This window comes from Dryobates pubescens, chromosome 13 (genome assembly GCF_014839835.1).
Source record: "Dryobates pubescens isolate bDryPub1 chromosome 13, bDryPub1.pri, whole genome shotgun sequence".
NCBI classification, from domain to species: domain Eukaryota; kingdom Metazoa; phylum Chordata; class Aves; order Piciformes; family Picidae; genus Dryobates; species Dryobates pubescens.
The window spans coordinates 6,819,233-6,880,626 of NC_071624.1; the positions used below are offsets into that span (position 1 = coordinate 6,819,233).

Below are 61,394 nucleotides of genomic sequence, written 5' to 3' on the forward strand. Positions count from 1 at the left end.
AAGAAGTCTAACTTGGGACCACCATCTGTAAACCTCAGTTAATGCACAGTGCACCTATCCACTTATCAAGTGATGCTTTTATAGTTGGGTTTGCTAGTCCCTGCTTTCCCATTGTTGGTTGCCCAATGAAATTTAAGTCTTGCTTCATTAAGCCCTAAATGACTTAGGCCAAGTTTGACTTTCTTGCCTTGTGGTACTGTCATGTATGCAGCAGAGCCCCACATGTGAGACATCAGTGTCATACTCAGAAGTTCCCAATACCTTTGCAATCTGCCACAGGCAGTAATGAATTCTCTCCCTCTCTCAAAACAGATCCTCTGTGTCTTGGTCCTTCTGGCACAAAAAAACACTCTCCCTTCTTGCATATAGGTCACGGTTGGGGTGAGCTGTGTCAAGGTTGCATGGAGGTAAATCTTACCCTAGGTAGACAGCTGACCAAAGCTAATGAGGAGACTGCTTTGGTGAAGAGCTCTCAGGTGGGCAGGGAGAACCTGCCTTCAGCCAGGAGTCAGTTCTATGAGGGATGTATTTCCACTTTGGAAAGGCCAGGGATTGTCAGCTTGTTTGGCTGCTGTGTGCCCATTGGAATGGGCTGCCCAAGGAGGTGGTGGGGTCGCCGTCGCTGGGGGTGTCCAGGGCGAGGCTTGACAGGATGCTTGGTTGTATGGTTTAGTTGATTGGGTAGTGTTGGATGATAGGTTGGACATGATGATCTCGAAGGTCTCTTCCAACCTGGTTAATTCTATTCTATTCATTATTCTAAACCTGCAGTGGTGTAAGTTGCATGTGGCATATCTGAAGTGGAAGGAAATGCCAAAAGAAATTAAAAAAATAATATGAGAAAGGTAAATGGTGATAGTGGAATGTGCAGTAAATGTTCAGCTATGTTGAAAACACGGGTCACATATGGTATTGACATAACATTATCCCCATGAAGCTGATGATAATTTTATCCTACTGCTGCTACTAAGTTCTGTGCACAACTATAGAGGTCCAGTACAATTAACATCAGCTAAATTAGGTTAACAATAATCAATAGGAGGCTGTCGTTTCATATGTCATTTTAGATCACACAAGGGATTCTTATAAATCGCAGTGGGAAGAAAAATATTTGGTTCTTTTCCATTTTGGTTCACACAGGGAGGGCACAGATGTCTGGCATTTTTTCAGTTGCGCTTTTGCAAGTGGCATCATGTTGCACCAGGGTGCAGTGCCAAGCTGGCACACTCATACTCTCTCCCACCTCAGGGCTCTAGCAGTAGATGAAGTCCTCATTTGTTCGTCATCTCACCTGCCAGCATGGGCTGGCAGTGGGCAAACATGGGGCAGACCTACTTGAGAAAAGAACATTGCTCTTCTTGTGCCTTCTTCTAAGAAGCAATCTGCAATATGCACTGGGACCATACTCTGTTTTAAACACAGCAGGCAACCATTCTGGAGAGAGATGGAATGCAAGCTTCAGAAAGCTGGAAGGCTGAGAATAATTTGGTCTCCTGCACTCATGTAATCTGAACAGTATGTCTGACACCTCAGTGGAGGCTCTGGCAGCGTTCCCTGGGTGTGCTTGCTGCAGCAAACAGGACAGGATCCATCCTGGAGCTGGGAAGGTAATGAAAGGTCTCCAGCAAGCCTTGCATGAAGTGAACTGAAAGCATCAGTGTGGCATGCATGGTGCAGACATGGGACTGACATGCGCAGGATGTTCTGCATGCAAAAGATGGATCTGATCTCTGTTTCTACGGCTAACTAGTCTCTAGGGGTGCAAAAGGGGGTGGCGTGTACCTGGTCAGCTGAGACCACTCAGCCTTCTCCTGTACCCCCAGCAATCTGCTTTCAGTTTCCTTCCTGTACTCTGGAAGGGCCTGGCACCTCCTCCCTGCTTGGATTCCCAGCAGGGCTTTACATTTTGGAAACAGCAGAGAAATTCCAGAAGGAAGGAAGCCAAGGAGAGGAGAAGCCAGGTACCAAATGTGAGGGAGGCATTACCCAAGGCTGCAGCTCTTGTCCCAGTTTCAAGCTTTGCCCATTTTACTACAGGCTTTGTGCTTCTCCCACTTACTGCACTCCATCTGCACTGGACTGAGACAGTCATACCCCTTGGTGCCAATACCAGCAGCCTTTCCTGGTTTGTGTTAGGGTTGTTTTCACATTGTGTCACATTAACGAAGATCTCTTTGGACACATGCTGCCTGCTGCCACACAAACGTCTCTGGAGGAGCAGAAACTTTGCTGGTGACAGACTAGGGCAGGGGACCCCATCTCCAAGCCCCACGAGAGGCCTGTCCCCTGGGAACCAGCTGTGATAACCACCTCATCTCCAAGCAGATCCTGAGGATGTATCACAAAGCAGAACCATTGTAGATGATGAGAAGCAGCATCATAGTTGCTTTCCATGTGTGCCCTCCTTTCTGAAGCCCTCTGCCAGCGAATCAGCTCTGAATTCATAGTTGTGCAATTGACTGCAGAAGAGTGGAAAAATATATTAATGGCTTAGCTTTACATTCATTTACCTGTTAAGGGTTAAATGTGGCACAAAAAGCCTATTTAAATGTCCTTTAAGCATCCCTGAAGCTTTCCCTTCTGCTCTTTGATGCATAGCCAAGGCTTTGCCCTGCTGTGAGGCCAGCAGCCTGTGAGAGGCTGCCAGCTCCGTGCGCAGCACAGGGCAGAGCAGGTGCTGCCTGCTGACAGCCTGCAGCTGCCACAGCCTGACACTGGTACGCTGCCTGCAACGGCACAGTGGACAGGCTGGGGCACAGGCACACTGCTCTGACTTCCCAGTTCAGTAAGAGCAGCAAGGATCCTGCAGGAGCAGGGATGTTGTATTACATCCTGGGCTGTCTGGGTGGCCAGTACCACAGGGCTCCTGGAGAACAGACTTGGTGACCTCACTCCATTCACACATTGAAACAAAGCTGTAGAGCGACCAAGAAGTGTGTGAAATGCTATGGATCAGTGTGCTTCACTGTGTAGTTAAAGCTTATACAGTGTCCTGAGAAATGTCTATGCATCTGGAAGGGCCCCCTGGCACTGGAAGTCTAGCCATGATAATGATTTGCCTGGATTTGGTGCTAATCCAGCCCTTGGAAAGTAGGATCCACATGGAGGACAATAGAAGCTGTAGTTTATGCTAAGATAGAAAGATACCCAAGTTCAATGTCAGTCAGCAAATTAGTGGGAGCACCTGCTGGATTGTGGTCTTTGTTTTAACTAGGTGTTACACGAGCTGAGAATCTGGGATTCCATTTGAATCGGGAATGCTTCAGATGGAGGCCAGCTCTGGTGTTAATCAATCCATTATTTTGGTCATATGTTACTTGTACAGCAGCAGAGACAGAGCTTTCTGAAAGAAAAACAGCTATGAATTTCCCATACTGAGGTGTCCAGGCGGCCATACTGATTCTGTCTGCTTTCCCAAGTACTTGGAACAGTGGAAGGAAATAGTTATTTGTTTTACTGACATAGGAGAAAAATCAGTATCTCAATGCAGATCAGATCTTTTCTTCTTTTGATTAAATGATATTGCATCCACAAAAGTCATTAGAGTTCCAAATACTGTACAATTAATCATGAAGAAAGTAAATGAATCATTGATTTAACATTAAGAGAGGTGTTGTTTTTTTCAGCAGTGTATTCTCCTGCCAACTTATGTTATGAGTAACTATTCAATAAAGAATAAAATCATACATTTGGTCCCTTTTAGCATGTGTCTCAAATGTGATAAGTATCAATACAGTTAGAGCCAAGCAAATCTTCTTTCTGATTGTGAGCTCTACCTGACAATATATCTAGCAATACAGGTTGTCAACAGAAAGAAATGATGGATATAGCTTTCTGATTTGTCCATTGATAGTTTGGGCAGTTGCTTATACAGTTGCATGTTTTAGGGATAGCTTTTTGGGTGAGAAAGGGTATGCAGAGAGGTGAAAGAGACAGAGAGATGGTATCTGGCCTACACCAAAAGATGTACTGTTTTTTTGTCAGTAGTGTGCATGTATGTGTGCCCAAAAAAAGGGCTTACAAGCATACCCCCCAAAATCTAGAGAGGTATTGGTGATGTCAGCTGACTGTGTCCCTATGTAAACCACTTTCACTGGAGAGGAGATCCAGAGAACTTGACACATACTGCATATGCACATAAAAGGCAAAGGTTATGAATTTAAGCACTCAAAAATCAGGAAATGTGCTCGATGCTCTGTAACTGACCTACAGATTTTAATTCTTTTTGTCTTAGACAATGTATCTTCTGGGCAAAGTTCTCCCTGCTGGGACATTTGGTGTTCCTTATGTTGAACCAAACATAAGTGAAGAATGCTCCAACAGGCAAGGGTGGATAAGAGGTCTGAGCCTCTCACTCCATGCTCTGCATCTGCCATGTCCAGTAGTTGTCTGACCACAGGCAGTTGGACCAGCTTGCTGAACTGGGAGAAAATGTCATGTTTATGTTGGTGACTTCTCTATGAGCTCCAGTGAGTTGGATCCATGCACTGCACAGTTGCACAACCTCAGGCAAGGGAAGCTGCCAAAGCATGTGGCAGGAACAGGAGAGGAGAGAGAACAGGGCTTCTTTTTTTCCCAGTAAGAGCCTATGCCTATACTGGATGTAATGAAATCCAAAGGTATAGCCTGAAAAGGAAATATCACTCATGTCTATTGGAGCATGAAGTCGTGTGGCAGCCTCTTCTTTATTAACATGGTCTCTCTTTACCCCAGTGTCAAATCCCCATCCTCAATTTACAGAAATATCACTGTACCGAGATTTTGACTGATCTATGAAACACAGTCTTCAGCCACCAGTTCACCATGAGTTAGTCCCTGTACAGGTATACATGCAAACACAGAGGACTGTGCACTGGGCTATCACACTAGGGCTGGTTAATTTCCTTACCTTCCTTGCTAACAAGTTATTACATATCTTGTTATATGTGTCTCTCTATCAGAGAAAACGGTTAAAAGGTTAGAGATTTATCCAGCCTATGAGAAATGTATATTAGACTATAATGTGCCCAGTAAGACCTTGTAACTTTCTGCACATTAATATTCACCACTGAAGTTAATGATACTGCTTTTAAAGTTAGTTACTTGATTCTAGGTACCTTGCTCAGAGCCCACTGTATCAACTTCTCTTAATGACTGTTGCTTGGATTTAGTCATGGAAAGTTTTTATGGGGCTCTGAAGTGAATCCACCAGTATCTTTCCGTTCCACATCCTCAAAGTGCTGTAATAACTTCAAACTTCCTTTGCACCTTGTTTTGTGTTTTTATGAGCTTAAAAATGTTCTCCATACCTATAATACATGATGAGGGGAGGGAAGGCAATTGAGATTAGAGTATAATTAATCTCTTCTGTAGTGTTTGGTGCATTTCAAGTTCCAGTGTCCCTAACAGGTGAACTAAAATGTCAGGCTTATAAAAATATAAAAAATGGTAAAATATGTATACATCCATAAATCTGTTTAAGCAGAATCCGTGATGGATGAGTGCATTTAAATTTTAGAATCATATTTCTGCTAGCTTACTGAAAGAGGAATCCCATAATTCACTGGAGAGTCTAATTCTTGTGAATTATTGTCTTTGTCATTTAAGGAATATTTCATCTCCGGCTGCTGATCTCCAGGCACTGGAACTTGTATTTGGCTTTCAGTTCTATTTTTTTATCTTCCTTAATGTATACGATCTTGTGCAGTTCTGTCTGGAAAGTTTGAGTCCCTGCTTTCTAGTTTTCTGGAACTTGTTTATTCAAGAGTACTGTTTCAGTAAACACAGCACAGCAGCTTCTCTTTCTCCCTCCTTCCATGTGATTATCACTTGCTTACTCCACCAGCATTACCTGTGGCTCCTGAGCAGCAGTGCATATGTCTTACTTCTGAAGAAGGTGACCTGGCAGTGCCTCAAGCACACATAATGTGATGTAAGGGAAGCCCCTCAGTATGCTTAAATGTCTGGTCATTAAAGTACTGACAAATGGCTTGGTCTTTCAAGTGACAAGATGACAGGTGAAATCCTATCACACCTTGGGCATGCTACTGGTCTTTCCATGATGTTGCATTGCAAAGTGGAGGATAATGTCTTCTACCTTTTGCCTCAGCAACTACAGGGCACTTTAGGCTGTGCAATTACATCTGATGTGTCTGCCTTGGGGACCCTAATCTTAGCTGGGCTTCTAAATGCTGAGTAAAGTTCGTCCTGGAGGGACCAGTTCAGAGAGGATTTACAGGCCTTGTGACACAGGTATTTAATATTTTGTTCCTTATGAAAAAAAAATGCAGCAGTGCTGGTAAGTGCTGCATTTGGCCAGAAAGAGCTTTAAGGAGCAGTGCCATGGAGTTAAGGAGGAAACAGTGGGCCAGGCATGAGGCTGGACACCAACCACAGCATTCATTCCAGGGTATCAGGGAGAAGGGAGCTCCCAAGCCAGCCTGAAGCATGTGATTCCTAACATAAATCCCCCTGGAAGAAGCCCTGTGCTTTCAAGTTTTGTCTTCCCATCCTTGCTCTGAAAAATTAGGATAATGATACTTGAGCTATATTTTCTGAGAGTTGCTTAATATTCAAGTATTGCTTTGCTGAGGATTATTGCTCTGTATAATCCTTATAATTCTGTTATTCCATGAGTGAAGTGATTAAAATAAAATTGGAAGCATATTTTATGCAGACTCAGAGTAAAAGCAAAACTGAAATTTTGTGTCTGTAGTTAGTGGAAGAAATTAAGCTCAACCACAGAAAATGTTGGGGTTTATGAGTCATTCAAAGCCTGCCAAAGTCTGTGGGAGTCTTTTGTCATGCCACTGGGATTTGAGTGGGAGCAGTAGAGACAAAATGGAGAAAGAATCTCTATTCCAGTCCTAGTTTGTGTCTGATGACAAGGGGAAGCATTGGAGATGGGGCAGTGGGCAGAGCAAGCGTATTTAAAATGTATAATAGATGAACACCATTACAAAGCTATTACCATCTTGCAACATGTAGCTTAAATATCTCAAGTATATGCATGGATTTACTAGTAAAGAAATGACTTTGTGAGTGGGAGACATTAGTACAGGAATGATTACCCTAATGGCACTGTGCCAGACTTGTGAGTGGGGAGCAGGGCAAGCTCAGGTCCCCAGAAACCTCAGCATCCTGCATCTCAGCCTTGCCATTTGAGGTCTTCTTTCATTTGTGTCTTCTTTCAGACCTAATTTCAAACACTGTGGTTGAGACTTTACTATTACCTAAGAGAGTGTCAGAGTGTCACATAAAAATCCCATCCTCAAATTTATAACCCTGCGTGGTGGAGTATGTGTTTTAGATCTCATGGGTGCTTAAGTTAGGTGCCCTGGCAGTGACAGGTATAAAGGTTGGTATGAGACAACAAATGAGGTATTGTCCTTCTTTGCTCACATCTGACTAAAATCTGTGAGGTACTTTTTAGAAAGGGTGAGCACCTTGTTGGGGTAGAGTCATGAGAAGCTTCAGGGACCAGCAAACACTGTAGCTGCAGGGCTGCCTCTGAATAGCAAATAAACCATTTCCAGTTTGGCTGGCTTCTTGCTGGCCACCTAACAACATTGCCTGCCACCCCACAGCCCTTAGTGCCACTGAGTAATAACACAACATTTTGCTTCATAGTAAATACCTTTTAAACTGATGAATTCAAAAAGCACTTTAGATGACATTTAAAATTTAGAACCAAATGACTGAGTTGTGAATAATGAATCTTACCCAGCAGATGGATGGCATGTTACTGTGCAATTCTCTTCCTCTCAGTCACTGTCAGCTGAAGCATTTTTCTCTTCCACTTGGTTTCCTTCCTCTCTTCCCACCTTCACCCCCAGTATACACAAAGTCTATTCAGAAATGCTTTATTTTGAAGAGCATTGAAAGCAGAGGGATGCTTTCAAAACAATGAGATCTAATCACAGATCCATTTTTCTCCTTCTCTTTACCTGAGGGTCGGTTATTTACGATGCCCATCTTTAAACTGGGGCTTTCTCTGCCCATCAGCCTCACCCTCACCCATACATTTGCCATCAGTGTCTCCCCAGGTGCACAGTGAGGCAATTCAACTGCCTATGCCACCCACTGCCTTAGTCACACAGTGGAAGGCAATGAGCATGCAGCCCCTCCATTACCCCATGACCCATAAGGCCAAATTAAAGGTGCCCAATTGTCAATGTTTTGGGTCAGCACAAGACAGCAACGACCCATCAGTGCTCAGCTGTACAGGAGATGGCTACAGGATGCCTGTCCCAGCCTTTCTCTTCAGGGATGGTAGTCCTTGGCCATGGCAGCTCATGCCACACTGTTCCCTGGCCTCAGACATGTCTTCTGCCACCCATCATTCTGCCAAAGCCACAGCTCTGACTGATAACTGCAAAGCGGTGTTCCTCTCCTGGATGGGTGTCCCCTGCTCAGCTCCAACAGTCCTTTACCTGGTTTAACCATTGTCCTTGCTGCAGACATTTAGCACCCCCAGACAGGGCAGGCACTGCTCATTGTGTCCCCTCCAGCTTCCTGTTGTGCCCAGCTCTTTGCACCATGGCAGACAATATTTGGCTGTCTCCCCAAGTTAGGCTGTGAAACCATGGGCTCCTGCATCCTCTCCCCACCAGACAACAATCCATCATCAGCAAGGCAGGGAGCAGAGCAAGGAACAGGAAGATCATTAGGGTAGGGGTGCTTAGGACATACCAAGCAGACAGGTACAGCATCCCCCACCCAGGCTCTGAATCTAACTTATGCCAGCTTGAATTTAGCTGGATCACAGGTGCCTCAGCACTGAGGAAGAGGAACAGATCCATGACCTTTGTGTTGCCAGGCCCCACAAATTAGCTAAAGGGGTTATAAAGAGCTAAGCAGGAGTCTCTATCAGATGGAAGCAGATGATGAGGTTTGAGTTTTCTAGTTGCCTTCAGCCAGGAGTCAGTTCTATGAGGGATGTATTTCCACTTTGGAAAGGCCAGGGATTGTCAGCTTGTTTGGCTGCTGTGTGCCCATTGGAATGGGCTGCCCAAGGAGGTGGTGGGGTCACCGTCGCTGGGGGTGTTCAGGACGAGGCTTGACAGGATGTTTGGTTGCATGGTTTAGTTGATTAGGTGGTGTTGGATGATAGGTTGGACACGATGATCTTGAAGGTCTCTTCCAACCTGGTTCGGTTCTATTCTATTCTATTCTATTCCACTGCCTGGAGAGAGGGGTGGAAATCCTCACAGCATATAAGAAGTCATGCTAAAGAAGACAATAATCTCTCTGTATTTATTATAGTATCAGTTCCTTTTTGCATTCTCCATTTTCATTCATTGAATGTTCGAGGATTTTTCAACATCGTATTTCATATTATCTCCCAGTATTACTATCTTGTTCCACACGAAAGATGTAAAAAGTGCTCATTTTGGTAATTACTCTCAATTTTTTGAGGTGGAAGTTATTTCTGGTGGCAGATGGCTGGGTGGGCTACTGTAAACATTGGCTACTGGGCTGACCAGTCAGAGTGGAACAAACCAGCAAGGCTGGATGCAAGCCCTTGGGCCTTGCTGCTGTACTGCTTTTAGGTGCCTGACTGCTCCCTTGCCTCCCTCTGGCAGTTTGAATGCTGCCATGGTAGTGTTTGAATACTAACACCAGTGAATTCCATCCAAGGACAGAACAAGGTTAAGCTGGCTCACACACAATTCAAAGCAGGAAAGGTTGTGTTTGTTCCTGTTCTGCTCATTGCTCTGCTAAAAGTAACTTCTCCAAGTTAAAAACCCTTCATCTGTGCCTACTGAAGTCTACTGTTTTGCTTGTGATTGATCTATTTCTTGAGACTTTTTCTATGATTCATTTAGAAACATAAGTGAGGTAATAATATGTTTTAAGACTGACTTTCAAATTGACTCCCTTGGTTGATGTATGGGTTCTTACAAAACTGTTTTTCTCTTCTAGGGTTTCCCATTGTTTCGACACCCAGATTAGAGTGTCTTCCCTGCAGGAGATGCTTTTCTTCTATGAAGACTTACAGGAAATTTGGCCAGAGTGGACATGAAGTAAGTGCCCTTTGTGTGTTAAGTACCCTCTCTGAGACTAGTCCTGGATAGCAGGATGAACTAATAGCTCTGTGTGGCATCAAGTAGCAATCAATGGCCGTATCACTCTCTATTTATCGGCAAGGTAGATGAATGTTGCAAACTCTTGTTTACAAACTCTGATTTCACATCAAGGAACAAGGTAAAAAAGGCATAATATTTTATTTTTTTTTAGTATACATTACCTAAGTGTAAAAGCTGCCTCTCCCTAATTCCTATGTGTGATGGAAAATTGTCTTCTGTGATAGTTAGCTGAAGCAGTAACAAAGGAGCACTGACCAGACCTGAACCTCAACCCCCACAAACCTTAACAAATAATTTGGTGACCTAGACTCTGTTTTAATGTCTAGGTATTCCAGTATGGTTACACCTTCCAGATGGACTTTGAGATGATCAAAAGAGAGAGAGATTTCCTCTTGAGTATGATATAGCTGAACTGATGTAGGAAAGAGTGACTGCAATAGGGGCTGCAGCTGTATGTCTCAATACAGATGAGGGAGAGGTAGTGTTGCAAATCCTGGGATTGTTCCAAATGAAATAAGATCATTTTTTAAAATGAAAACTGGGAAAACTTAGCTGACAATTTGAAGTCAGAAAGTGCCTTAGTGGTAGGTATTGGATTGCCAATGAGATGTGAACTTGACTGAGCCTAATGTATTGATTAAGGCAATGTGTTCCTAATCATGTTCTTAAAACTTATTTATCCTTCATTAAACTTAAGAAAAAGTACTGCTGAGGATATGTGTTTGGGACTCAAGGTAGCTACAACTTTCTAGCAATCAACTCACTTTGCACTCAGGCTGAGTAAAAATACACAATGTGGTGCAGTTAGGTATAAAAGGCAAGCTGGTATTGTGTAGTAGTGAGAGCCTTAAGCTTTGAACTCTGTGCTGGGGTTGCAGCCACATAAATCAGAGTTCTGTGCACACATCACAGAGCATTGCATCATGCTACTGAAATGAAGTTTATTGCCACAGCATGTGGAATAGGTAGTGCTTTTATATCCCTGGCATTGCAGGCTGCAGTAGCAGGTGTAAATGGGGTGTCTGTAGTTAGCAGTGCTTCTAGTGGTGTTGGAGCATGATGTGGGAATTGCATTGTATTCAACAGCTATTTGCTATGGCCTCAGAAGTATAAACAAATAAATGGTTTCCAAAGGCTAAATAGGCTGTTCTGCTGAATTAGTGTTAACCAGCAGTGTCGACAGCACACAGACCCATGTGCTAGTCCTTGGATTGGTATTCAAGGTGCTCTGTCAAATTGGACATGTTTCTGTAGGTCTTTTTTATTTCATTTCCACTAGAAATGCTTGGAGCAACATTCTTGTAACATAATCTTTTTATTTTTAATCCTGCCTAAAATACACAAAAAAGCAAAGGAGGAACGATAGACATTAAGCAAGGATTGCTTCCAAGGTTCTGATTTAGCTCTTAGGACTACAGTCCTTTTAGATAAATTGACTCCTACTTGTAGCTCTCAGACTGGTGGGGGTTTTTTCCTTACTTTTTTTTCCCCTTCACTCCCCTCAAAGATGCTTCTTCCCTGGCTTTACAGGCCTTGCCTGAGCCCTTACCTCAGAGCTCAAAGGAGAAAACAAGGGGTAGGGAGAATAATCAGCATCTGCATATGCTCATAATGCATGATGTCCTGTAAAAGATCTTGTATGTCATTGGAATAGATGCTGAGAATGTGACCTTCCTGTTTGAGAGAGTAAATAGCATGAATGTTGGTGGAGCACAGCAATTAAAAGTTTACTTAATTTAAACAGTTGTCTAACAACTTTGGCGTCTTACCTGCAGTCCGTGCTGTGTCAGGGCCTAACACTCACAAGTGAATAAGGTGCTTTGAAATATTGGTTATTTTACAGAAATTTCTTTCTTTTCACTTGGACAGTGCTCACAAGAAAATGTTTTATTGCAACATCAAATGTTCTGGAAACAGGATTAATAAACAGCTTGCAAGACTTTAATTAGAAGGCAAGAAAGTGCTTGTATGACTTGTACTGATTTACTCTATGTATATGCAAAAACTTGCATTGTGACATGAGCTGCTTATCTGCCTGAAGTTCCTGGCAGTGAGTGGAACCCACAGTTCTACCAGATGGTAGGGGGGCAGTTCAAACTGTATGCTATGTATATGATGGCATAGGTGCAGGGCTGTAAGAAGCCAGAAGTGTTCTCTGATAACAGCAAGTGTATTGCAAACTATGGCTAGGAACCACAACTGACTCTTCCTTGGGCTGTCACTGACACTGGGACTACTAAAACCAGTTTTGGAGCACATTCTGTTGCCGGCAGATATGTCACAGCAGTACAGCTTCTAACCCACATGAATAATGGACACTGAGATATTTCCTGAAATTCTATTCTATTCTATTCTATTCTATTCTATTCTATTCTATTCTATTCTATTCTATTCTATTCTATTCTATTCTATTCTATTCTATAGAAGTAAAACTGTGACCACAAGAAAAAGGTTTCTGTTATTATCTTCCCTTCCCATGTTTCTAGTTATGCTGCCAGTAGCATAGTGTGAACTATTGCAAAACTGCTGAGCAGCACAGGTCTGTAGCTTCCCAAACCCATTTTGGACCAGCTCAAACTTCCCTTTCTTTCAGGGACTGCAGCTGTCATGGCTGATCTCAGCCTGGCAGAAAGAAATGCTGCACACTGTGCACTTTTGCATAACTGATCCTGTGAATGACTTTCTACTTCATTTATTTCATCAGAGAGCTTTCAGTGTCTGAGCTTGGACTAAATACACAGGACTACCTGGGATATGCCTGAATATCTGCTTAGTATTTGTCTGCGTGCAGTCCTAGGTGCTGATTTAAACTTTATGTGGCAAATGTAATCAAGGGTGTAAATCTCCATCTTGCATCTCATCCAAACCATAAAAATTAGATAATCTCGTTCATCCTATAGTTCATGCTAAAATGAGTCCTATATGTATTTATATACTTACATAGGGGTCATTAATAAAATTCCTTATTGTTAATAGGTTCCTAGAAAATCCCTTCCAAGGGAAGTAAACCAAATGGCTTTGCTCTCTCATCATTCCTACAGCAGCAGACACTGGGTCCCAGCAGGGATGTCAGCATCAACCAATCTGTGTTTTGAGTGAGACACCAGGATGCATAGTTTTCTGGGCCAGTATTTCAAGAAAACATATGGCAGTGTGTGCTGTTCATGAAAGGCAATGGCATAGTCAAATACTGAATCGGGACTTCCCCACTGCACAGACAGAGGAATCCAGTTTTCCTCACAACACTGGATTCTAGTGAAAAGCTATTTTGCTTTTCCTACCGTAGCCCTAATAGAAACTTTTTTGTAGCTGACCCACGCATGATTTAAACTCCCTGTCATCATCATTGAATTCTTGAGGCTAGCAAAGCCCAAGTCCATCAGGTAGCCTCAGGATTAGACAAGTGATCTTCTTACACAAGGAAAAGTATAAGACTAACAAGAGACTAAAGACTGTCTTCTATTGTAAGCTGTATTTTAATGTCAATGTTTTAACACACATCATGTTAGATGGAGTCGCTGTAGGACCAGTATTGTTTCTAGTATCCTGTTTGGGTAATGAATGGGTTAGCATTTCAGAACAAATCTGGGGGAAATAAGGACTTATCACTGCTGGGTCTTTACTGTTCAGACTTGCTTTGACAATCATTTTGGTCTGTCACCCCAAACTTTGGACATTTCTGTATCATTGCTATTGCTGTCCACATTGACCTTGTTTATATTTGAGTGTTGAAACTGAGTAATTGCAAGTGGGCTTCTAGACTCATGCAGTAAGTTTGAAAGTATACCAGTTGCCTTGTTCTATAATACAGTCGTGTTCTGACAGCTCTTAACAGGATAATTGACTTTGACTTACAAGAATCTCTTGATTGTATTCTTTTGATAAAGAGCACTTTTACAACTAGCACGAACAATTTGGTTTCTAGCAAGAGTATTCTGATTTCTTTGAGCTCTGTAGCAGTTTGGGCATCAGGTGACTGCAGGACAGTAGGAAATTTACTTTTAAGCACCTATCATAGCGTTATCTGTCCTAGCAATCTTTTGCTGTGCAGGGCCCAGGAGTAGAGTGGATTTACCTTCAATACAGAATTACTTGAAAGTGTGGTAGTTTTAGGCTGCACCTTTAAAATTTGGCTGCAGGTTTTGAACAGAAATGTAGAAAAATATAAATAAATTGCTATTGGGTGTAAAAAGGAAAACAAAAGATTATTCTAAACAAATTCATTGGATAAATGTCTGGGCTAAGAGAAGCTGTATCATAACAATTCTTCACATTTCACTTCCATTCCCATTCATTTTCTCTCCTGCTCTGATCTTGGCTGTTCTGCTTCATCTGGGAGAAGATAATGCTTCTGGCTGACCCTGAGATAAGACTAACACTGCTTTCTCCCAGCTATCTCTCTCTTGGTACAAGGCAGGGAGGGGGGAGGTGTGCAGTGGAGCAGTTTCCCTGGTCTCTTTTTGACCAGGGGGGTTTCTGTGTTATTGGCTAATTGTATATATCTGTACAATAGTGTAAATACTGTATGTTTTGTACATATTCATTGCATTCCATTGTAAAGTGTAGGTTTTGCTTGTAAATACAGCTTCATTTGCTTCTAACTGAGTTAGTCTGGCTAAAGTTAATGCTGGGGGAAACTTCAACCCACCACAGAAAGCTAATTATTTTCTCCCTTTAATGTCAAATGTTATTTGGATTTTTCCAGTCTGTATACCAAAGCATCAGCACAGTGTCAGCTGTAGGTGAGATTAGAAGCAAAACTGCCAAATCATATAAATAATAAGTGTGGATATTCACACAGTTAGGTGTTGCATGAGGGTTGTCTTTACTGAAGTACTGTATTAGTAGCTTCCATTATGGTGCTCTCCTGCAGTGCAAGCATTCTGCATCAGACAAGACCTGCCATTTCACGTACGCTCCAGCTGTTGCCTTCACCCACCACCATCAAGCCTAGTATTTTCTTATCTTGAATGAGTTACATGTGTGGAAAGCCAAAAAAAGATAAAAAAATCAGAGGGAGACTGTTTCTACCATGAGGAAGCTGTGTGAGATCACAGAAGGGCCCAAGAAAATTTTTCACAGCCAGGTGAAATGTAGAGCTCTGTCACTTTTTGTGACAGAGTAACAACAGGGCAATTGCCTTTGTCTCTGATGAGACCACTGACAATTTCTGCCCCATCTGCTAGTCTCCTTTTGTTTTAGCTCTTCTGGTATTGGGGCCCTTTATTATTCTGTTTTGATTTTGGTTTTACCAACCTTCAGAGATACTTTCCATTTCTTTATGCCTTATCTTAAAACTACCCATGGTTCAGGGTTCTGACAGATGGCCTCAGGATGCCTGGTCATAGCATTGATGCATATCATAGTCAAGCAAACTGAAGTCCCTACACAAATGAGTGCAGAATCTGACACAATTCTTAGGTTTATCATGTAGTGAGGAGAAGCTGTGCCAAGTAGAGCCAAAGCAGCAATGAAAACAGCATTCCTTCATAAGAACTCATCCAAGCTCCTTACCAGGGCAGTACAGATACTGTGTGCACGTGTCCTGCCTGCCTCTGGCAGCTCTGGAGGCCCCTTTGTCTGTGCTCAGTGGCACACTTGCACTGGAGCACTGTGCTCTTCTACTTTGTCTTCCGACAGCATCGTGACTCCTTCATCTAGCAGAACCTTCCCGGAATAGGTATAGATCAATTCTATAGAATGTCCTGACAGTGAGGGTGATCTGTGATCACACTGATGTTCTTACCTCTCTGCCCATGCCATACTTGAAGTAGGGGCTTGCAGAGCAGGACTCCTGCTGTGTTTTGAAATCCTGCTCCATCTTAGAAAGAACTGGCATAATCATGACTGCAAACCTGGATGCCAAGCTGTTCCTTGTGCTTTTCAACCGTTCCTTGCAACTTTGCCTAGTTGCACAGCACTTTGCAGAACGCTTACTGACACTAACACAAACACTTGCTGGCCTGTGCATAGGAATATCCCAACTCTGGGCATACAACCAACAGAAAATGTAAACTTCTATTTCACGCCTTCTTTCAACCATCTCTCAGCTTCAAATAATCTTCAGAGAAAAGGGTTCAAAACTTCTGTCTCAAAGTCATATACCCATTGGTTATGAAGATCTGAAGATCTGTCTTGTAGCAGAGCTGAAGGGAAGGAGTGGGTGCTGTAGCTCTCACATTATTTGTCACACCCTGAGGATGGAGTAAGGCCTGGGAAAGTGGCATTATGCTGATATATATCAAGTGGAGTGGCATTTTAAGGTCCCTACCCTCTAGATTATGCCTGATCAACTTTTGCAACATTAGTACTGCCTCAAACCCTGTTGTAAGGGAGTAAGTAACCCATCCAGTACAGTGTCATTTAGGAAGAGTGATGGGTTAAAGCTCTGGAGGTTTGATAGAAGACCAATAATACTTAAAGTTGGAGAACTCTGAATAGTCTGGAGGCCTTTATATCTGTGCTGAATTACCACTGGCCAAAAATATTGCCAGGATACATTACTTGTCTCTGTTTTCATTTACTGCACAAGCAAAACAGGCCCAGGGTTGCAAACAGCTCAGTCTGTACTGGGACTATGATTCTGTTGTGCTGGTAAGTGCCATGGTTGTTGACATAACAAGTAGCTCAGCTATCTTCTCCAGCTTGGGTCTTATGGAAATGGATATTTAGACCTGGCTTGGAAGAGAATTTAAGAATGGAATGCACAGGGAAGGTTCTTGTGACAGGTCCTGGGGGGAGGTAAGACATAGCAGAGAGAGGTTTCCTGTGCCTTGAAGCCTGCTTCTGGTGTCATTGCCTGTCTCTTGTGTTTGTGTATTCTGATCAAAGACCAAGCCTGTAATCACAGAATCACAGGAAACATTCAGTTGGAAGAAACTTCAAAGTTCATCCAGTCCAACCTTCAACACAGCAGTGATGGGTCAACACTAAACCATGTCCCTAAGTGCCAGTTCCACACACTGCTTGAATACCTCCAGGGATGGCAACTCCACCAGTGCCCTGGCAAGGCCATTCCAGCATCTGAAAACCTTCTCGGTGAAGAATTATCTCCTATCATCCAGCCTGAACCTACCCTGGCACAGCTTGAAACCATTTTCTCCAGTCCTGTTGCTTTCCACCAAAAAGACTGTCCCCCTCCTTGCTCCAACCTCCCTTCAGCTAGCTGTAGAGAGCAATGAGGTCTCTCCTCAGCCTCCTCTTCTCCAGCTCCCTCAGATGCTCCACAGAGGCCATGTGCTCCAGGCCCTTCAGGAGCCTCATTGCCCTCGTCTAAACATGCAAAAGGAAAAGACCTTGTGTGTGTGGTGAGCAAATGAGCCCCCAAGTGTCTATCCACAGCAGTCTGCTGATCTTTAGCAGCCCACCCGGCTCAAATAAGGTGCTGGTGTTGCAACTAGCAGTTTGCTGTGATGCTCAGCTTCACTAGTACCACTAGCTGAGAAGCTCAGAGTGTTTTATTTAAATTGTTTGATAAAACTGAAAGAAAGGGATAATACCTCTGTTTTACAGAAGGGGAGATCTAGACTATGAAGAGCCTGTATAACTTCTTTTAAAAGCAGAATGTAGGCAGGTGAAGGATTAACCACACTATGTGCACTGTACCTAAATTCTGTCTCTTATGGAGAATTTAATTCACAGTATCACAGTATCACAGTAACTAAGGTTGGAAGAGACCCCAAGGATCATCAAGTCCAACCTGTTCCAACAGACCTCACAACTAGATCATAGCACCAAGCGCCACGTCCAATCTCCCCTTGAACACCTCCAGGGACGGCGACTCCACCACCTCCCTGGGCAGCCCATTCCAATGACGAATGACTCGCTCAGTGAAGAACTTTTTCCTCACCTCGAGTCTAAACCTAACAACAGAGTAGTCCCCAATATGCTTACTTGCTTCTGGAGTAAGGAAGATATATCCTCAGTAGAGGAGAATGAAGCTAGAGTACATTTAAATGGACTGGACAGTTGCAAGTCCCTGGAACCTGATGGGAGGCACCCCTGAGTGTTGAGGAACCTGGCCCATGTCATAGTGAGGCCACTCTCAATCTCTGAAAAGTCATTGCAGTTGGGGAGGTTCCTGAGGGCTGGATGAAATGTCACTCCTATCTTCAAGAAAATGGATCTAGGACAATGCAAGTCAGTCAGCCTTACTTGAATCCCTGGGAAGCTGAAAGAGTAAATAATAATGGAATTAGTTCTCAAACACACTAATTAATGGGATCATTCCTGGGAGAAGTCAGCATGGATTTACAAAGGGGAAATCATGCCTGACCAACGTGGTAGCCTGCTATGAGGAGATGACTAGCTTAATGGGCAAGGGCACAACAGTGAATGTTTATCTTTGCTGTAGTAAAGCTCCTGACACTGTCTTCCCTAACATCTTCATAGACAAAGACTTACTTCATAAGCATGGGCTTAAAAAAGGGACAGTGAAGTGGTTTTGATGGTATTAAGCAAAGGGAAATGCTAGGTCCTGCCACTGAGGAGGAATAACCCCACCTACCAGTACATTCTGAGGGCTAACTGGCTAGAAAGCAGCTCTGCAGTAAACGACCTGGGGATCTTGGTGGAAACCAAATTGAGCAGGAGCCATCAGTGTACTCTAGTGGCAAAGCGGGGCAAAAGCAGCATCACTGACTGCATTAGGAGGAGTGCTACCAGCACACTAAGGGAAATGATCCTTCCCCTCTACTCAGCATTGGTGCAGCCGCATCTGGAGTACTGGGTCCAGTGCTGGTTTCTCAATACAAGACAGACATGGACTTAGAGATGCAAGTTCAGCAAAAGGACAGAAACATGATTAAGGGCTTGGAGCATCACCCATAAGAAGATGGGATGTAAAGAAGACTGAGCCAGATGCTTCTCACCTGTGCCAAACAAAAGGGCAAGAGACAATGGACACAAACCAAAATTCAGAAAATTCTACTTATATGTAAGAAAACTGCTTTACTGAAAGGGCAGTCAGATCCTGGAACAGGTTGCCCAGAGGGGTTGTGGAATCTCCATCCTCAGAGAGGTTCAAAACCAGACTGGCCACAGTCCAACCTCAGCCCTTCTGTGGTTCCCTGCACAGCCAGTGGTTCAGTGCAGGCACAATAATTAGAGCATTACCTTTAACACTGCAATGTAACTCAGTGCTCCGCTCTCATTCCAAGAGGCCTATCAGCAATCCAGCTTCAAATCTGCATTTCCTGGCTTATGAGATCACCCATGGAGGAGGTAGACTCTCATTTCCTGAAATGATAAGATTCTAAGAGATAAGCAAAGGGCAAGAGCTCGCTCAATCTGTTAGTTATATAACCACATAAATATAGCAGTCACTTTTCTTAGCACCAGGTACTTACTCTGCAATTGGCATCACTTAATGTAAAGCATTGTTCTCCATTTCCCTTCTCAGTTTTAATGGCTGATGTAATTGCAGCTTTGCAGACCATGGTAGCATACCAATGCAGTCACTTCTGTGCCAAGTGAAGTACTTGGTAATATTCACAATATGTTACTTTAAAACTCAGATAATCACAGAAATAGGACCAAATTGTGCATGTAGACAACTTGTGGTAGAAAAGGAATAAATGCTAAGACAGTCTGTGAGAAAGAAACCCACAGCACTTAAAAAAAAATGTAAAATATCATCATCCTCCTCCTCTTTGTCTACATAAATTATGGGTTTTATTTCAGGTAAGAAGTTGCTGCAGTATTAGCTCAGCTATCTGAGTTTGCACATGGAATAGGTAGAAAATTCCACTGTAAAGATAAACTCAGCAGATAGTGAGATGCAGAAAAGTTACAAAATTTATTAAATAGTCTACAAATTCACAAGTGCTGTGAAGTGCATGTGTCAGGTGTTTAAGCCAGCAATTCAGCTACACTTGCAAAGCTTATGGGGAATATCCAGTTTCACTGAATATGCTCACCTGTGTAATAACTGACTTGAATATGAGCTCCACCAAGCTTTGGGGCTGCTGCTGTCTCTGCTTTATTCAGGATGGAAAATGAGCTACTTTATATACGTAGTGATCTGATCAATACTGACTGTTAGAGAATTAAAATTGCTCCCTCCTCTGTAGTTCTGTCTAGTTGCAGATCCATTTGCTGTATTTTACATATGTGCCCACCACCCTGAATCCAGTTAGCCTTGGCAGGTGACTTTTGGATCTAACCAAGACCACCATAAACTCAGTCTGAGGCCATACTCAAACGGCTTACACCTGAAACAGTGAGGATAAATGTTTAATTAGAGGAATATCATATCAAAAGAGATACGGATGTTGGTCTCTTCTCCCAGGCAAGCAGTACCAGAACAAGAGGACACAGTCTCAGGCTGCGCCAGGGGAGGTTCAGGCTGGATGTTAGAAAAAAGTTCTATACAGAAAGAGTGATTGCCCATTGGAATGGGCTGCCTGGGGAGGTGGTGGAGTCGCCATCACTGGAGGTTTTCAGGAGAAGACTTGATGGGGTGCTTGGTGCCGTGGGTTAGTTGTTTGGGCGGTGTTGGATTGGTTGATGGGTTGGACGCGATGATCTTGAAGGTCTCTTCCAACCTGGTTTATTCTATGTATTCTATGTATTCTATGTAAGGTGTAGAAAAATGATAATATATCAAAAATGAAATTAAAATATCAAAAGAGACGAGATAGGTAAAGCTCTAGTCTGAATATTAACTCAGTTTTAGTAAACAAAGTATGCAGGTACCAACTGAAATGAGCTGGCAACTGTTTATACCAGTGGTATTTAGGACCTCACAGTCAGGTCAGCACGGGGATAGGATACTTCCCTTCCTTGGAATTGCCTCACTGCATTTCATTACCTCTGGTTTACTGGGATTTGATCAAAACCATAATCTCACCTCCCTGCCCACAGTGCCTCACTGTCTTTAACAGAAACAATCAGCCACAGCTCTGAGGTTCTCATTTTCCCTATGTGCCACTAAAATATAGTGCAGCATTCTGCAGCATCTGTAAGTGATTCCATGCATGAAGGAGTATATTGATGCCTCTGCAAAATACTAGATTGGGGTCACTTCTGAAGCATTTGGTAATATTTCTGTTGAAGGGAGGAGGAGACTGTTTTGTTTACAGCACAGGCATTTGCTTTACTTAAAATGGATCTGAGAGAGTCTTAATTAGCTATAAAAGCAGACTGCAAGCTGTCACACGGATTCATTAGTGTTCCACTCATTTACACTCATGTAGATTTTGACCTATTTTCTCATGCCACATATAGACAAATCCAGCAACTTTGGAGGGTTCCTCCACTTTCTCCCCTGACCCCCAAATGACTAATATGTTCATGGGGACTTTGTACTTTTACAAAACTGTTGATCCAGCACCACAAGCATTTGAAGATAAACAGTGTGCATGCCATTCAAGTCAGCACAGTTACTTCCATGCCTAAAGTTAAGCACACTGACTGCCCAGGACAGGACACTGACAGAGCTGGAGTAATGGAAGTACTTCTCAAGTGTTTTGGATTGTGGGGTTTTTATTTGTTTATTTTGTTGGGGTGGGGGGGTAGGGGATGGGGTGTTTGTTTGGTGTGGTTTTGGGTTTGTTTGTTTGTTTGAATGAGGACAAAGTACCAAAAAATGTTTGTTCTGCTAAATGGCATCTGCCCATTCCGGAAAGTAGTTGTGCTTTGCATGGGTTGAATTTATGTGAGGGGTTTTTTATTGCCATTATATAAAGAAAACACACTCCAGCCTGACTGATCATAGGTGCATAGCTTTAACAGCAATTAGTTCCATGATAGGTTATCTGAACAGCTGCCAGAGATATTGATCAGGGAAAAAAAGCTGTTTGGAATAGTGACATCTGAAAGAACTGGTTTTAAAACAGTCAGAAGTATAGCTATTGATTGACTGTGTGGGATTCTTCTGGCCTGTAAGAGTAAAGTTTTGCTTTCTTAACTCAGCAGGATGCTGTGGTGTGAACTTTGAGAATAATCTTTAAAGAAAGTATTAAGGAAACAAAAACTTGCAGGGGTGATTGAACAACTTCCAGGGAAAATTATGGAGGAGTATAGAAAGGCAGGGTTATTTTCCTGATTATTTCTCAGCCATCCAAACCCAAGATTGAAAACATTGCCTAGATTTAATCAAGAAGATGTAAAAAGGGTCACTGTTAATATGGTTAATATGCTGCATATGGTTAATATGCTGCATATGGAAGACCATATGCAGCACATTGCTTTCCTGGGAAAAAGCACTTTACTAGGATTGGGAGGTGGCTAAGTCATAATATTTGCAAACCGAGGAACATAGCAATCAAAAGTAGTTTGTAGCATTGAGCAGCTGATTTAGAAATCAGTACTAATACTTTTTTAAATCTAGACAAACAGTCCTATGCTCGTGGGAGGGATTTTACCTCTGTGTGTGTCTTCAGGCTTCTGACTATGTGCTTTGTTTCATGCCATTACAGAGGGATGGCACGTGGCATTATATTGAACCTCCACATAAGGAGAAATTTCAGGTAGTGAAATGATTGACTTCAGTGCTTTTTGGGGTACTTAAAGAACAAATATCTCTCTCTCTTTTCCACTTCTTTGTCAGACAGTCATTGAAAAGGCAAAAACAAAATTTAAAGTAGAGTCTGTAAAGATTCCCAGTCCAGACATTCAGTTCATGTATTCATAGTCTGTCTGTTATCATGTGTGGTCTGATCTGTATGACATAGTTGTCTACATCAGCTGAACTAAGCAGTTGTTTGAAAGATGGTGACACAAGTTACATGCTGACGATGCTTATGTTGCTATGAATTTAAGATACATAGAGGTTTTTTCTTCCTTTCTATAACAACTAAGATGAGCTCGAAACAAGATTGGAATTTAACATTTCCTTTTAAAAATCTCTAGCCAAAGAGAATTGTGTTTCTTTCCCTTTCCAACCCCCAGTTTGGAATAATGCTCAGCCTTTGTTTGCCTGCATCAAGTAGAGACTGTGGATGCCACAGGCCTTTGGGGCTGGGATTTCTGGAAACAGCTGGGCTTGTTACAAGCTGAGTGGAGTTCAGTTTCCTTTGGGTAGAAAGGGTAACAATGTCTTCCAGCATGTGTGTCCTATATTCAATGCATAAAGAAACATGTTCTTGAATTGCCAGTCCCTGTCCTCTTGTATTTTAGGCTGCTTCTTACTAAAACACTGTTAATTGCTGTTTATGATCATCTCGGAGATCTCTGAAAGCATCAGCTCAGACTGATACCACCATATCCTCAGTGCATGGCAGACTGGAACAGCTTACAGCTTTTCATAAATTTGTCTGTTTCTTTTGTGTTACCACCTGTCTTTTGGAATGAGAGAAGTGAGATGTGACAATGTAAAGTGGCTTTTTCCAACATCATGCAAAATGCATGTGACAGAGCTGGGAAAAAAACCAACCCAGAACACGCTAGTCCCAGGCCAGGGCTCTCAGCCAGTCCTATTGTGTTCAAGTACAGGCTGGGACAACCCAGAGCCCCGCTAAGTGTATTGCTAGCTTTACTTCACCCTCTGTAAGGGACACCTCACTGCATGGTAGGTACGCTTCTGTGGTTTTGGGGTCTCTTCCCAGCATGGTAGGTATGCTTCTGTGGTTTTGGGGTGAATGTTTCTCAGGTGTGGTAGTTGCCCAAGGATTAGACTTTGATTAGTGCAAAGGCAGCTCATCTGCTAGCTTGGCAGAACACGAACCAAAATACCTCTTCATTTCCAGTAACAGAAAAATCCGGACAGGGCAGGGCAGGAGTTCTGCGGAGCCCCTGTGAGGGCCTAGACAACGCTGGTGTACCCGTGTGTACGCGAGGATGTGCCGTGCTGCCGCGGGGCGCGGGGTACAGCGCCAGGGAGGGACAGCCGAGATTCCCAAGGGAGGCCTTGTTTGCTGTTGGAATTGGAAACTGGCGGCCCGTTGGCCCGTTGTGCTGGTGCCGGCTGGGGAGGGCTGCATCCCTGCGCAGGCAGCTGCGGGCCAGGCTGCTCGGCTCAGCCATCAGCGCAAACAGCCCGGGACTGCGCCAATGCTCTGAGCTTGTCGGTGGTCTGGGCACTCCCGCGGCAGGAGGAGTGCGGCCGAGAGGCGGGGAAAGCGCAGGGCCGCGCCGGAGCTGCAGCAGCAGCAGCAATGGGGGCCCGGGGCCAGTCCTCGCCGCTCTGTCACCGTCGGTGTCGCGCCGCCATCTAGCGGCAGCAGTGAGGCTCTGCCGGTCCGGGAGACGCAGGGCCCTGGAGGCTCCGGGCAGGGTAAGCTCATCTTACCTTCGCATGTACCCGTCCCCTGAGATCTTTGGCTGCATTTCAGGGGTACGTTGGTCCACAGCAGCTGAACGTGAGCCAGTGACCAAGACGGCCAGCAGCATCCTGGCCTGGATCAGGATTGCTGTGGCTAGCAGTAGGGAAGCAATAGTGAGGCCAAGCCTCCAGTACTGGATTCAGTTTTGGGCCCCTCACTACAAGAAAGACAGACAGGTGCTGGAGTAGGTCCAGGGAGGGGCAACAAAGCTGGTGAAAGGTCTGAAGAATAGCTCTCATGAGGGGCAGCTGAGGGAACTGAAGTCGTTTAGCCTGGAGAAAAGGAGTATGAGAGGAAACCTTCTGGCTCTCTACAAAGCTCTGAAAAGAGGTTGTAGCAAGGTGGGGCTCAGTCTGTTCTCCCAAGTAACAAGCAACAGGGCAAGAAGAAATGGCCTCAAGTTTTACCAGGGAAGGCTTAGGCCAGATATAAGGGGGGGGAAATTACAGAAAGGGCTGCCAAGCCCCTGGAGCAGGTTGCCCAGGGAAGTGTAATGAATTAAGTGTACAGGGACATGGTGCAGTGGAGGCCTAGCAGTCATGACCTGGCAGTGCTGAGTTAATGGTTAGACTTATCTTTTCCAACAAAAAAGATTCTATGATTTTATTACTTCACCTGTTGTACCTAGATGTACTACTTTGCAAAATGCAGTTAACTTTTGTTCCTGAAGTATGTGGAGAATTAGGCAGTATCACTATTGGGTCTAGCATACTAAGTCAGATTAAGCCTGGTATTGTCAGTCTGAAGCTTTAAAAATCATCATCAAATGGATATTAAACTTTAAAATATTATTTTGTAGGGTTTATATCTTCAGTGAGTCTTGGAGCCTTTTAAAGATTGCTCAAAACCTCTGAAACCTAGTAAGATAACCTGTGGTAATTAAAAGACTCCGAAACCAGTGCATTAGCATCAGCCTGTTGTTACAAACTCTCATCTGTAAGTGCTCACAATGCGTGGGGTCGTGTTGGTCGGAACTTTCAGCCTCACTGAAATGCAGTGAACAAATAGCAAATGTTCCCCACTGCAAAGTGTGAGTCAACCTGCAACAGGAGAGAGGGATGAGCAAAGGTACCTTTAGGAATACAACCCTAGTTAATTACTGTATTTAGTGACAACAAACCAGACAAGGAATGCAGTTCAAGAGCATGGCAGTCCAGGAAGTTATGAAGCTGTCAAGCTTTACAGAGCAGATTTAGTGCCCTGACTTGCTCTGGTGCAGGCTCTCTGGTGGACAGAGTAAAGCAGAATGACCTGCCTAAGCAAACTTACTGATTGTACCCAACTCCACTGAAGCAGTTCATAAACAGGAAATACCTTTACGGCAACCAGAGGCATTTTTGCCCAAAGCAACATCTGTGCTCCAAGCTGCTTACTGTAATGCTAAACAGTACAAATCTGTTGATTTGGTAACACAGTGTCAAATGGTAAATCTGGATCAGCATTGCATATATCCAAGATTAAGCATTTTTGACTCAAAGCCTTCAACTCCATTAAGAAGAAACAGGCCTTAGATCTAATCTTGGTGTAGTGATATTAGCGCAGAGGTACTTTGCTGATTTCACAGACTTGACATCATTTTTATTAAATGGTAACTGAGATGACTGAGGTATGTCAGCTCTAACTCCAACAGCTATAGTTGTCTTTAATTCACTTTTCTGCTTAGGACAGACTGCAAATGTACAGAACTCATCATGGCATTGATGCCTTGCAAAAGAAACCTCCTGTAAGCTGACTACATGCTTGAAAATTATAAAGCAGTCTACAGACTGAATGAGAAATGTTGAACAAAGGCTAGTAAACATGTCAAGTCAAAACAATTACACTTAAATATGAATTTTATTGCTAAGGGTTTGCTGTAAATTAACAAGGGAATGAGGACATGTAGTAAAATCAGTAGTTAGAGAGTGCACAAGAACATGAAGGATCTGGGGGGAGAAAACATTTGCTGCATGCTACCCTCCGTGACTTACACACATCTTAGTCACAGCATGAGGAAGAAAAGCCATAAACATATCTGAGGAACCCAAGTGTGAATTTTCTCCTTTACTCAGCTTGTTTAGCTGGTTTCAGCACCTATTAAATCTCTATTGAAGAATAAACAAAATTAAGCCAGTGTTGTGTGACAACTAGGATAGCTCCATCTAGACACAGCTCAGATCGTGCTTCAGCACTCATAACAATGTCTGCCAAAAGTCTGTGCAGTTCTCTGTACATTAACATTTCCCACCCCCTCTTCTCTAGTTCATGAGCCTATGCCCACTTACTAGAAGAGGCTGGCTCCCTAGCCCCCCACATTCAAGGAAAACAAGCCAATGGCTAAGTTTTCACATGTAACTAAGAATTTGGGAGGGTCCCTGGTCCATCTCTGATGTGGTCAGACTTGCTCTCTGGAAGCCTGCCTCTGTCTAGCTGTCCAGAACTGAGTATCATAAAATAACTAGTCACAGATGAGCATATACACTGGTGACCACTGTAAGCACTGACATTAGTTTCTGGATGGACTGTAACTGCTATACAACAGACTTGGTTGTGCTTAACTGATGGCATACGCTGTAAAAAACAGTGACGGCATAGTGGCTGTGGTCCTTCCATGTAACTGGACTCCAGGCAAGAAAGCATGTGCTTGGGTGCTGTGCAGGTAAAATTGGTATCACAGCATCATGAATAGCACCACTTGGAAACAAACACCTGATTAGGACTATCATTTCAGTCTGTTTTGAAAATGATCTTACCACACCTGCTGCCTCTTCCCATCACAATGGTATTACCTATCTGCAGAAGCTGGACAGGCAGTCACTCCAAGCCCCAAAATCCACCTGAGCCCTACTCCTTCAGCTCAAACCAGGATCTACACAAACTGCAGATATATGAAGTACTGGATCAGGCAGAGAAAGGCTACCAAGTCATGACTACATATCCAGCCACACATTAGTATTGATACAGTCAAACCTCCACTCCTCTCCTGAGCAACAAGAGGTACAGCCATGTCTTCAGGAAGCAAGGTCAATCAGTGCAAAAAAGTGCTCCTTTGTGCACCAATACTTCTATTTCTTGCAGTGAGATCAGAAATGCTTGAAGTACTTGCAGTAAGATAACTGCTCTCACGTTCTACTTTCTCACTGCCTATGCTAGTGGGACTGAAAAGTAGCTCATTAGTTTTGTTTTTATATAAACGCAGCCTCATGTTACTAAAATGGAACTAGAATCTTCAGCTTTTAAAGGTTTTTGTCCCCTTGGGATGGGGTAAGGTCTTTATTTATTTATTTAATGGACACTTACAATCTGAACTTTTAAGATATCATTTCTTCCTTTAAATTCAAGCCAGGAATGTTTTGCATCAACACTCTTTATCTTACGTACTTTACTTGAAGTCACTGGGGATCTAGATGCAGTTATCTCCTGAAAGTGCAACAGACATACTCCCTTGCTTGATCGAAACCACTTGCAAAAAAAACTCCCCAAAAAACCCAAAACAAACAAAAAACCCACAAAAAAACCACAAACAAAAAGCTTACACAATAAATCACTGAACTTAAAATAAATTACTAGCTGATTCACTTTGTGCTATTCTTTCACAATCATCATGAAATTCAACAGAAATCACAGTGCCATTCAATTGTTTTGTTCCCCCCCCACTTAATCTAAATGTCACACAGAGGAGATGGAGACATTCTGCAGACTTAACTATACTGCAAAGCACAAACTGAACAGCAGTGTAGGCCTGTAATTAGCTTCCAGGTTATCTAAAGGCTCAAAAAGGGTAAAAATATTTGTTCACTTAAGTTCCAGTCTCCTTCTGACCTCTAAGAGAACTTTAGTAGTTTACTCCAATTTGCTTTGGTTTGGACTAGCAATAGGAAACTTTCGCTTTAGTCCTCTTTTGAACATCCAGCAAGTCCTTTCAGTATGTACCACTGGCAGAACACAGCCTTTATTAATCAGTGAAAGGACATGCATGCACGTTGGTGTACTGCTGCAAAACAAAGTTTCTTGAAAGAAGTTTACATTCCACAGATTAGGTCCAGTCTTAGTAATGCAACCAAGATTATATCCATCTGTTTACTTCTGTTGATTTCAGTTTGTTGGTCCTAAGACTCAGAAAATCTTAGTACTTCCCCTGGATGCTACCCAAACTCTTGTTCAAGACCTCTATTGCTGAAATATGTTGGATAGAGCCAAGAGAACTTTAAGATGAAATGAAAAGGATTGAGGCTTGATCTAAATTCATATGGGTGCAAGTTCTCATGTATTTTCATCTCTCCTGACATACAGGAACCTTAAGGAAATTAACCTACTTCTGAATGAAAGCGTAACAAAGCCTTAACATATTAGAACAGTATCAATGCAGGAAGCTGAAAGTGGAGTATAAAAATAAGTCCTCTTACTATAAAGAACTCAGGCACCCTGCCTCTTTTACCTGAATAAAAAAGCACATGCATTTCTTCAGAGCTTTCTTTCCCCTGCCAAGCTCAGCTCAGCACGGATTATAACAGGGTAAGGTAACAGTCCACACAACACATGCAATGGTTGCACTCCAGGTTACAATCCACAGCACAGCAGCCTGCAGGAGCACACTGTACAAGGAGCTAGACACACCGGCTAAACCAGCGAGGTACTTTGGAGTGTTTTTTTAAAAGTCATAGGCAGAAGAAGCAAATGTGAGGGAGCAAATGTGCACAGAACAAACCCAGGCTCAGCTGTGCTCAAAACTAGTTGCAAATAATTAAACTGGTTCAGTAAACTTCGGGGGCTAAGAGGCAGACAGTCTATCCTAGCTATGGCAAGGCAGCTAAGATCAAAGTGCCTGTGTGCAGGGACTACTTGTGCTGTTTGTCTCTTCCCTTCTGACTACTACTGTGTGCAGTGGGGCTCTGGTAGGCCAAACAGGACAAGGGCTGTTCAAGATAGTTCTCCTCCTGCAGACTCTGCAGAGCAATAGCAGTAATGAGCAGAGACACTAGACAATGGCCTCTTCCTCAACAATGCAGTTGGTACAGTGTCCAAGGTGAGCGTTATACAGACAAGAAAGACCACTTGCAAAGCTAAAAATCCATTACTTCCATCTGAGCAGAGAAAAATTATTCAGGTTAAAGAGAGAGGTGGAACAAACATTGGTCTTCCTTGGCCATTCACATTTCTGTGAGAACAAAAGAACTGAGGAATGCTGTTGCTTCTTAGTGGTTTGCTTATACTTCATCTCGGTGGTGTGAAACATGTATAGGACTCCATTTAAGAAAACACACTGCAGGCAAGTTTGAAAACAAAACAATTCCCAAGCATGGTAGGCTATATAATGCCAAGGAGTTTCTGCTGAGCTGTAGGTTTATCCAGGGAATGTTTAGAAGCCAGTAGTACATACATAATAGCACAGGACTCCCATAAACCTCCTGTTTGGACTAGATTTTAGACCCCCCAGAAAATGCAGGGGTTTTTCTGCAATGTTTACAATAACAATCTGTTCATAAAGCTAGTAACTGCTACTTTACATTGCTGCCTACATTGATCCCTGTCAGTATAAATCCTTTCAACTCCAAATATCAGAATGAATGCAAGAGCAGAACATACCATCTCCAACCATTTAACTAAAGGGTGCCTTTAAACTCTCCTTAAGACAGTTAAGAATCAGTTATTAAGATGTCACTACTGAAAAATAACTATTGCATTTCTTAAAGTTTAACAGTAAACAACATTGCCAATATATTATTGCACACAATCAAGATTTTTGGAACTACAAAGATAAGGAAAGGGTAATCTAGAAAACCCAGAATAATGAACCCAGAGCCATTCCAGTTGCTGCTCCAGCAAGCATGCCCAGTGCAAGATCTCCATCACTGTCACGGTAACGCTCACGAATGATGACGTGGTTTGCAGGGGGCTGGCCATAAGGTCCTAGATAATGAGAAATTGTTATAAGGAAGGATTAGGATTGGTCCAGTAGTAAGGAATTAACCTACGGCTCAAGAAAGCACCAATTGACCCTTGCTCTGCAACAGGCTTGTACAAGCCCTGCCTGCATGACTTAGCTCCTACCTGCAAAGCAAGCATCGTAGTACTGATTTCCCTTCCAAATTTCTGAATAGAAATTCTTGTTTGCAGAGCCAGATCATAAACAATTACTAAGTTAAATCTTCTAATTTGTATTATTCATAGTACTCTAAAGCCCCAATTGTGTAGAATTTGGGCTCTCTGTGCAAAATTAATAAAAAATAAGTGACTTAAGATTAAAAGCACAACCTAAAATTTTATTATTTCATCTGTTACTGGGGTTGAAAGCTATACAAACCTGAACAAAGCAACAGAGACTTCACAAGGGTAGATATACTGCCTTATGGCACATGGGGAAACAACCAATTACAACCATGCTTTGGGAGTGGATTTACCTCTGAAACTTGCATTTAATTCTGAGGCCATAGCTGAACATCAGAGTTGACACAATTTAGCTAGGTGTGAAAGTAACATGAATTGAAAAGCTCCATAAAAGCCCAGTGTGGAGTACTGAATCTTGTTCTGGCTCTTCTATCTTCCCTGAGAAAACATGCTGCCCGCTGGAGTTAGAGAGTTCTGGGTGTTTCAACAGGAGTTATGAAGTAATTTAAATATGCTGGAACCTCACTGGGAAGGTCAAATCTCTTAATACAAGTTTGCCTGGTCATTTGTTGTGCAAGGGTAAAGAGGACTTGGTTCCAGGTACAAGCCAGGTTTCTTTCTATTGCTTTGTGTGAAGTATTGGGTGGTAAAGGATTAATAGAATTAAAGTCAGAAAGACTGACTCAAATAGCTTCTGTAGGAAAATGAAGGATATGGGTGATACTGATTACCTTGGTATGGATACTGATAGGGAACAGCATAAGCTTGTCCATTGGAGGCATAGTAGACTTGAGGACCAGCAGGGGGATATGCACCATTGTACTGATCGTAGCCGTAGCCATAAACCTGGTCAAATAAAATATGTCCATTATAGCAGGATTCCTTGCTATGCATCTGATTAAGTACTTTGTTCAGTTCTCCCTCATTTCTAATGCAGTTAAAGTTTCACTAAAATACCCAGTCTATATTGTTATACTTTCTGCTTCCTGGAAAGGATTGAGAAAAGCTGCTTGGAAAAAATAAGTGCTCTTAAGAAGCATTCACTCTCCATCCTTCCTGGATGGTGAATAGCAGAGGCAGAGCATGAATCACTGGGCAGAGACACAGCAGCCTCACCAGCTTCTCCTCTCTGCCCTCATGCCAATAACAGCTCTCTGAAGAGCTCAGAAGTACCAGGCATGCAGCAGCTGATTGCAAGAAACTCCAACCAACTTTCCTCTAGCACACTGAACATAAGTATCAGATTCAGGACAAATACTCTGTAGCCTCATGTTTTGGAAGCATTTGGTTCTTCAAAACAGGAGGCCCACTGCTAGCTCTGACAGAGCTCCCAGTGCCATCTCTAATTTTAGGAGTGAAGGGCTGAAGTAGAGCACATATAGTGCAGTGAGTGATACTACCCCAAACCATCCCTCTGTGTTATCACTGCATGTCAGTCAGAACATCCAAGGATACCTAGTGTATACTGGTTCAGCTTTAGCACTGCTTCTCTCCTGCAAAAGAAGTGTGCATCCAGGAGCTAGAGCAATTGTGTTGCTAAGACATCTTGGATACAACAAAACCCTTATGTGTTAAAAGTGACAGCTCCAGTCATTAAATTTTATTTTTAACACTCCTGATTTTATATCCTTCCAGTGCTTACACAATGTGAAAGTGTAGTCACACCTCCTTATGTTACAAGCCAGTACTTTTCAAGATTGGCCAAGTAACTTGTGCCCTGTCTCTAAGGAGCTTTATTTTCCAAGTTCACTGAGCAGCCATCCCTTCCAGCCCAGTCTGCCTCATCCCTTTCAGAGGAAATCCATCTGAAATAGGAATGACAATAGATTGCTAGTACCTTGCTCTCACTCTCTTTTTGTACACACCTCAAAGCTGAGTCAACTGTGAAACACAGCATTTTAGGAGTACAGTTTGAGTGCCTGAAGGACAGCTGCTACCTCACTTCCAATGCTTTGCAACTACAACTCTTACCTCAGGTGATGGTGTGGCATAAGCTGTGTAGGGAGGAGGGGCTGAGGAAATGGCTGTCTCATCATACATCACATCAGATCCCATGTAGCCCTAAACACCAGGGGAAGATAGCAGTTATCACATTTTCCCTATAGACAACCAGTGAGAGTACTGCAAGGATTAAAAAGAATGATCCCAAAAGAAAAGAGGAAACTTTACACATGCTTCATGTTAAGGAAGCAGTGAGTACTTTATAAAGGGCTTCAAAAAAACCCCAATTACTTGGGGAGCAGACCTGGGAGAATGCAAAAGCCTGAACACCCACAGGAAGAAGCCATACAATTCCTTACCTATGTGCGTGTACACGCACATGCACGCAGGTACAGGCAAGCATATAGCCTCAGTTTTAGAAATTACTCTCTTGTTCACCCTTTGTTTCCACATCAAAAAGTCTTCACAACTAAGCTAGCTGCCTCTTGGCACCCTAGAGTGGTATCACCAAGTTCTGCAAGAGCAGACAAAGGAAACAAATGCAGTAGTCAAAAGCAGCACCCAATCACTGTCAAAGTTCTTAACCACCTCTTGCTTTCTGGCCGTGAGGAGATTTTAAAAATAAAATAATAGTACAAGAAATTTAACTGTAGGGATTTGGAGGGCTTGCTTGTTTTGGGGCAGAGGTGACAAGACTCACAGAAAGGCTTTTGTGATTCCTTACCTCTTCTCTCTTCACAGCTAGCATGCTGATTCAGAGGTAATATACTCATTTGTCAGCAAGCCTGCAATCCCCTCCAAGTACCTCTTGCTCCTCGCCTAGTCTGCCAAGAGGCATCTTGCACTCTAATGGATCTACATTAACCAAAAGCTTCTTTGCAGTAAGCTTTCTTTAGCACTACACCTGGTAGGACACAAACACTAGAAAGTGCATTTTTACTGGATGCAGATTTCATTTCTACACACAGCCTCACTGACTGCTTCCCTTACAGACCAGCTTCTCAAACATCAATATCCACAGAGAAATCATTCCCTGAAATCAATCACTTCCACCCATACTCTATTTGCCTAGACCCAAACGCAAGAACAACATGTGCTTGTGCTCTAGAGGATCGTTCTCTTCTCTCCCCACCCACAAGACTTAGCATCATGCTTATGACCCTGTTTTTCTCTAGGTCAAAAGGACACAATGTGATTTTGGAAGTAAACTGATAAACCACATGTAGTGCTGATATGTTGCTTCCCTATCAATATGAGGTCTAGGCAGCACACTTACTGTGTTTGTTCTGGCATCCTGGAGAGCAATTTTCCATGCCCTGCAAAAAAACCCCAAGCCATTGTTTAGTGGAACACTGACAAAAATTAATGCCACTTTTTCTTTTTAGGTCTGTGAAAAAAATTAAGTTAGCAACCACTGGTTAATACTGCAGGAGCAGAGTTTAGGATACTCTAAGTGTCACAGCCTAGCAATACACTAAAATGGATGCACAAAGGTGCTACACCAAGAATGAGAAATAATTACTTTCTTAGCAGAGCTGAGGAGGAACATGAGAAGGAATAGAGTCTGTTTTGCAGGTCCTAACAGCTAGGTAACATGCTGCCATATGGCTGGGAGCATGCTCAATGCATTGGCAGACACCTGGCAAGCCCTGATGATAGATGTTATCCAACTATATGTAGCCAAGCTCAGCTGAGAGTTCACAATAATGGAGTATTCTTCCTTTCACTGCTGACTGGGACATCCCTGGCCTAAGCAAGGTCATGTACTATTTGAAGAATAGAGAAAATGAAAACCAAAATCTGTTCAGCAAGTGTGGCATTAACTATATTAATAAGATTCTTTTATTCCTCCTGGAGTAGCATCTTCAGTGTTCTCAGTGACTTACTTGCAGTTAACTTATAGGAGAGCTGGTTTTTGTCACTGACAGCTCACTTTTGCTTGAAAACTTTCTTAAAATGGCCTTCTGGAAGTCTGAAGGAAGGAAAAGAATTAGGGAGAGGAAGGAAAAGAAAGGTAAAAGAGGAAGAGGCAGCAAACCCAGTATTTTCTGGCAGACTTACAGGCAGTCATCTGCACTCTCTGCACAGAGGTTGACTGTCTTCCCATCACGACAAACAATCTGCAGTAAACAGTCTCTCTGTTTCCCTTCTGGAGGCTGGAAATCTGAGTCAGAAAAAAGAGACCAGTTATGAAATATCTATAACCACAATTTCATGACTGCATTTGCAAGAAGGGAGAGTTTATGCAAACATCTGGACAAAATAAATAGTAGTAGCTGCTTTCCATGGCCTCAGAACAAATGACTACAGAATGAAATAACCCATTCTTGCCCTTTAAAGAGTATGAAAATAAGTAGCTTTGAACATCATTCCTACGCAAAGCAAGTGTCTTACAGCAGAACCAATCCATACTTAGCAATAAGTACTTTCCAACACTTATGTCTGTATCAAGTACAGTACTAAAAAATGCTGGAAGTGAACTTAGTAGTACTTGATTCACAGATTGCATTACATTGGAAGGAACCCTCAAAGGTCATCTTGTCCAACCTCCCTGGAGTCAGCAGGGACACCTCCAACTAGATCAGGCTACCCAGAGCCACATCGAGTCTGATCTTGCATTGTCTTCAGGGACAGAGCCTCAAACACATCCCCAGGTGACCCTTTGCAGTATTTTACCACTCTCATTGTAAAGACCTCCTCTTTATGTCCAACCTAAATCTACCCTGCTTCAGTTTCAGACCATTCCCCCTTGTTCTATGCTACAAGCCTTTCTACACAGTCCTTCTCCAGCATTCCTGTAGCCCCTCTTCAGATGCTGAAATGTAGCTTAAGGTCTCCCTGGAGCCTTCTCCAGGCTGAACAGCCCCAATTCTTTCAGCCTGATTTCACAGGAGAGGTGTTCCCTCTGATCATTTTTGTGGTCTCCTCTGGACCTGTTCCAGCAGGACCTGCTTTGTTGTGCTGGGGGCCTCAGAGCTGGGCACAGTACTCCAGGTGAGGTCTCACCAGAGCAGAGATGCAGAACCACTTCTCTTGACCTGCGGTTTCCCATTTCCAGTCCTGCCTCTCACTCCAGCCAGCACTATAATTACAGCAGTAACACAACAGTCAGGCAAGACTATTGTGAGCATCCCATCCTCACATGCATGCCTGCCTCCTGCCTATATGGTACACTGTCCTCACTGACTTTCAAAAGGAAGTATTGAACCCCGTTGTAATCTATCACATGGTGATACCATGCCCTGGGTATCTATGAGGGAACATAGGAGTTGGTTGGGTTGGAGTTGTTTTTTTATGTGGAGGAAGGGGGAGTGGGGAAAGGGGGTAGCAGGACTGAAGAGTGTGGGTTGTTTTCTTTTCACAATGAAGCTGCACACTTCTTGCTCATATTTACTTTTCAGTAATGTTGTAAATGATATGCTGAAGTTGTAAAGAATCTCTGAATACACTAATCTTGAAGGTTTTGTTATTACCTCGACATTCATTCCCCACTCTGAGGTTGATGCAATGGATTCGCATGTGGATTTTATCTTCAATGTCGTGGCGATTTTGGTCATCATAGAATACTAAGCGGCCATCAGACCAAAGATCAAACCAGTTCTTCTTCCAGCGCCGTAAAATAGTACCTTACAAATCAGAAAATTGCTTTTTAAGGCACATGTTGGGAAGTATTTGTGTCCTAGAGTTAATAAAAAATAAACCAAGAAACCCTTCACAGTTGCCCCAGATATTCTGAGGTGCCAAGCAAAACCCTGTACTACAGCATAGCTACTTCAGGACGTGACAGAACTGAGATTGATGTTTTATCTAGTATTCAAAAGTCGCAAGTGAATTTAAATGCATAACTTGGTGGTTTAGTTCTTACTTGCTGCAAGAACAAGCAGAGGTCATGACTAATTGAGGACATTAAGTTAAGGTATCAGGTAAAGTCTCCAAGTCTCCACTTATGCAGCATCTGAAGCTGAATACCAGTCAGACACCTCAGATATGGTATATCCTGTTTCCCCCTTGTATACCCAAAAAGTCACATGGAAGCGTTGTCATGACAGGGCATTTTGTGAAGTGTCTGAAAAGTAAACAAACAAAACCCCACCATAAACCAACCCACAGAGCTAGAGACTTGTTTTAAGAAAGGCCTGTGAATTACTAAGTTGCTCTGGTGTTTTCTGAAGAAGTTAGGCAAGGTGGGGAGAAAAGGAAGTAAAAGACCCGTGACTTACTTTGCCGGAGCAGCCATCCGCTCTTCACAAATGCCATTGTTGAGTAACCTAGCAGGTGGAAGAGGAAGGTGAGGGCGAGAAAAGTAGTCTTTAGTATTTCATAATGATATATTAGAAAGAAGCATCTCAAGATATAGTATCATATATTATCATTGTATCTGTATGTACCCAGCTAGTATTGTAGAGAAACGCAGCAGATCTCAGGTGAAAATACTCTGTAAGGCACAATTAGTATTCTGTGACACAACAAATGGAACAAACGTGCAATTGTAGCAATCAACGTTATCATCAAAGACCACTTTTAAGTTTAACTGGAAAATGAACAAGCTTACAATTACTACTTTGCAACACAGGGAATAGCCAGACTGGAATGACTCACTTCCTGACTCACCAGAAGTTCCTTTCAAAGTTGTTCTTGTGTACATTACGTGTGCTTCCCCTGTTCTGCAGTCTCAAGTTACTAAGCACCTTCACTTCTCTATCTCCCTTTTCTGTACTTCCTCTTCTGTTCTTCTCGTTCACTAGCTCAAAGTCCAGCCAAAACAAAAGCTGAAGCAGTTTAATCTCAAACAGGAAGGAGAAAACTGGTTTTATGACTTGTATTTCTTCCAAACAGCTCCCTCTGTCACTAGCTCCCACCAAGATGAATTGAAATCAGTAAAAGTGAAGTCTATAAAGTGAGATTCTCGTTTCTCCACAACTTTTCAGTGAGGCTTGAAATGGCATGGGAAGGACCCTGCATTAAATTCATCACATTAATCACTTGGCCACTGCACTCCAGTTTATGAACGTGCTAAAGTAAACAGATCAAGCACAGGATATATTGGAGGATGAGGTTTTATTTTGTAGCATAGTAATGTTCTGACTATTGTTCTAAACATGGATTAAAATACAACTATCTGAATACAACTGAACTAGGAAAGCAAAATCAGAAGCGTTTTAAGCCTCCCTTGAGAATGCTGCCTTTTTCAGAAATTATTTGTGGGGCTGGCAAGCCAATGAGGGACTTAATCCTACCAGACAACATTCTACTTGTAGCAGCATAAGAGGGGGAAAAGGTGGCATAGTAGATTTAATAGACAGAGGAACTCCTCCCAGACAAGGAAATGTATTGAAAGCTGGGAGGAAGGAAGAGAATAGAGATAGTAAGCATCCACTTGTTTTCTGATATATCCAGTACATGGCATATATACATATTACTTGTAGCTTTGTCCTCTTCACACAACTGGGCAAGCCCACAAGACTATAGCCAGCAGGATTTCATATTGAAGGAATGCTACATCCAGCACAGGCTTATGTGTGATGGGGAGAACCACCTGGAGGTACATTATAAACTCCAAGATAAATGTCATACTCTTGTCTTTTGTAATAGCTGAGAAAACAAATATTTAGCTGATAACCCACTGAAAGGGAGTGTTAGACTCCTATCCTGCTTTAACGCTGGCTACCCAGTCCCGCTCTGAAGTCTAAACATGCTGTTGTCACTTGTCTACAGAAAAAAAGCTCCAGAAACAGAGACAAATTTATTCTTCCAAAGTAACAAAACAGCCTTATTCTCTCACTACCCCTGTATATGCTCTCCCCCTGGATTCTCCTTTACAAGGAAACAATCTTCTTGCTCTTTGTTTTGACAGGAATGGTCTCTCTATTGGTGCTTCGATGTCTTTCTGCTAGTTTGCTTACTGAAATCACTGTATGTTTCCAGAGGCCTTTAGTAGATGAAAAGCCAACAAAGAACTTGAGTGAACTTCAGATCTGTTGCAAGTGCTAGATTAGGCCACTGAATAGTTGTTTCTGCCTTTAAACTTACTCTGTTACAAAACAGCATAATTAGATTTAGCTTGGAAATATAAAGGGGAAGAACCGAAGAAAAAACAACTAAATTTAGCCTGTGAGTATAGAATGGCTCACAATCAAAGTCTCACATTATAGGATGTCTCATGGTTATCTAGGGATACAACAGCAACACAGGCTTCAGCAGCTGTAAAGCACTTTGCCTGTAATCCCAGTAATCTCAAATGTAACAACCACATTTTCCCAACTCAAAATTTAAGTGCCCCAAACCCCTCATCTCTGAATAGAGAGCAAGGAATCACACAGAACAATCTGTCAGCACTTAAGTAGGAGGTGCAAAACCACTTAGATATTCTTCTCTGTTCCTTTTTAAGTACAAGTACTCACTTCAAGCCCTACAGAGTATTCACAATCAACCCACATTATGTTTAAAAGCTTATTTGCAGAGCTAGAAGATAGCCTGGCAAGATCAACTACAACTATTATTTGCTTGTCAAACTAGCTCAGTGCAAACCAACATGGAAGATGGGATTTGAACAAATATACATCAATTTATCAGCCACCTCAACACTTCCTTGGTGACTGAAATCTACATATAGCAGTACCCAAAACTGAACACAAGTTGAGAGTAAATGCAGAAAAGGGCTGGGGCTATCCCTTTCAGCGCCCTGGAATGGCAGTTTAAGGGTTTTTTTCTTAGATATCCAAACAGCCCATTCAAATATCCAACAGCCCATTCCAGGTCATATCTTGTTCTCACACACCACTGGCTGGTAGGAAAAGCAAACTTCAAAGCAAATCAAGTGTTTCTAACTGCAGCTTGGAATTCCTTGAGCAGTTCTGATTAATGCAGTCAAACTAGCAATGAACCCGATTCTGTAGACCATGGAGATGGATGGGGCTTGGCCACACAGACCTAACTACAGAGCTGGTCCCAGGTAACACCTCACTGTCACTTTATGCTCAAGACTTCAGGTGAACAAAAAAGGCTCAGAGGAGCGATCCAATATCACCCCGTCAGCCCCCCTCCCCTTAAAAGCACGCTTCCTGGTTTTGGAACTTTCTGACCTACGTACAGGCCTTTTTCATATGTTGTTTACTTTTCACTAGCGACTGCCCAGTCCTGCCGAGACATGCGGCTTTTGATTCAAAGACTGCTCGTTCACTACGGGTGGTGTGGACAATCACCGTCCTTCTTCCCTCTCCCACCGAGGCCGACAGCTCTACCCGGACTGCTCCCAGGGCAGGCTTGCCCCGGGCCCCGTCTCGCTGTCCCTCCCGCCCCTCCTCGCCGTGTCGCGGGCAGCCGCCCGCAGGTCCGCTCCCGCGCCCCACCCCCGGCCGCTCGCTCCCTCCCGGTCTCACGACGACGACTGCCACGCAGATACTGCCACGCAGATACGGCCACGCAGAGGCCGCCAAACCCTGCCTTCAAAATTCCGTCTCGCCGTCCGCGAACCCGGCAGCCGGGCCGGCAGCAGGGATGCCGCCGACACTCCCCTGGAAAGCCCCTCTGGCTCCAGCAGCTGCGGGCCCGCCGACCGGGGCGGCCCCGGCCTGCTCCGCAGCCCCGCTGACCTTCGCGCGGCCGGCGCCGGCCGGGCCGGACCTGCGGTCATACGGAGCTGTGCCCTGTGCTCCGCGACACCGCTATCCCCTCTTCCCCCTTTCCGGTGCCTCTGGTTCCCAGGCGGTGGCGAGGCCTCGTTGCACCTACCTGCCGCTGCCAGCCCCGCTCCCGCTGCCGGCCCCGTTCCACCAGCGGCCAGCGCCAGCCCCGTCCTGACGTCAGCTCGCCGCGCTGCGCCGCCCTGGCCACGGTGGCCGCAGGGCCCGGCTTACGCCACTGCCCAGCTGCGGCATTGCGGGACGCCGCCTATTTTCCGTGGGACTCGCGGTGTTCGGTGGGAAGGTGTCTGCCGCGGGTCGGATTCCACTGAAGGGAAAGTGTGGTGCGGGATGGTGACCTAGTTATGGGTAGCGGCTTCCCAAGGCGCACAGCCTCGCAGTCCTTCACGTGTCCCTTTCGACTCAGGTTAGTCTATGGCTTAGTGTCAGTCTCAGCACGCTATGACACTTTTTTCCCCCCTTTCTTCCTATCTCATTTATGAAAGTGAAAGGCATGGAACTGCAACAGAGAACAACAGCCACTTTGTTCAAGCAGTCACATAGGAATTCAAGGCCAGGAGAGGCCAGCAAGTGCGTGACCTCTTACATAAACCCTCCAGAAACTACATCTGGGTGATTCTTGCAGGACAGACCTGAACTCCAATAGTGCTGCCGACACGCTGCAAAATCTGACCGGACGGAGAATGCACTGTGTCGCCAGGTAGTTACCATCACAATCCAAATTGTGTTTTCCATTTCTAACCCAGAATGAGAGAGTTACAGCTTGAAATGAGGAAAACATCTTGGGCAGATGTAATATTTCCCCTGGACAGTGGAACTTCTAGTAGAACTTTTCCCAGACCCATCTGGGTAATGCAGGAGGGCATGTGACTGGTATCATCACGCTTAGTAAAAAAGAAAACAAACTCATTAATTGGTTCGGCCAACCTCTTTTAAGACTGACCAATACAGAAATAGTATTCATCATAGTTAAAATTTCACTTAATCTGTCAACCAGCACCTTGACTTCCTCCTACGCATCTGTTCTCTCTTCTTGGGCACAACAGCAATTCTAACTAGAAATCACCTGGAAAGCCTCTGATAGTGTAGTTCATGGCTGTAGTGTAATCCATGTTTTAGCAGGTCTCTGAAATAGCATAAAACTGGTCAACGCAGAACAGGAAGGATAAAGAGAAATCATCTATCTGTGAATGGAATCATAGGCTTCAAAACCAAAGTGTAGCTCAAATTCTGATTATGTAGGAGTCTTTTCTCTGAGGCTAAAACTGTTCAGCTTTGATCGCTGAAAAAGTATTGTCGGAAACCTGGATGTATTCAGTTAGACATGGAAGCTAAGTCAATACTTAGACTGGGGAGGGGAGCAGTTTACATCTGAAAAGAAAAATACTCCTCCTGAGGATTTGGGAGCCTCAGCGGATCCTAACCTTGGTGAGCAGTCACTGAGGGACAGCTGCCTTACTGGTGTGTGTTCAGTGTTGGCTGCCTGGGTTTGTATAAAACTTTAGTTTTCAGATTAAGCTTAAAACCATTTAAAAATTCATTGGAAGCTGACATGCTATTTTCTGAATAATTACCTCCATGAACTCAGAACATCAAGATTTTGTTTAATAGCTTTTTGGGAACCATGTCTTGTACTGTGCTGACATAGAAACTCAGGGCTGTAAACCAAGTGAGGGCTGTTGTCATAGAAGTTCTGTGGGACATAGGTCCTACGTGAGGGTGCACAATAGAGCCACAGGTCCAGGAAACACGAGGTCTTCAATTGCCAGAAACTGAAGTGCATGCTGGCAACATGTATTAGGCTTATCATCTCATTAAATTCTCAAACGTTTTGACTTCAAAATATTGAGCTCTGCATTTGCTTAGGAAACTGTCTAACTAGCTGTGCTGCAGAGCTGAAGGCCTGAGTCTTAGTACCCTGAGAAAAGAACTAGAATATTTAGATGAAACCTATTGGAAGTGCAGATTGTTGTCAAACTCTTTGCCAGTGAAGTGTGAAAGTGAAGGGGTTTGTTGAAATTTTCAGCCTATTCATAACTGCACCTCCAGTTTAGTCACATTCAAAGTATGATGAAATATTCATCCCTCACTAAAAAAAAATAAAAATGTTTGGAATGTTTTGGCGTTAACAAGCCCCCTTCCTTTTACCCCCATTCTTGTCCTGGATCAAAGAAACCAAGGCTAAAGTTCAACTTGCCAGTTGTAGTTACAACAAAGCAGTTAAAATTCAATTGGAAATTTAAGTCTCTGAATGCCTAAAAAAACTGCTATTTGGAAAAATCGAGCCATATGGTAATGTCTGATTCTTTCTCATAATGCAGCTGACACAATGCATCTCTTCAGTACATGCTAAATTTTAACTGCCACCAACATAAGGGTTTGAATTTTTACAGTCATTGGAGGGTCCTCATAGATTCTTTATATGCTGCTGGAATTTAAATTTCCTTGGCACATTTTAGCGGCAAAAATGAATCTGTGTTATCAGCTTTTGTCATGTCAGATGAGTGTCTGCTGAGGGAGGTTCTTGTGGTGTTGTATGGAGGTCCTGAACAGGACTGCAGTATACAAGCAGTGCAAAACAGCCTTTCCTCTGATGAACTGCAATCTGGACAGTCTCTAACAGGAGACAGATCTTAGATGTGAAGAGCTGAAATGAAGGACCCAGATTTTTAAGTCACTCTGGGTTTTGTTCCACTCAAATTTGCAAAACACACTGTATCCGTATAGCAAAACATAACATGTAATTGCAAGCTGTAGCACATCTGAATCTGGAGGACAAAGTTTGAGTGCAGGCTGTACAAGCATTGTGCCTCCAGACACCTCAGTGTGCTTCTGTAATGAAATGAGCTCTTTAGATAGTTACTTGCGAAAACTGCATGGAGAGTTACATGCAAATAAGATGCTATCTGCAGCCTCCTGTTGTGGGGCTAGTGTAGCTTTCCAGGCAGCAGATTGCATAGTACACTGAGAACAACGGAGAAACAAAAAGTCCAGCCAAAAGCTGAGGAACTTTCAGGGTGAGACTCTGGGATTTCACTGTCAGCTTCTATTGTTCAGATCTAATTAAAAACAAACTGGCAGGAGAAAATCCATATGCTTATTAGACATCTCTGCAGGTCATGCTACTAGGAAACCATTTCACTGTTAGCAGTGTGGCCTGTATGGCAGGAACAAACTTTTGGATTTCACTTTTATTTGTAGGCAGTTTTGAAAGCACAGGATTATCAGGAATGGACTAGGTCCTTTGCAACTTGCAGAAAAGTTCCTTTCTCATCACAGCTATTCTGGAAAGGAAGAGAGGGAAAACATTGTACAATACATTTCTGGTTTCCACAAATAACTGTGTTCAGGCCTGACAGCCAGGCAACATTGGTCAGGGGGAATTACCTTGCCTCTGTCTACTTTAGGTTAGCTTATTCCATTCCATTTAAAGATACTGCTACATGCACAATGGGGAGAATTTACGCTTGTAGCCAAAATAGAGTTATGGCAATGAAAGAGGAAGAGATCAAGAGTAGTTACATTCCAGTGTCATTGAAGAGACTTAGAAAATCTGTGCCAATGCGATGAAATAGATGTACACCTCCTGTTGCCAAGCCACCACATATTTGCATTCCCTCATCAGACTTCCATAGCCCAATGCATAGAAGTTCCTGATCCATATTCTAGTTTATCGCTATATGTGAACATTGGTAAGAAAGCTTTAGTTAACGTGCTGCTTGTTAGTGAAGATCTGTACTTAGGGCAGGAGTTGACTTTGGAAGAACTGTTGATGAGTGGGCATCTGTTTTGCCTGATTTTCTTCTTGAAGCTCACTGGAACTGCTAAATAAAAAAATCACTTCTTTCATCTTGTGCTTAAGACCCCACTCTGTATTGTCTTCAAATGCATATTTGGGGTTGTCCCTGCTCACTGCAGGGGTGTTGGACTAGATGGCCTTTAAAGGTCCCTTCCAACCCCTATGCATTCTATCTTTCTATGATTCTATATTGAGCCTGCCCTCTTAAACTCAGTCTACCAAACACTAGAATCAGAATAAATCATTGTGTCTTAAGAAGGTTTTGCATTAGGACCCATATCTTTTCCCTCCTGTCCTGGTTTGATTTGGAACAGAACTAGTTCTGTTGATTGATTTGACCTTTCAGCCATCTGACCTCAGTAACTGCCCTTCCTATGGCTAACAGCATGCTTTTGCAGACCCCATCTGCTTCCAGCAATGATAACATTGATGGTTAGAGTTAGTACCAAGGGCTGGTGTGCAGACCAAGGTCACTGCTAAATCTTGTGTACTAGGTAGGGGTGCAGAGTAAAAGGCTGCACCTGTAGGGAGGAGCAGACAGTTCAGGTAACTCTAGACTGACCCGCAAGGGATTCCATTCCATATGCATCATAGTCAGTTTAGAGCTGAGGGATCACCAGGGTCAAACTTCTTTTATGCTCAAACTCTGTCTGTTCTGCCTTTGATCCCAATCCATGAGTTCCCAAATCCAGCTCCCAAATGCAGCTTCTGTATCTGGTTCATATCTGCCACTGAATTCAGTCTGGTACTTTTCTAGTGCTTGCCCCCAGCATCAGTGGTGACAGTGACGTAACTGTCATCACGAGAGTGGGGTTCATTATTGGGTTTGTATATATTTCATTTTACTAAATATTTTCATTAAAGTAGTTTTAGTTTTCCAATTCATTAGTCTCTTTCTATTATTCCCTTTCTCTTCCATTTTGGGAAGGGAGAGAGGTTAAGAGAGAACATCTGTCACTCATTTAGTGGCCAGCCTAGTCTTAACCCTTGACACCTTTGCTCCCAGGAGTCAGCCATTAAAACACCTTGTCACAAAGTGGAGGGTGACTATCTGTTGTTTCTTGGGACTTACTGTGCTGTGTAGTCACTAGTCTGACCTGTGCAGGACATATTTGCATTTGATTCCTGCTTTTTGTAGGGACAGACTCTAATATCTACCTCTCCTGTAAACCTCTGCCTGCCTTTTGATAAACAGCTGGAGCTTTGGCTAAGAGCAGACCTTCCTGGCTATTTGTTTCTACAGCTGAGATCTGCTGCACAAACCTGTAGTGTTCTGGTTTTCTCTGAGTGAAAATAGAAAATCTGACAGCTACTTTTCAGAAATAGTCCTGAAAGAGGGCCAGCACATTGTACACACCCAAACCCAGGTACTGTGAATTCTTTGCTAAGAATAATTTCTACCAGGCTATATATTTCCACTGAGATTCTCTGACCATGTTACAGTACTAGGGCTGCCAGACAGTGTACAATCATTTGTTTTTGTTAAGGCAAGCCAGTAGCAAATTATCTCCTGACAGAACAAGGAAAAGGCTAGCATGGAACTGTGCCTCAGCGGTGTTTCTTCCCTTTGTATGTTGGTCTCCTGAATGATTATTCTCACTTAATTCCTGTTCTTTTCAAGCCTCCACTCTGTCACTTCTGGGACTGTATATTTATCTTGCACATACCATGGACATTGAAGCAGAAATCTTTTATGCCTGTGGGCTGCAAGAGGAAAATTCGGCACCTAGCATCAGCATTCAACTTGAATGTGGAGATGGGCACCTGAGCAAATATGCAGGAAAATCTACAATGTATAAACAGAACTATAAATCATATACCAAGCTGAAAAAAGCCTGCTCCTAGATTTCCTTTTTGTAGAAAGGCTGCAAAGGATAGAAGTGTGTGCCTAGGTTGAGCTAAGAAACATCCCTTCTCTCCCTTACCACTAAATGACAGCACAACAGTGTCACCCTAAACTTTGCTAAGATAATCATAGCAGGTTTGAGTCAGAGCAGAAATGCTGATGTATCCTTACTGTGTTAGGTCAGGTGTGTTTTCAGGTTGCTAAGGAACACCACTAAAGTGAAAATTGTAAAGATATCTATTTGAAGCACTGAAGATGTTTCCTCTGTGTTAATGTGTTGGGCCAGCACTGGAAGAGACAGCCCTTAGAATGCAGTGAAAAAACCCTACAGACAATGGCTATTTGTGTAGTAGCTGATAAATCCAGAGAGGATGATGCCCTCCATATTGTATGTTCTTTGCATATACAAAAGCTTAAGAGACAATTACTTGACCATTTCTATGTACCTTGCAAAAAGCATTCACCAGACACCAGTGATGGGAACAATCAAGCTCTAGGCATGGAGCCAACATGCAACTGATTTTTACAGTGTGTGGATCAATTGCTGGAAACCTCATCTATGCATAAAGGCTTCTGAGCACACACTAAAAGCTCTTTACATGACTTGCCCCATGAGCTAACAACAACTGGAAATTGAAAGTTCTGTTGTTTGTATCACAGCAATTACAGAGGCTTTGGCACCCTATGCTCTGTGTGTGGACACAAACAAATAGATAACCCTTTCTCCAATAATTTACCATTTAACAGACATGGTACAAAAAGGGTTAATACAATCCATCTCTGACACCACCTTACCAGATAAGGTGCTGTTTGTTTATTTTGAACAGGCCGATAAGTTTCTCTAAAGCAGAAATCTGTTTTCCAAAAACATTCAAGCAAGAAAAGCAGAGACTGATTCCCGGGACTGTGGTTTCACTGTAGTTTTATTACCAGCTATGTCTGCATTTCAAGTGGCAGTGTGTGGTTTCCACCTCTGCAGCAACATTCGGCCAGCATCCTTGTCTTCAAATTATTTCAGCCACAACCACGAGTTAAGGCAGTATTTCAAGTGTTAAGTGTTTCATCTGAAAAAGCAGACCTTCAGAAAAATTGAAGATCTGTGGGATGTGAATTCTTCCAGCTATGTTTCCTATGTTAACCTCCACATGGGATTTGGTCTCAGACAGGCTCTACTGTACATAAATAAAGACACAAAAATTGTGCAGGACAAAGTTTAAGGTGTATCAACAGAGTTCATGGTCCCTGAGTTAGCACAGATCGAGATCTAGTCCTCATTCAGAGCATAAAAGGTGTCTAAGTCAGGCCTTGCCTCCCCTGGGACTGTTCATACTGATAACCATCAGTGCTGAGTTAAAGCATTAGGCCAGTGAAGTAAAAAAAACCACATTATTTCCAGCCTTCATGTTCAGCAAGGACTGGCTCCTATCAGCTGGCATTGGACAACACCTCAGGGACTTGGAGTTGATAAGGGATCTCCATATAGAGAATCCAGAATCCAAATGGATATTTGTTCCTTCCACAGAATTTTCAACAAACACATCAGTATATCATCTGTATATCTACCCTAACTTTTCTGGAGCTTAAGGTGTTTGCATCTGACCAGATCAAGCTTGGTGTGCCATGGTTAGTTGATTAGTTAGTGCTGGGTGATAGGTTGGACTTGATGATCTCAAAGGTCTTTCCCAACCTGATCTATTCTATTCTATTCTATTCTATTCTATTCTATTCTATTCTATTCTATTCTATTCTATTCTATTCTATTCTATTCATTATAATATTCTACTTCTAAACAAAATTCCCAATGTGTCAGAACCTGGAAGCCCTTAAGTTGATGTTCAGATTCTTGCATTGCAGAGAAATTATTTTAATTGGGATTTTGATGCAGTGGCATTGTGACTAAGTCCTGAAATTACCAGTTTATGCTAGCTGGTCATTCTTTAAAGATCTCAGTTCAGAGTGGGACAGCTTTCTGGAAGATAGGCTGTAAAGGTGAAGGAAAACATGCTGCATACATGTAGGAACATGTAGTGGACTCAGTGGAAGTCCAGGTTAACTGAATATTGATTATCCGGAGACAATGAATTTCTGAGTCCCTTCATGGTGCTCTTTTCTTTGCCAGACACTGAGCCACTGTAATGTGATAATACCACTGCTGACAGAGCCTATATGAAGCCAGCCAAGTTATACTGTATAATAGGATTTCCTGGAAGCTTCTTCAGGCTGTCCTGATTTGGACAGGTACAAGTCAAGATTTGCCAGTTTTTTAGTTGCCTAAAGAAGCAGTTAGGAGTCAACGTTATAAACAGTGTAAGGAGGTGCATCATCTTGCTTCTTAACTTTCTGAGGTATTTCTATGGCATCAATTCATTCCATCAAACTTCAGACACTTCATGTAGGCACTGAGACAGTGATGTAGATGCTGTAATCTCCAGAAGACAGAAAGGCCTCTCCAGGGAGCACTTGCACCCATCTCTATTTTGGTCACTCTTCAAGTGAGCCATTGTCTCTCCACTGAATAAACAGAAACCCTAGAGTCATCCCTCTCCTAATTTAGGTGTAGGAGGGGCCTACTGGTAAGAAGAAAAATTTTGTATCTAGGGTTTCCTACTGTATCTTGTAAGTGTTTTAAAAATGTCCAAGATGACTTATCCCTTGAGAAACATAAGGGTTCTTGCATTCACTTTGACTCAAAGAGAACATTGTTTTCAACTTAAATAGTGGCTCTAGCACACACTGTGGCTCACCTGATGTGCTTGCACTATGTCGGCATAGCGATTTCTCTAAAGCCTGTACAAAGATCTGTTTGCTTTTTAATTCGAGAAGAGGATAGGGCTTAGAACTAAATAGAATACTATATAGAGAGAGTACTCCCATTAATATCACATTGCCCTGCAGTAGCACTGAGCTCCAACCCATACCTAAATAATGCTTGTCCCAGTAAAAAACATTTGAAAAAAAAGCTGGCAGGCATTAATATTTCTGTTACCCTTAAAACATACATAAGCAGGTGATGACAGCAAGTTCTCTTTGTCTGACTCTAGGATGCTTTTCTGTTGCTGAGCTGAATTTCCTAGCTTTTGTGCACTGTAATAATCATTCTTGGAAACGTCTATCTTTGAGGGCTGCTGCTGTCATTGCCAAGCTGTGCTGCTAATTGACTTGCATGCTTCCTTTTTATTTTTATCCCTTGAACCTCTGTATGTCATTAATGCTCTCACCTCTGTATGTCATTAACGCTCGCTCTCCAGGCCTTCGTGCTTTGAATTCAAGAGCAGATGATGACAGAAAGAGCCATAAATTAGATGACCTACAGCAATGACCTTTCTTATGTGACAGTAAAAAGCATCCCCAACAATTTACTTAGGAACTTGTCAGTTTTCTTTTATACTTAATTCATGGAGCATGTGTGGGAATAAAATACATCATCTCCACATCTAATACAACCATAAGAGAAATACCACACTGATGTCAGGCTTTGCAAATGGATTTTTTTTTTCCCCTGTTTGTCTCCATTAATTTGCCTTCATCAAAATTTTCCCTGACCTCTGGGAGCCCTTTGCTTTCACACAAAATGGAGACAAAAACGATGCCAAGTTGAAATAGAGCTCCCACTTAGTACTTGTGTCAAAAGACTGCCAGCTAGGGAAGAAGAGGGTATCTGATTCCCGGTACCACTCTTTATACCATGAAGCTGAAGAAAAAGTCATCACTGCTGGAATCGTCTCTGCCAGCCTCAGCTGAGAGTACTGGCAAGGAAAGAGGTACACACTGAAGGAATGGAGACAGTAGCCTAATTATTTTCATGTCAGTGATACACTGAGTTTACCAGGGAATAAGCAGAGCTTTCAAGGGATAGGAACAGCTGAAGAGAATACTCTTTTGATTTACATCTTCTAGCACTCTTGTCACATGCATAAGTGCTATAAAAGCAGCATGTGTATGGGAGGTGCTTTTTGCAGCAGAGAAGATACTAGTCATTTCTTGGAAAACTGAGTTTCACAGCATGGATAGATCCAGTCTTAACAAAGTCCATCAAAACTCTCCTGGTTTGAGTTAGAACAGAACTAGTTCTATTCAGTGATTTGACTTCTCAGCTCAGTCTCTTCTAAGTAACTGCACTTTCTGCAGCTAACAGCCTATTTTTGCAGACAGTGTTTGCTTTTAGCAGTCCTAACGCTAGTGTTTATAGTAAGCACCAAGGGTTGGTGTACAAACCAAGGCCACTGCTAAACCTTGTGTATTAGATGGGGTTGCAGAGTAAAATACTGCAGTGCAGGGTGGAATGGACAGGCCATGTGACCCTAAACTGACCATCCCATGGGCACAATATTTGGTACAAAAGGATCATAAGAGTCAGACTATCATCTCTTTCTTTTCCTTAATGGCTGGCATCTGAGGAGGACTCTGTTCATTTTTCCTTTGATCCCATCTGTGTGTTCCTGAATCCAGTTCCAGAGTCTACCTCCTGAATCTGCTTGTTGTCTGCCACTGAGTCCTGTCTGGGACTTCCACCATAGCATCAGTGGTGGTGGTGACTAACTGGGTTCCATATTGGTTTCATATATATTTTTATATATTTCATTTTGTTATTATTATCTTCATTAATTAGTGTCAGTTTTTGTTTCCAATTCATTACCCTCTCTCCCTTATTCCCTTTCTATCCCCTTTGGGAAGGGAGGAGGTTAAGAGAGAACATCTGTCGCTCGTGTAGTGGCCAGCCCAGCCTTAACCCTTGACACCTGCACAGAGAATGATTCTCACTCCAGAAGCTGTTAGTATGGTGAGATACAATTGTTGTAAGCCAGCAGTATTTCAGAAACGCCTGACTGCATATCTAAATAGAAAGCCTGGAGAAATACAGCTCTCAGAGGAGAGCTTGTCACTTGTCCATATTTGCTTTGGACTTCTTTGAAAGTTGCAGTTTAGGGGGTAACTATTTTGTCTCCATATTTTGGTTCACTTTAAAACCTGTACTCACTTTAGACTGGTTCATCAATGCCCACAAGGTGCCCTGTGTCTGTAACATGAGGGTAGTTCCTATTCACTCTCCATCCTACACACCCATTGGTGTCTGTATCAGTTTGTGCCCTGGCTGTAGTCTGGAGAAAGCCAGCTGGCTCCCAGGGCACGCAATGACAACATGGGCAGTGGAAGTGCAGCTGGCTATGGTCATGTGGCTCCAGGAACAGTTGCTGAATTGAAGCATGAACCAAGAACAGTGAGGCTGTAGCCACCATGTCTCGAATGATTATCTCACATTTGAGGGGTTTGTTCTTAGTCAAATCTGCTGCACTGACAGAGAAAAAATCTATGATGCTGAGGTCAGGCAGCTGAATTAGGAGGAAATTCCATGGAACTGATCAGACTTGTACCACAAGGTCATGTACCAAGAGGCTGTTTAGATAAGGTATCTGGCATTTTCTGGATACTTGCAGAAATACAGTGAGCTCGTGATACTCAGGATTATTAATTTTTTTGAGGTTTGTTGTTTGTAATTTATCTGAGGTATTTCTTATCTTCGTCTCATGTTTCTTCTAAGACACTTGGGGGAAGAAGTATATTAGAAAGAATACCAGATGTAATCTAGTTTAGGAGAGCATTATGTAGTCATTGGGAAACAAGTAACACAGACTCCAAAAGAAACATTGTCCCTATGCAAGTGTCTGAAGAACAAGGCAATACAGAAAGGTGTGAACAGCATATTGTATGCATTCCTATGTGTTACTTATTTTCACTGGATTTATTGCCTTCAGTTTCTTCATAAACTGTTTATGGAGGTTTAATGATGATTGTGAGTCACATTTCCATCAATATGTGGTGCTACAGAATTGTCTTTATTTGCATTGTTTCTGCCTATAAAAAGAAATTTCAGTCTTACTGCTGAAGTTGATATTTAACTTGTGTGTGTGACTAGATACCTTCTTAAACTGATGGCAGGAAAATAAATAGGTTCATCTAAAGTTCAGCATCCAACTTTATAACTTCAGAAAACTGACTTTGTAGTAAGAGATCAGATGTTCATTTCTGTAAACTACCTGCGCTGAAAAGTAAAATTTTGTCAGAGACAGGCAGAGTTGAATACCTACCATTAACCTATCAGCAAAGCAATTACAATATAGCAAACAAAGAGTCACCTAGTCCAGAATTCAGGTACTGGAAATCAGATCCTGGAAATCAGGTACTACAAAATCCAAATACTTCAGAAAGAGAAACTAGCACCAGAAAGTCATAAACAACCCAAAGTCAAAGTTCCCATAGACAGCAGCACTTGCTAATAAACACTGTGTTAAGCAGTGCAAGCCATGAGAGCACCCATCATTTGCAAAAATGTGTGAAGATCTGCATCTTTTTCCAGAAGCTTGCTAAACTCAGCAGCCTAAAAAACAAGGAACAAACAAACAAAAAAAAGAAGACAAAGTAATTATAACAGCATGACATACTCCAGAGGTTTAAAAAAGCATAACAAATTGTGGTTGATATACAAGCCTCTTGTTGCTAGTTGCAGACTTGACACATTGGTTATTCACATGAAGCTTCTGGAATAGCAGTAATGTTCTGTTCTTGTCTTGAAAATGTTACATGTTTTACTTGGTAGGATGAATTGTGTTCTAGGCACATTTTAGGTCCATAACTGTAGGGAAAGTTTCTGCTTGAGATTTTTAACATATCTGCTAGCAAATTCAGAAATTCAAATGTAAAATCCATGGCACCATGAAGATTTGAAATAGACTTAATTTTATGCAGTGGTTTAATATTATGTACCAGAGAACACAATTGAAAATACTGCTTATATCAAAATAAGGATCACAGTATTTTTATTTAATTAATGTCTTATGGATCAGTGTTAGTGAAGTGTCTCTCTGCTTAGTCACTAAACAGAGCCACAATCTAAAATAGCATTGTAAATTAAAACATCAACTCAGAACTGCATATTCCAATGATAGAGGGCTATGAGATGTGAGCTATTTAATTAAAGGCCATGGGTTCGTTGTTTGGGTGGTGTTGGATTGGTTGATGGGTTGGACGCGATGATCTTGAAGGTCTCTTCCAACCTGGTTTATTCTATGTATTCTATATTCTATGTATTCTATGTAGCCTAACTTCATCACAAAAATTTTTTCTGGCCCTGAACAAGTATTTGTTTAACAAAGGAGTTAGCCACAATAGGATTTCTGAATTTGCCACATCAGAATAATGAAAAATATCCCTACTGAATAGAGTTTCAATAGATAGTACTTCCCTGGATATTATTCAACTGTAAGAACAGAGTGATACAGAGCATGGTATGGAGGGATATGCTTACCTGACAAAGGTTGTGTCTAGATCAGATAGCATGAAAAATGAGAGGGAGGCCACCAATTTGGTGGATCAGGCTTTGCACCGGAAAGTGAAATACATTCAATATTGTTCCATTTCGCTGTGCTTGCTCACATCTTCACAGCTGTGGTCAGCATTGTGGCTAATGCCTAATTAGCAATTAAATAAATTACACTTGCTGTTGGGATTGGAGTTAGGAGAACAGAGGCCTGTTCGTGTCAGGATTTGTTGTAGGCAACCTGTGCATGCAGGCCTGGCAGTATAAGGGACTAAGGAAAGTCTTGGTACAGACTTGATAGAGAGTGAACACAAGGAAGAACTATTCAATAATTTGTAGTGAATATCATGTTCTCCTAATTCTAATAAAGTTCTGACAGTAGTTCCTGAAAAAATGGTTCTCTGTAGGGCGCTATTATTGTCACCTAAGTGTCAGCATTTGGCTGGATTACTTGAACTTTTCAAGCAGAATATATTGATAGGCAAACAGTAATCACTGGTGAGCATTAGCACTGAATGTACAAAGAGCACTGAATGTTCACTTCTTTAAAATGTCATGGAAATGTCTGGCAGGTAATTATCGTTTGCTTTTCTACAGTAACTGCTCAAGACTTTCGTATCTGCCATGATAAGCACTTGGGCTAGGAACTGTCAAGCTGAGTTTATTAATTTTAGTGGATGTTTCTGCTTTAAAGTGCTTCAAATGTGTATTTGCGTGAGACAGGTATCTATCAGAGCACAAGTGTAGAATCATTACCATCTAAAAGTGTCTCAGTGCAGTGTCACACTGTTGTTAATTTTAATAATTTGAAATAATGTTTAAAACACTATGAAAAGTGACAAAGCTGAAGGACATTAAGCTGTCAAATAGCATAGCTTTTGGAAAGGAGTTTGTCCCCCCAGTGAAATAAAAGTAGTTCAGGAGTTTTGCAAATGGTATTTCTTCCCATACAGCAGTAACACCGCTTCTTACCAATAAAACAGGTAAGAATTGCAGCTGATTACATTGGACTCTGTGTGTCCTTATAAAATGAACTATGAGCTTGTAAGCTGATGTATATAACAAAAGGAGCAAACTTACTGTGTAAAAGAAGAAAAAGTAGTATCAAAGTAATGTAAAATTGTCCTAAATTTTCAATGGGATCCACATGCCTGCAGCTCTTGGCCTGCTGCCCTTCTTTGAATTAGACTTTATAGGACAAGTAGAACTGGTCCTCAGCTTTCAACCTCTGAGATGGGAACTGGGCTAGAGGTTAAACAGGTGTAATTTTTATTGCATTCAAACTCAGGCTGGAATCAGGATTTTTATCACCTCTTGAATGGAACTTCCACCTTATGGCAACAAAACCTTTCATTCACTCATTGCCTCGCCTTGGCACACTGAATATGCCAGCTCCGTCTGCATACAGATACCTGGTGAGCACTGGGGACCCAACACACCATTGCAAGGTGTAGCATCTGTGTCTGTTAGCAAACACTTCCATGGCTCTGAGCATCTGTCTCAGAAGGGCTTTTTCAGCACCAGAATGATTCCCAGAAGATAGACAGATGGTACCATCTGTGTAGCCTTCCGATTTCCAGCAGAAACATACGGGAAGAATGTACCTGGGCAGAATTATCAGGCCATGCACTTGGATGTGACACAAAAACCACTTGAAGGGGTCTTAGAAAATGTTTAATAGTTACCATTTCAGTAAATAGCATAGGAAAAATAATCACAGTGTGTTGTGATTCTTAACAACACCTACATCTGTTATCCTAGACTTACCTTCATTGGGCTGCATAGTAGCTAAAAATATGGAGAAACATACTGTACATTCTTTAAGAGCAGCAATTAGTCCCCTACTGGAGGAATGTCAGATACTATTTTCCTCCCAGTCAGGGGAGTTTCAAGATGAAGCTAAACTGGCTTTTTATGTTCCATCCCAAGTTTCCATGGTAGCAGCATGTAATCATCTTTGTAAATAGCAACTACCCGTTTAACTTCACAGCCACTTTGAACATTTTTTACCACAATTTTAACATCCTTGAAATGTCCAACTCTGTCTTCTTAGAATTTTACTACCAGTATATAGCATTATTTGTGGATATTTCTGTGTATGAAATCTTCAGTGATGCAGTAGCACTGTAATATGTATGTGTGTTGTGTGTGTACAGGCATGCATGCACACATATGCATATTTATGATGAACACAGTCTGGCAGTGGCATGTCCCATCTTTTTTTTTTTCAGCTTCTTGTAACTTTGCTAAGTTGAGCCCACTGAGGTTAAGTGCCATTCAGCCTAGTTTGCATTCTAGATACTTCTTTTGTGCTGATTTGAGGTTTCAGCTAACCTTTTTCAATTGTAGCCAAGAATGTGGCTATGGAAGAAAACAAAATTTTCCCTTCATGGAGAAGATTCTTATATCTTTTTTTGGCAAGCTCTGGAACAGGTTTGTAGAGCACATGAATGCCTTGCTGTCACAGACACAGCTTCTAGAATTAATCCAGATTTAGCCATATTTTAATCCTCTGAAAAATTTCATCACTCATGTATGCAATCTTGACTTCCAAAAATTCATAGCTTGAATTTGCTCATGATTCTGTCTGTGTAGAACAGTTTAGCCCCTGAGAACTCACATGTGCTGACTGGCTACATGTGTGCCATCCCCAGTTGCCTAAGTGACGGCTTCAGGGCTGAATGACACCTGATCTCTAACTGCCTCTGCTTGGGTTCAGTGTAGACTGTGGAGATGTGAGAGCAGCAAAAGAGAGAGGGAATGGGAGGAGGACTCCCGTTTGCAGAATAAGGATGCAGTGTGTGCTTTTAACAAAGCCATTTCCACAAAATCTCTCCAAGTGTATCCTTTACAAACTTAGTTTCTGTCCTGTTTCCACCACACCTACCTTACATCCCCACAACACTGCTTCATGTGGAATTATAAATCAAGAATATAGCTTTTGGGTTTGACCCGAGTAAGTGGTCTCTACTGGGATCCTGTCAGTTGTTTTGATGTGGTTCATGACATGGCACATCAGGACAAGGTTTAGTGGGCATGGTAGTGTTGAGTTGATGGTTGGACTTTATGAACTTAGAGGTCTTTTCCAACCTTAATGATTCTGTGTTTCTGTTCTATGATTCTGTGTTTTCCATTAGGTGAAACTGAGAATGAAGTAGGGTATTACTTTGGTATAGCCCTTTTCTTTTTCAAAGAATAGTAATTTTAAAAGTCTCATTTTCCTGGCCACAGGACTAATTAGGCAAAGACACTTTCTTTACTCACAATATCTAGTCTCTTCCAGCTTTCAGTTGGCCAAATTCTTCAGGTCAGACATTAGGAAAAAAATCTATACTGAAAGGGTTATCAAAGACTGGCACAGGCTGCCCAGGGAAGTAGTTGAATAGCCATCTCTGGATATATTTAAAAGCTGTCTAGATCTGGTGCTCAAGGATATGGTGTAATAATGGCCCTGGTAGAATTAGATAATGGTTGGACTTGATGATCTTAAAGGTCTTTTCAATCATAGTGATTCTGTGATTATGGCCATGATGCTAAAGCTAATCCATACTGCTTCTTTAGTTTTCTCTGGCTCCTCTCTGAAATCATCTGATGTTGGAACTGCCCTGGACAGACACACACAGTGCTATCAAACTGTATCAGCATGCCTATTGCTGCACTTGCAGGCAGCTGTCAGTGAAATCCCTTCACCCACGCAGCCTGGATTGCTTAGCACTCTTGCATGCAGTCTCTATTTTCAGTGGCAGCACATCACGTTTCCATGGTTTATTCCATAAAGAAGTGTGTGTTTCCTATATTTATCCTGCATAAAAGAAAACTTTATACCCATGAATTCCAGAACATAACCCTTACTCACAACAGGACATAATTTTTAAGTAAAAGAAAAAATAACAACAGAAAAATCCTCACAGGTACACTGAAATTAAACAATTACACTCTACAATAATTAATGTAACAAGAATGACCAGCACTGGAAATATCTGAAACATGCTTAAGAATAGCAGAAAAATATTCATATTTTCTCTTTTCTTCCTCCTGGAAGACAGACTTTGGAATAGAAGCAGATACTTTTTTGGTGATTCCTGCACTGTTATCTCTATTTCCAGTATGTTGGAATATGGTCAACACAAGCCAGTATCTGTCTGCAAAAGACTCTCTAATGCTCCTAATTCTTGCTGCTTAAGTAATTATTTATTGTCGCATCTGGAGAAATAAATAGAATCAGGAATTGAGGACCTTAATGATAAGTAAGATCAAATATACTCTTCTGTTCAGTAATGAACAAATGAGAAAGGGTGCAGAAATTAATAGATATTTGTGCTTGATATAGCAAAGTAATAACATGTTTCTTTGCTTCTGCATACCACTGAATTAACCCCGCTTCTCTGTCTTCTGAAAAACACTGTCAACAATTAAAAAGTAACAGGCCACTAACAGGAAATACAAATTGTCCTCCTTTTCAACGTGTTTAACTATTCTTACTCTTGATTCTGGCCAACATAGGACAAAACTGAACTCTGGGAATTTTAAAATATTTTACCCATACCAGTTGGAATGATGTTAAACCTTTATCTGTTGCAGTTTATTTGTCTTGAAGTTGGGAGAGGGGATTCTAAGTAGTTCTATCTATCTAGAATTTTTATTGTTAAGTTCTAACCAAAAAAATTGGTCATTTCTATTTGCAAACTACAGCACTATAAAAACAGAGCAGATGTTCAGGCTGCCAGAACAACTGCTAATAGCCTATAGTTCTGGGAAGTATTTCCTCTGCTTTTGAAACTAAAGGAGATTACCACAGTGCTTTCAGTAGTGTTCAGCAAAACAGTAGTTGATGATTTGCATCATTAAAATAAGTCACAACAGTAAGAAATATTAGTGAAGCCTCACTAAATGCCACTATACCGAGTAGAAATGTTGACAATATGTGTTTCCTTATTATTTGCTCCACCTTAGAGAAACTATATACCTAGTCTACAAAAGCTGTCCCCATGTTTATCAATAGGACACACTGGCTTAAAATATACCTACATTTAGTAGACAAGAAATCAAGATTAAGGATTTTACCTTGTAGGGGTTTTTTTGCCTGTCTAGTGTCAGAGTAGAGTTGAGCTGACTTGTGAGCTATTGATATTTACATACATTCCAAATTCTGTTTAATTTCATTTTGGTCTTCAGTTTTTAATTCCTGGCTTTCAGATGTTTGTTTGGGATCATTATGCAGTTCTTAACATGTTTTCTGTCTCACATTTTCAATCTCCACGGTGATGAAAGAAGCATTTAGTCTATTTATTTAACTACCTATATTAATTACTTCTATCATATTTTGTTTGGGAATTACAAGCCCAGTAGACTGCCTGTAAAAAAACCCAAGTATATCATGGAGAAGGAAATGCTGGTGCATCATGTACTTTCCTTGTGTTAGCTATGGATAAAAGTAGGTATGGACTGGGGGAAAATACTTCTGATGCCCATGAAACAGAATCAAAAGTAATGGTTCTGTTGAATAATAAATCTTTCATGTCTGAATTTGAGTTAGGTCTGTACTATAGCTGGTGTCCATATACTCTATTTTTCTCAGAGGCTTTTGTGTACCTGATAAAGATACCTGTGATGAACTTATTGTTATGGAAAAGCATGTGCCCCATACAGAAATCCTCAAGGAACAGAACTCATGTGAAAATGGAATGTGTCCACTTCTGAGAAAGGGAAAGAATCAGGGATAATCTCATTCTGAGGCATTTTCTTATGGTTGATTTGTCAGCAGGGTTCTGACAGCTGCCCTCAGAAAATCAGAACACATTTGCCCGTTTCTTCATCTGCATACCACACCTTAAATTGTGTTGGATCCAAAAATACACTTTTGAAGAATGTTAATAATGGACAGAGTGATGAGTTCTACAAAGATTGCATTGTGATGTTGTTGAAAAAACGAAGGAGAATCAAGAGAAGAGCCCCTGAATGGTGAAGAAATTAGTAGGCATGGAAGAAGTCAAAACAAAGAAATGCTCCTGCATATTTTTTAATAGCATGTACCAGTCTTTTGGAAGGCAATCAACACTGCCTAAAATCTACTTTTCAAGCAAGATACCAACCCTTTGGGGTATTTTTTTACTTACAGGCTCATTTGTGACTGCTTAACAATATATACAAGGTATAAAAGTGTATCCTGACTTAACATGACCTTCCACACACCTCCATTGAATGCTCTTACTTGCAGTGCCATTAAGTCTTCCTTCCTTTCGAGTTTGTATTATAGGTTTAAAATGCATAGACAAAACAATTAAAAACCACCAAAACCCACCGAACAAAATATTAAGAAGACAGTAAACAACTATCCAGCTGTTTATATACAAACCTGGAAAACAGCTACCCAGATGAAGTGTCACACCATTGCAGTAGCTTTTAATTGCCACTGGGTGGTGGCTACCCAAGTCAGTTATCTGCCTCTTCAGGGCAAGCAGGTACATGCACTCATTTTGCAGCAAATACCATCTGGTGGTAGATGGTACTTTTTCCCTCTAGTGCCTTTATTGTCGCTTCCTCATTGCTAAAACTTCAGACCCTCAAACAGATATATAAAAGTGTCTAAGACTATCTTCTCAAGCAATTTTTTATGTCATTATGTTATGTGTCATTAGCAGTTATCACCTCTCTCTAGACAGGTCTCTCCTCTTACACAAAAAACAAAGCACACTTAGAGGGAAAGTCTTGCACTGTAGTGCTAGAGACAGTATTTCTGAGTCACTGTTACCCTCACTCCTGTCTAGATATTAATGGTACCATTCTTCTTGTAATGTAGCTAGAGCTCTCCCTTTATGGTGCTATTCCACTGTGACTGCCCAGCATGATTGATTAATGTCAGTTCACATTTCTGGAAAATGTGTTACAATAAGAGGGAGACATCTGAGGATAATTAGAAAAGAGCAAGCTGTCCTAGCTGAAATAAATGACAGCAAGCGGGGAACCAATTTGCAGTTCTGCTACACAGAACATTATCACTTCCACAGTTTACTACTGAAACAATGACATTGTACAAGACAAATACCCAAAGTTTTTCACTTTTATTAGTTTTAAAAAACAATGCTCATCTGTTTGTCATTTTTTCCAACTACATTTATATGCTTGTATTTTACTGGTTTGCAAGGGCTGTGAACCATACAACTGATACATTGTTAATACATGGGACTAATCATTGCACAAACCAGACATCAATTTGCTTACACGTGAGCTAACAGTGTGTAAGAGTTCAGACTGTTGCTTTGTCACCTCTTTGGTATCAGTTGTTTGTTCTGGCTGGAGTACTTTCTGCCATGGTGTATTGTGCAGAATGCTATCTAGCATAAACGCTCCTATGGTTTTTTCATAATTATAGAGGTTGGAGGGGACTTCAAGGATCATATGGTCCAACCTTTCTTGGGAAAAAGCAGGCTCTGAATAAGATGACCCAGATGAATCTTAAGGGACTCCACCACTTCCCTGGGAAAATTGTTCCAGTAGTAGAATAGAATAATAGAACCATTAAGATTGGCAAAGACCTCAAAAAGTAGTAATTGCAAAAAAAAGCATAACGTGATAACAGAAAATACTGTTATCCTATTGCATATCCCTAAGCATGTTAAATTTTAAGGACACTAAGTCACCCAAGTTCACCAGGTTCCTGAAGCACCCTGTAATGTCAGGTAAGCCTATGGATGCCAGCCTCATGTGTGTGGGCTATGTATCAGCCAGGGCTCAACCTGCTGAAGACCTTAAAAAAAAAGCTAATATGCTGTCCCTTAAGGATTTCAGTAGTTGTTAGTTTATCCCTAACATTTATCAGTCCAGACTGGCAGTTTGTTCCAAGAGCAGGGCTGCTCAGAATACACCTACAGTGCACAATCACCAGTTCTCACTGGAGAACTGGTTTTGTGGGTTTGCTTGCTCTAAGCAAACAAAAAAACTATTGAAAAGGTAAAAAACGCAACCACGAGTTTCGGCATTCACAGAACTCCTATCCAGGTGCCTTACTTTGCTACGGGCACTCTGAGAAGCGCTGTCTGAGCCATCTCTTTTTCATCCCGTTTCAGTTTTGGCTTATCTTCAGCTTCTCTGTTGTCGCTCACTTTCTCAGCAGAGTTTATGACGTGCGTCAGTGTGCCCGGAGGCCTGACAGACGACGTCTTTATTCGTGGTTTGAGCTCAACATCTCTGATGTGACCTCTCACTACACTTCAGCTCTTCTGTACGGGCTTGGCCCAGCTCCTCCCCAAAGCTCACACCACCAGTACACACTGCAAACTCTCACCCCAGTGTATCACCTTTCCCCAGGCGCCCAGGCAGACCGAACACTTAATTGTTTCTCAGTAGTTTTGTGGACAGTGAGCCGCGGGGCTTGAAGACGACCAACCCCTGTGGGACCCATGTTGCCATAGGGACCGGGACTGTCCCTGTGC

The 61,394-nt window shown here is 42.2% G+C and overlaps 1 protein-coding gene across 1 annotated transcript; it reads right to left on the reverse strand.

Annotated features, from left to right (window-relative positions):
• Positions 1–27,377: 27,377 nt before the first annotated feature.
• On the reverse strand, positions 27,378–40,210 carry PLEKHB2 (pleckstrin homology domain containing B2). The gene is made up of 8 exons (XM_054166353.1): positions 40,091–40,210; positions 36,580–36,627; positions 35,833–35,985; positions 34,421–34,523; positions 33,636–33,675; positions 32,390–32,479; positions 31,150–31,264; positions 27,378–30,220 (listed from the first exon to the last, which is right to left on the reverse strand). The coding sequence occupies exons 2-8, from the start codon at positions 36,614–36,616 to the stop codon at positions 30,084–30,086; spliced, it is 675 nt and encodes a 224-aa protein (XP_054022328.1). The 5' UTR covers positions 36,617–36,627; positions 40,091–40,210; the 3' UTR covers positions 27,378–30,083.
• Positions 40,211–61,394: the final 21,184 nt, after the last annotated feature.

Excerpts from the sequence above, each read along its gene's own strand:
- PLEKHB2 (XM_054166353.1), bottom strand. The coding sequence starts at position 36,616 with ATGGCATTTGTGAAGAGCGGATGGCTGCTCCGGCAAA. Across the intron at positions 35,986-36,579 it reads CGGATGGCTGCTCCGGCAAA|GTACTATTTTACGGCGCTGG; the intron begins GTAAGTCACGGG and ends CTGATTTGTAAG. Across the intron at positions 34,524-35,832 it reads AGTGGGGAATGAATGTCGAG|ATTTCCAGCCTCCAGAAGGG; the intron begins GTAATAACAAAA and ends TTTCTGACTCAG.